We start from the raw sequence: 68,776 nt of genomic DNA on the forward strand, positions 1-68,776 counted from the left end.
AAATCACTTCACCTGTTTTGGCCCTCAGTTTCCCCATCTATAAAATGGAAATAATAGAAATTTTCTAAGAGAATTCAATGAAGTGAGGCATGTAAAACACCAGCACACAAGTGGCTGATCATGTTGGCTCTGACAAGTATTACCCATTATACTTCGGACAAGCATTGATAAACCACTCACTTCGAAATCTCCCGTTCTTTTTCCATGATAGACTAATAATTGTCTCCCAGTGTCCACTCGCCCCTTTCTTTTAGTAACAGAACTCCCCAGGTTTGAATGAACACACAACCATCCAGCTACAGGTATTTCAGTTTTCCCCACAGGACAGGAAGAATATGAGACTTAAGTTCTAGCCAATGGGATCAGAGCAGTTTCCAGGCCCCCTACTTACACTTCCCCCTCCAATGGGCTTCACAAGGACGTGGGGCTGGTGCGCCAGCTTTCAGCATGTAGATGAGAACCACCACCCAGGGGACGATGGAGCGGTAAGACAGTGGGACCCCTGGGTTCCTAGATGATCTTGTGGAACACAGCTGGTTTAACCCCAAGCCTGGACCGCTCCCTTACCTCTGTACCTGTCACATGAGAAGTGAACTACTTTGCATCGCAGTTTTGGAATCCCCTTGGTATAGCAGCTTAACCTATATGCGATCCAAACTCTTAACCTCCAGCTGCCGCGCTTATGTCCCAAATGTGTCTCAACTCAACATTTTAAAACCTAACCACACTCCTGGTCCACCTTACATACCCCGCTGTATGTTCCTGAACATAAAGACTACCCCAAGTGTTTCTTGTTAATAGCCTTATTATAGTTCTTTATTCCCAGTCAGGAGAACCTTTTGTTCTTGACTCCTACTACCTCCACATTCAACCGGTTGCAGACATCCCAGCTTGTTCCGTACATCCCTCCTTGACCCCTCCCTCAGCTCAGATCCTAACCACCCTGGCTCTAGATGCTTTTTACTTTCTGGTCGGCTCTCTGGCCTCCAATCCCATAGTCTACAATGCTGCTCCATTACTCTTCTCAAAACTGGATCCATTTGTGTATTTTGTTTTCAAAAGTCCAAAGCATTTAGTCTCCATGAGGGGGCCCCTTCCTACCTCCTGCCCGTACTCCACATACACTTTATAGCAAGTGCATTATTCTGTCACTCCTCCAATCCTTTGCACTTGGCTCTTTCTCCTTTGTCTACATCCATGCTTCTCAAATGTGGCAGAGGATCATTTACAAAAATTCTCCAGTTTCCTGTGGATCAATACTTTTGGAAACACAATACAAGTAAGAAATACGATCACATGTTTAGATATCACAGGGGTGGTGTGTTTCTCAGTGCTGACTCTTAATTATGGTGCTTGTCTTTATCAGGTCCAGGTTAACTGCAGATCACACTGGTCCAAGGACCATACTTCCCACAGGTCGACACTAACTCTCCTTTTCCCCTGCCTGGAGAACCACCACCCAACCCCCCTCAAGGTCCAACCATTGCTGCTGCTGCCTCCATTACGCTTTCCTGACAGTTATGCTCCAGAGTCACATCCTATTCAACACATCCACTGCCTTCCAAACCCCTGGTAGAACTTATCACATGTTATTACAATTTTCTGTCCGATGTCAAAGAGCAGCAGGCTCTCTGAAGTCAGGGATACGTACGAGCCATCTCTGCATCCTGAGCCTTGTGCCTATCATGTGGCAGAAGCTCAGAAATACAATTAGCAAACAAACGTGTCCAACCCACCTCTGCGGCAACACGCAGACAAGCAGGCACTGTAACAACACTAAATAGAACTTTAATGACTCGGGGTGTGGCCTACGACTGAGAGGCTGAAGGGTCTGGGTCGGAGGCACAGACGCGAGGCCATCAGTAGGCTGTCTGAGACTGCTGCTGGCGGTAGCCGCCCCGGCGCATGTAGCCCTCGTTCTTGCGGTAGCCGTCCTTCTGGTCTGCGGGGCGGGGGGAGAGGGGAGGAGGACAGGAATGATGGTGCAGAGGCGGGAAGGGGGCCAGGACCCTGGGAGAAGAGAGAGACAGAACCACTGACCTCGGAAGTAGCCGCCGTAGGTGCCCTGCTTGTGGTCGAACACCCGCTCATTATTTTCCACCAGGCTGCCCAGCTTCTCCGCCAGCTGCAGGGCCAGGTTCTGCTGGGCGGTGGGCTCGGTGCGGTGCATCACCACTGTCTGTGTCGGCTGGTCCAGGGAGGCCTGGCGGAAGTGAGGCAGAGGACGGACATGACACAGATCTCCACTCCAAGCTCCCCGTGACTCCACCTGCCCATCTTCTACCCTGGCCCTTACCATCAACTCCTCGTTAATGATCATCTTGCTGATGATGGAGTGCACAGTGGGCAGGTCCAGTTCAAACATGTCAGACAGAGTCTCCATGCTGGGGAGAAAGAAGGCAGAGAGCAGGGTGCAATTAGGAGCCTGGACCACGAAGCCAGGGCCCCTCTGCCATCCTAGGGCCCATCCTACCTGATGGAGTCATAGACGCTGCTGTAGGTGAAGAGGTAGGTCCGCAGTGACTCTTCCTGAATCTTCCTGTGGGGAGAAGGGAGAAAAGGGGAGCGATCTTCAGGGAAGGAGACCAACCAGTCTTTTGTTCCCCGCCCACCATGGCTCTCCTCTCTGCTCACCTAACCAGCATGGTTCGGACTTTGTCGGCCTCGGGGAAAAGGTCCCACACTTTGCCATTCATCTTTTCGTTGATGATAAAACTGTGGCAGGTCTTCCAGTCGCCCATCTTCATAGCCTTGGAGGCAGCAACCACGTGTTCCCTCATGGACTCAGGGGGACCTGAAAGGGTGGAAATGAGGCAGGGCCCAGGAGAAGCCTGGGACCATGGCTCCCGCCTCAGGCACCGCTCAAGGAAGAACATGGGACAGGAAAGCAAACAACCAGACTGGGACTCTCCCAGCTCTCCATTAAACAGCTACATGATCCTATAAATCACTTAATATCAAACTACATTTACATAGACTAAATCAGTCTGTGGCATGCTTCAGGGGATTGGTGAGCCCCTTGAAAATGGTGACAAATTGTTATGTCTATCCTCATATACGTTTCCCTAGGAAAAGGTACATTGCTGTCATCAGATTCTTAGGAGCTTTCCTGACCTAAGCAAATTTTTTCTTCCTTCTTTTTTTTAAGTAGGCTCCACACCCAGCATGGAGCCCAACACGGGGGCTGAACTCAGGACCCTGAGATCAAGACCTGAGCTAAGATCAAGAGTTGGGACACAACCAACTGAGCCACCCGGGTGCCCTGACCTAAAAAAATTTCTAACATCTCAATTGGAACTGTATCTACCAAACATCATTCCTTCTTATACCACCTTCATGATTTAACCATACTGTATTATCACTGCTTCAGCGTATTTTTCTTTAAAGACAATCCAGGAAAAGAAAACATGGCAAACAAGAGTAACCGGAATTCAGAGTAGACAACAAAAGTGCAAAACCGCTATGACTGGAATGGATGGCAGGTGTAAAGAAACATGACACAGCGGACCCTAGCATAGGGAGCAAGCTCAAAGGTGTAACAGATCAGCCCAGAGAGAAATGTATGAATGAGGCTAAGTGTAAGGAAGAGAACACAACCCTTCTGATCAGCTTCTACTTTGTCACTTTTAAAAAAGGCAAAGTTAGGGGCGCCTGGGTGGCTCAACCGGTTAAGCGGCTGACTTTGGCTCAGGTCATGATCTCAGGGTCCTGAGATCGAGTCCTGAATCAAGCTCCCTGCTCAGCGGGGAGCCGGCTTCTCCTTCTGCCTGTTGCCGCTCCCCCTGCTTGTGTACTCTCTCCCTCTGACAAGTAAATAAATAAAATCTTTAAAAAATAAAAAAATAAAAGAGGCAAAGTTAGAGATTCAAAGACTATTTCTCTACAAAACCAACAGTAGCACAGACCTGAACTAGAAACTGCCTTTTGGTCCTAGGCAGTCATAGAGAGGCAAGGGCTGCAGTGAGCCAGAGAGCCCTAAGCGATGCTGGAGATACAGACTTTTTCAATTTTGCAATTAAAATAAAATAAAGCTTCTGGGCACCTGGGTGGCTCAGTCAGTTAAGCATCTGCCTTCGGCTCAGGTCACGATCCCAGGGTCCTGGGACTGAGCCCCGCATCAGGCTCCCTGCTCAGTGGGGAGTCTGCTTCTCCCTCTCCCTCAAATAAGTAAATAAAATCTTTAAAAAAGGCATCAAGGGACGAATGAGCAAGTCTGCTGCCCTGCAGAGCCCCACACTCACCCAGCAGGGGCTGTCGCTCGCCCACCCGCAGCTGGTGATGGAACTGCTTGCTGATCATGCGTCGGCGGGCGTCACTCTCATGGGCAGCCATGTAAGGGATCTCCAGGAGCATGGCAGACACCAGATAAACACACTCCAGCAGCTCCAGGTTGATATGCAGGTGGAAGGGCACCTGCCGGCGCCGCTCCACCTTCTCCTGCTCCTGGTTGCGCTCCTGCAGGCTGCGCAGCAGCAGACCCTGGCCCAGAAGCTCCTTGGCCCGGCCGCTGGACTGAATGTCCAGCAGGGCATTGTGTGCATCTTTGGTCAGGCCTTGGCGGAATGCACAGATGCCCAGCTGCACCATGGTGCGGTTGTACAGGATCTGGGAACGAAGGGCAACGCACTCAGAAGTGACAACCACAAGGCAAGCTGTTCATGCAGTCAACAAATCTATGCTGAGCACCACTGAGGTGCTGAGCACTAGGCTATGGGCTGGGACAGAGAACAAAACAGACAAATCCCCATCCTTCCACGGAGCTTACATTCTAGGGATAAGGGGATGGAGAACAAAATAACTACAATATGCAGATGGGTACTCATGCCAAGGAGAAAAATTAAACACAGGAGGGAGTTAAGAAGGAAGCCATGTGGTGGTAGGAATTCCCAATTTTATACAGGATAACTACAGAAGGCCTCATTTTGAAGGGAATGTTTGAATAAAAACCTGACAGAAAAAAAGACCAAGTCATGCAGGTATCTGGAAGAGTATTCTAGAAAAAAGGAAAAGTCAATGCAAAAAGGCCCCTGTGGAAGAACTGTGCCAGGTGTACTCAAGGAACCAGGAGAGCTATATGGCTGGAACTATAAAGATGAGAGCATAAACTGAACAGGCAAGCACATGGCCCGCAGGCCACATTAATGTTTTTAAAATGGGAAACCATGGGAAGCTTTTGAGAAAATAAGTGATATAATCTGACTTAACAGGGTTAACCCTGGCTGCTGCACTAGGAACAGCCTGAAGGAAAAGAAAGGCAGAAGCAGAGACCAGGAAGAGATGGTGGCTCTGACCAAAGGGCAACAGAAGTGATAAGCGGTCAGGTGTGGACTCTGAATACAAATGGCAGGGGAATCAGGTGAGGGATGTGAAAGAAAAACAAGAATCGAGTCTGACTCCGAGATTTCTGGCCTAAGCAACTGAAAATATGGACTTGCCACTAAATTAAGATAGGGGAAGATTTTAAGTAGTATAGATTCTGGGCGGGGGGGTGCAGATAGAGTCTTTATCGATGACAATAAAAGTATATAGATCAGACCACTCCTGAACACAGATGCAAAGAGCCTGAAAAAGTATTAGCACACACAATCCAGCCATATATAAAAGAGATAACAGATCATGATCAAATAGGCCATATCTCTGCAATGAAAAGCTGATACAAAAATCTAAAATCACGGTTACTCATCATATGAACACAATAAAGGAGAAGTAACTGCATCATTATCAGTAGATGCAGAAAAAACTCTTGACAAAATTCAACCATCTATATAGGACAAAAATTCTCAACTAGGATCAGAAGAGAACTTCGTCAATCTGAGAAAGTGCATCTATAAAAATACTACAGCTGATGTTATACTCAGTGGTAAAATGTTGACCGCTTCCCTAAGACTGGGGCCAAGGTGAGGTGCTTGCTCTCACTACTTCTATGCAGCACTAAGTACTGGAGATCTAAGTTATTGCAATATGGCAAGAAAGAGAGAAGAAAGGAGGGGCGCCTGGGTGGCTCAATTGGTTAAGCATCTGCCTTGGCTCAGGTCATGATCCCGGGGTCGTGGGATCGAGCCCCGCACTGGGCTTCCTGCTGAGCAGGGAGTCTGTTTCTCCCTCTCTCTCTGCCCCTCTCTCCCGCTCATCCTCTCCCCCTACCTCTAATAAATAAAGAAAATCTTTTAAAGTAAAAAAAAAAAAGGAAAAAGGAAAGTCATAAAGACTGGTATAGTAATAAAACTATCTAAATGCGTATGGCATGATTATTTCAGCAGAAAAGCTAGACAAACAAGTGAATAGACTATTAAACCAAGTAAGTAAATTTAGCAAAATAGATGCATTTAAGGCCAAAATACAAAAATGAACTGTATTTTTATATACCAGTAATTAGTTAACAATTGGAAAATGAGATAAAAAAAAATTACATTTACAATAGCATTGAAACTCATAATATTCAGGAATAATTTTTTTTTTTTAGAGAGGGAGAGAGAGAAAGCATGGGGTGGGGGGGTGGGGGGGGAGCCGGGGTAGTGGGAGAGCGAGACAGAATTTTAAGCAGGCTTCATGCCCAGCATGGAACCCAGTGCAGGGTTTGATCTCTCGACCCGGAAGATCATGACCTGAGCCGAAATCAAGAGTCAGAAGCTTAACCAACTGAGCCACCCAGGTGCCACTTCAGGAGTAATTTCTTAAGAGATGTGCAATACTTCTACGATGAAAATCAAAAAACGCTGCAGAGAGAAATTACACAAAGAGATAAGGTATAAGATTGAAAGGTTCAGTGTTGTTATTAAGATGTCAATTTTCTCAAAACTGATTTATAGATTCCACAGAATTCCAGGAGGCATTTTTGTAGAAATTGACAATAGAATTCTAAAATTTATGTGGAAATGCAAAGATTACAGAATATCCAAAGCGTTCTTAAAAAAGACCAAAATGGAAGCACTCTTACTACCTGATTTTAAAACTTATTTACAGGCAGAGATGAATGAATAAAACAGAACAAAAATACACTTACAATTATGAGGCCATATGGGCTCTTTCATGTGGTTTTCCACAAAGGCACCAAAACAGTATGATGGGGAAATAATGTCTTTGACCCTGACTTCATACCATTTATCCAAACCATAGATCTAGGGCGCCTGGGTGGCTCAATTGTTAAGCGTCTGCCTTCGGTGCACGTCATGACCCCGGGGTCCTGGGATCAAGTCCCCTATCGGGCTCCCTGCTCAGCGGGGAGTCTGCTTCTCCCCCTCCCACTTCCCCTGCTTGTGTTCCTGCTCTCGCTGTCTCTCTCACTGTCAAATAAATAAATAAAATCTTTAAAAGAAAAAAAAAAGAAAACCATAGATCTAAATGTGAAAGCTAAAACCTTTAAGAACTTTCAAAAAAAAAAAGTATCTTTGTTAATTGTGAAGGTTTCTTTAGACAGGACCCCAAAAATAATAAGCATAAAAGAAAAAACTGTTAGACTACACCACAAGACATGGTATTAAAAATGAATAGGCAGAACACACAAAGGAAGAAAGTATCTGGAAAACATTCATTTGACAAAGGCCTGGTATCCAGCGAAAACTGGTCAATTTCAGGGGTTACCAGGGAACTAGGAACCAACACCATAACGAGATACCATTAAACAACAACCAATGTGGCTTAAATTAAAAAGATAAACAACACCATATATCAACAAGGAATATAATATGCACACATTCCGGTAGGAGCGTAAAGTGGCGTAACCGGTTTCTTATGAAACTGGACACACACCTACACTTTGATACAGCAATTCTACTCTTAACTATTTACCCAAGAGAAAACGTACAGCCACATAAAGGCTTATAAATGTTCCTGACAGCTTCTTTATGATAGCCCCACACTGGAAACAGACCAGGAGTCTATCAAGAGGAACAAAGATCAAGAACTTGAGATAAATTCACGCACTGGAATAAGAAAGGACAAATGGGAATGCTATTTAAAAACCGCCATCACACGGGTTCACCTCAGGTTTGCAGGTTCACAATGTGCACTGTTCTACACGTCAGGACTGCTTCATTGTTTTAAACACGTTTACAGGACCTGCACTTCGATACGGCTGCAACGCTCCTGTATGTCAGTGTCCCCCATGGCACTGCCGCATGCAGAGTCAGCGGTCCCACTGTCCCGTCCCAACACACCACACTGCATCTGGGTCCCGTCTTTCCTTAGTTTAATGACTTACGGTTCTTCTCCCTTTTTAAACTAAAAGATCGCCTAATGCTCTCAACTAGACACACAGTAGGGATCGTAAGCGTTAGCTGAACCCAAATCTCCATCCCAGAGGCCTCTAGTGCTGTCCGAACAGGCCACAACATGGGAATGGGCAGGAGGATCAGAGAATGGCAGCATCTGGGAAGGAGCAGGTGTCCGCTCACCTCTCCACCAGCCAGATAGCTGCTAACCCGGTCGAGCCATCCCGCCCCAAGGACGGGGCCAGAGCGCTGCCTTTCCACCCTACCTGTACGGGCGGGTCCGCGTGCTGAATGTTGTCCTGCAGGTGGCTCATGAGCATGAGGTCTCGGGCCTGGTACCAGCGGGAGTGCAGGGCATGGTGGTAGATGTGGCAGAGGATGGCGCACGTGCGGATGCGGTCTGTGCGGTCCTTGGCGTAGATGTACTTGCACAGCCTCTCCATCAGCACGGCCGAGTCCTCGCCCTCGTTCTCTGCCTGGTCTTGCTCGGACTGTGGGGCGCGGGGCAGGACGTCATTAGGAGAGGATCCGGCAGAGATAGCTCAGGCTCCCCCCGCAGCCAAAGGTGAAACTCTGTCCAGCCTCGGTTCTGGCCCTCCCTGCCCCGCCTCCGAGACTCCCCAGGGAACAGATTGGCCCTTACGTCCGGACAGACACCTCCCCCTCCCCCGTGGCTATGGAGACTCTCACCTTTGAGGAGCCCTCAGGGGGGGTGAGCTGCCGCTGGTGGGCCTTGTAATCAAACTTGTAGTAGGTGTGGAGGATGCGCCTCAAGTAGACGCGACAGACCTCCTCAGTGGTGCCCTTCTCCTCCAGGTAGCGCTGCACACGCTCAATGATGGCGCACACCTGCGCCTCGTCCTTCAGGTGCTCCACGTACTCTGGCAGGGAGAGGCCCCTCCGCTCAGCCGGGCACCTGGCTTTCCCCGTTATCTGCCCCCCATCATCCAGCTACCACTGTGGTTTTTTTTTTTTTTGCACCATCAGCAGTCTCCTCACTGTGCCCTGAAAACACCATCCCCTCCCCGCACACTTCTGTTCCTCTGGGTGTGCTCTTCTGCTACTTCCTCCCGATTAACTCCTCCTCCTCATTCGGATCTTACCTTAAACGGCCCCTACCTTACGCCTTAAGACGCTTTCTTCAACCATTATCTACAGCGGCCACCCTATCTCTCACTAACACGGGTCCCTGTCCCAATCTACAATTGCCTCGTTTTATTTACTCACTGAAATGCCTTTCTCCAGCACTGAAATTAAGCTCCGTGAGCGTGAAAGGCCTCTGCCTGCCTCGTTCATCACTACACCCCTGACTCAGTGAGCACATGTGGGCCTTCATGTTTCACTGGGTAAATGTCTTGCACTTTCCCCAACCCAAATGCCTCTGATCCAAGCCAAACAAGAAAGTGGACTGATGCCAGACCCCAATGATTCTCAAAGTATAGTCCCTAGATAGCAGCATCACCTGGAAGAAACGCAAAATTTGGAGGACACCCCCCACCCCGACCTATTGAATCTGAAGCTATGGGAGTGGGGCCTAGCATCTTCCCAGGCCCTCTGTGTGAATTCTGGGGTAAGGGAAGGGCTGGCTCCCCAGACACTTTGTTAGTAAAACCCTTAGTTTTATTCCCTGCACCTTCCCTCTCATTGATGCCCATGCTTGCCCAAGCCTACCTTGAGAGTGAGGATCAGTATTTTGCATTATTTTGGTAAATTCTTCATCCATTCGTTCCACCAGGGTTAGGATACAGCCACGGACACGAAGTGGCTGGACAAGAAGGCAAAGGAAGAGCAAACAAATGAGCCCAGATCTCAGTGCCAGACTTTGACCCTAATGTCTCCACTGAGCCTTCGCAAGCAGACAACACACACCTCCAATTTCTCTCTTTACCTGGTCAACATTGTGCAGGTTCTCACTCTCCTCCAGAATGTTCTCTCCAACAAAGATGTTGGGGTTTGCAAACAGGATGTCCATCAGCTCATTGATGCAGTCCAGGCACTTCTGCCACATCTCAGGCTGTCAAGAGAACAGAGGGCAGTGAGAGGCGTGAAGGTGGAAGAAGCACAGGCCTCCTAAGAGCCCCTTCACCAGAAATCCATGGGGCCTTCAACTACCAAGACTGCTCCCACAGTCCTCGAGTTTTAAGACACTAAGCACCAAACCACAAACCCCGCCCCCGCTGACCAAACCACTAGTTCAGCTCTAGGATGCTCCTCTTCATTGCCCTCACCTTCATGTACGTGGCCAGGTTCGGGTTGTAGTCATAAAGAGAAGCGATGATATTGAACTTGATCTTGACTATAACACCCTCCCCCAGGTTGTTTTCAGACGCAATCTGAACCAGCAGCTGCAGCAGTTCAATCTGGGCTGCCCTGGAGGGGAGCAGAAGGGGGTGAGGTATCAGAGACAAATCAAAAAACCTTATCCTGTCACAGTGTGCCCTCTTCAGGCAAGCAAGGCAGCGTCATTCCCATTACCCACCTATCCTCACCACCTATGTACTTGCTTCTCCTTTATAAATTCCAAACAGAAGCAGCAACAATGCTAACAATCTGCCGTCCTCTTCAGTTACCAAATAATTAAAGAAAATGAGTATTCCCATTTTGCAGATGGGAAAATAATCCCCAAAGTTTAAGTGACTGGTTTAAGATCAAAGAGAGAGTAAAGAGCAGAAAATGGACTAGTATGTTCCAAGTACACCAGTCCTTCAACTGTAGCCACACACAGATCTTCCCAAACAGTGCTATTTCCCCACCAACCTCCACCCGTGTTTTAGAGAGAGCATTCACCCCGTGATCTCACAGTCTGGGCCCAACAATCTTACCGATCCGTTCCCTTCTTGCCTCGTGCTTGCAGGATCTCATTCAGTTTCTTGATGACAACAGCGTGGGTGATCTCAGTTCCCTTGGCAAACATTTTTGGCTTCTCCTGGGCAACACATGTCATATCATGTGCAAGTTGATATAAACCCATTCTTACCCTAACTTTTCTCCCAAACCAATGGGGCAGGGGGGCACCTGTATGCTCTCCCAAATGGTTTCTCAATTCATTTTAATACTAAAGCCTAGGGCACCTGGGTGGCTTGGTCATTTAAGCGTGTGGCTCTTGGTTTTGGCTCAGGTCATGATCTCATGGGTCATGGAATCGAGCCCCGCATTGGGCTCCAGGCTCAGCAAGGAGTCTGCTTGAAGACTCTCTCCCTGTGCCCTTTTCCCCACTCAAGCATGTGCACATGCTCTCTCAAATAAATAAATAAACCTTAAAAGAAAAACACAAAACAAAAAACCCAAAAACCAAAAAAACACAAAACACTAAAGCCCTCACCTTAACGAGGGGCACTCCACCCCGGACCCTTTCCCATTCCCCGCCTTCATTGTCTTCCTCCTCCTCATCCAGGCGCTTAGATTTCCTATCGTGCTTCTTCTTGGCTTTGTCCTCCCGTTTCTTCTCAGCCGCCTTCTTGTCCTCCTCTGTGGTGGGGGCCCTGCCAGGAAACATGGGAGACATGAAAGACCAGTCCCCACTCCACCTCTAAGGCTTCTTCTTCCCACGAACTTCTCTTTTTCTCCCTCAAGCCCTGGGTTCAAGTTATATTCTATGAGAGTGAACTAAAGTTAACCATAACCATAACCAAAGCAGTGACTATCAAGCATGTGAATCTGCCAGACTACTAACCAAGGCCTGTCACACCCACTAAGAAAACCTTATGAAGGGAACAGCGGGGCCTGGTCTGATAAGGTAGAGGGACCAACCCAGCCACCGCGGACACAGAAACAGCCTGCCATGTTGCCCCATAGCTAACCTCCCAGGTTTTCCAGAGAAAACTATATCCATAAGAGACACAGTTGTTCTCACAGCTGCTCTTTAATACTAGTTGCTCTATCTAATCTTTTCACCAGCCACCAACTATCAGTTTGAAATTAGCGTAAAAAAACTTGCTGTTCCCAGACTGACTGCTCCACGCTTATGAGAATTAAACTAAATTCTGAATTTAAAAAACAATTGTTTGGGGGCTCCTGGGTGGCTCAGTCATAAAGCGTCTGCCTTCGGCTCAGGTCATGGTCCCGGGGTCCTGGGATCGAACCCCACATCGGGCTCCCTGTTCGGCGGGAGGCCTGCTTCTCCCTCTCTCACACTCTCCCTGCTTGTGTTCCCTCTCTCGCTGTGTCTCTGTCAAATAAATAAATAAAATCTTAAAAAAAAAAAATGTTCGGGGCCCCTGGGTGGCTCCGTCGGTTAAGCATCTGCCTTCGGCTAAGGTCATGATCCCAGGGTCCTGGGATTGAGTCCTGCGTCGGGGTCCCTGCTCAGTGGGGAGCCTGCTTCTCCCTCTCCCTGCTGCTCCCCCTGCTTGTACTCTCTCTGTCAAATAAATAAATAAATAAAAATCTTTAAAAATAAAAAAAACAAAATAAAAATAAAAAACAATTGTTCAAGACAACAAAATTCCCCCCCAAAAGCAAAAAGATCATTGGCAATCCCAAAGCGGTCTCAGGCCACTTGGTGTCTGAAACCATCTCCAAACTTAATACTATATAATGAAATATAAACTCAACAAGAGACAAATTATCTCAAACTTTACATAGATACTGATGAACCAATCTTTCCAGACTCAACAGATACTCAAATTATAATTCTCATCAACTGCCATTTAAATATCTACAAATGAATTTCATTTTAACTGCTTAAAAGGTCTGAATGTTTTAGTAATAATTTATAAATTTGCCAGCTGGATCACTTTTCCGCTTGCCAAAGGATGTATGCCAGAACTCGACAGCTTGCGGGTTTTCTCCCTGTACTACAGCAACATTCTCTTTAATGATCAAAAGCTCACTTTATAGGTAAAATCCTTTGCAAACATGCAATTATGTTTAACTAAACTGAAACCTCTTGGACATATCCCTAAAGCTCTGAAAAGATCAAAAAACCTAATGCTATTTTAAAATCAATTCTGCTTAAATTTCAAAAGAACTTAATCTTTCCAGGCCTAAAATTTTACTCCTAGCCCTAAGGATACTGGGATTCATACTTCAAAAACACAATGAACTCTCAACCGATGAAATTCTTTTTTTTTTTTTAAAGATTTCTTTTTTTTTTTTTTTTAAGATTTTATTTGACAGAGAGAGATGCAGCAAGAGAAGGAACACAAGCAGGGGGAGCGGCAGGCAGAGGGAGAGGGAGAAGCAGGCTTCCTGCGGAGCAGGGAGACCAATGCAGGGCTCGATCCCAGGACCCTGGGATCATGACCTGAGCCGAAGGCAGATACTTAACAACTGAGCCACCCAGGCGTCCCTAAAGATTTTATTTTTAAGTAATCTCTACACCCAACATGTAGGGGCTCGACCTAACAACCCCGAGATCAAGAGTTCCATGCTCCACCGATTAAGCCAGCCAGGTGCCACTCTCACCCTATGAAATTCTAACTGGAAGACTAAAATTTGGCTTGACCTCACCCCTATGATAGATTATATTTTGGTGTATTCACATCTTGTTAGAAATTAGAAAACTAACGTTTATGCTCTCAGTTATACATCGAATTGATGCAAGCCACTTTCCCAACAGGGCATCACCAAATATACTTCTATTTAAATACATAGGCAAGAGACAAAAGATATTAAGAGACACCCACAGAAGTTAGCCCTAAAACCTGAAAAGGATCATTCCACACCCTCTTAACAACAACTACTAATCTAGAGCCCCGAGACACTCTTGCTTAGGATCCTAACAGTTTGGGCATCCAGTCCCACCAGATTCATCCTGAGGTTCTCTCTCTCTCTCTCTCTCTCACACACACACACACACAGGCCTTCAGAAGCCAGTAACTCTTAGAAGTAGGCAGCATCTCTGTGAAATTCCACAGGCCAATCATGCTACCAGATGTAGCGAACTTCCTCCAATACACCTTCTAATCAAGGTTCATAATCGAGACAACAAACTTACGTTTTATTATGTGTCTTCCTTTTCTTTTACTCGAGTTAATCTTTTTTGCCTTTTTCCTCCACTGCCGACCTTATCAACAGTTAAATATTATTGAAGTTTCAAAAAAATCTTGATTGCTCTCTGTATCAACAGTTAAATATTAATTAAGTTTTAAAAAAATCGTGATTGTTCATCGTTGAAGAGCATCGAGAGGACTTAACTGCCGGCTGACCCTTTAGCGGGCCATGGGCAACAGGAAACCCCTTACCCTCTCTCCATCCTTGCGATATACGTTCTGCCCACCATTCCCATTCTGGGGGCCGTTTCAAGAATGCAGCCTTGTGAGTAACGTGTTAAGACCATCTGGACTGTATATGTGACACTACCCTGTTAAGGCCTCTATATAAACTTTTATGATTCTTGTGGGTGGGTGCAAAGATGTACCAGCCTTGCCGCCTTCCAAGACAAGTCTCGCCTGTCAGTTCCCTTGCTTATGAAACCTGCCACCTGCCCACCTGGAGAGACATCTGCCTCTTTCTTTGGTCTCTCCCTGCCCTCTATGTACGGGGGCCAGCTTCAGATTTCACCCTCAGAACACCCAAGGTGGTGAACCAACACTCACACTTGATTAAGAGTCTAACGTGGTAATTTATCAGAAGGGATCCAAGACACTAGATTTCATCAGTTTGTACTTAAGAATTCCTACCCCAACTACGAATTTGGAAACATTAACGTGTGATCTGTAATTTACCTCTAATGTCCATATAGCAAGTTAAATCAACATTTTAGCCCCAAACTCACATTAATAACTTCCTTAGCTAAGAATTAACCCTAAATAAAAACTATAATAAAGGGCGCCTGGGTGGCTCAGTTGGTTAAGTGACTGCTTTCGGCTCAGGTCATGATCCTGGAGTCCCTGGATCGACTCCCGCATCAGGCTCCCTGCTTGGCAGGGAGTCTGCTTCTCCCTCTGACTCTCCCCCATCTCATGTGCTCTCTCTCTTTCTCTCTCTCTCAAATAAATAAATAAAAATCTTAAAAAAAAAAAACCCAAACTATAATAAAGTCAGCCAAAACTATAATAAAGATGTTCAACGAATAACATCTTACTACACTTGGATACTTTGGAAAAATATATCAATTAAGAAAAAAGCTACTTGAGGGGCTCCTGGGTGGCTCAGTCAGTTAAGTGACTGCCTTTGGCTCAGAGTCATGATCCTGGAATCCTGCGATCGAGCCCCACATCAGGCTCCCCGCTCAGCGGGGAGTCTGCTTCTCCCTCTCCCTTTGCTCCTCCCCTAGGCTTGGGTGCTAAAGAAAAAAGCCACTTGAAAAAAGAGAAAAAAATCCACGTGATTTAAAAGTTCACTAAACTGATTCTTTAAAGCATTCCCATAGATGGGCTTATCCTGATTAAAAAATTAAATAGAACATAGACTCTGATGTTTCTTATATTTGTGATTGGCCTCCTATTTTCTGCCCAAACCTACTACCTAATGTCCAGGTGCCTTTATGTTGCTAGACAGCCTTACTGCACACCAAAAAGAGATGGAAGCTCTTGAGATTAAACCCATTCCTTTATGTGCTTGTTTTAACCAAAAAATAAAAGCTGAGAAAATCTGACGAAGAAAAGGGTATAGACTGATTTAATATGGAGACGCTGAAAAAGGATCCTGGCAGACATTATGGAAACAGACGATCATGCTTCTAGAAAACCCATTAACAACTAACACCAACTCTGGTTGGCTTAGATAGCTAATGAGAAAAAAACATGCAATCAAAATTCACTGTTCCCATACCATCTGTGGTTCCTCTCTCCTTGTTCTTTTTCCTCTTATATAAATCTTGCTTTCGTCTTGGTTGGAAATCAACCTTAAAAACTGGTCTTGTGACACAGGTAAAATATAGTGTCTCTGAATTATTCATTGACATAAAGTCAAACTCAAGTCAAAGACCTTTGAGGATCCCGTGGTTAACTCAACTTCTGTCAACTGGAATTTTAATTCAACCTGATTTTAGATTTTTTTTTTAAGATTTTATTCATTTGGGGCGCCTGGGTGGCTCAGTTGGTTAAGCGACTGCCTTCGGCTCAGGTCATGATCCTGGAGTCCCGGGATCGAGTCCCACATTGGGCTCCCTGCTCGGCGGGGAGAGCGCTTCTCCCTCTGACCCTCTTCCCTCTCGTGCTATCTCTCATTCTCTCTCAAATAAATAAATAAAATCTTTAAAAAAAAAAAGATTTTATTCATTTGACAGCGAGAGACACAGCGAGAGAGGGAACACAAGCAGGGGGAGTGGGAGAGGGAGAAGCAGGCTTCCTACCAAGGAGGGAGCCCGAGGCGGGGCTCGATCCCAGGACCCTGGGATCATAACCTGAGCCGAAGGCAGACACCTAATGACTGAGCCACCCAGGCGCCCCTAGAATTTTTTTTTTTGATTAAGTATACAAAATAAAATTTCACAGGCTAAAAGTATAAATCAAGGGTAATCTCTAAAAGGATAGCATGTAACTCCCAAACCAGTAGAGGGAAACAAATTGAGTAAGAGGGAAAAAAAGAATACAATCTAGAAATGGCTTAAGCACAAAAAAAGTGAGAAAGAAAATAATTAAAATAGGATTAATCTTAATTACTGAGTGAAAAAAGCCAAATCCCTCCCAATCAAGTAACCTACTGTGTTGATTCCAGCTACATGAAATTCTGGAAAAGGGAAACTTATCTAGAGAGAGAAAGCAAACCAGTGGTTGCCCAGGGAAAGGGAGGGGACTGGTTGCCAGAAAGACCATGGCATGATTATAGAAGTTTGGAACTTTCAGCCTCATCACAACCACTAGGAGGGGAATAAGGCTGCAGATTGAGCTAATCGTCAATGAGCAATGACTTAGTCTTACCTATGTAATAGGTAAGGACCTACATAAACATCCCTAAATGACGAAGTTTGGAAAGCTTCCTGGTTGGTAAACACATTGAGGTGCTAGGAGTGTGGTGCACCCAGAAAGGGAATGGAAGCTCTGTGCCTGTTCTCCCATACCCCGTCCTGTGCATCTCTTCCATTTGGCTGTTGCTGAGTTGTACCCTTTAAAGCCCTTTCAAATAAATGGATAATTGCAAGTAAAGTGCTTTCCCAAGTTCTATGGGTTGTTCTAGCAAATTACTGAAATTGAGGAGAGGGCTGTGGAAACTCTGAATTTATAGCTGGTTGGTCACAGTACAGGGGCCAAACCTGGGACTTGCCACTGGCTTCTGAGGTGGGGGCAGTCTTGTAGGACTGAGTCCTTAACCTGTGGGGTCTGCGATAACTCTGGGTTGTTTCAGAACTGAACTGCGAGTTGAGCACCATGTTCGTGTCCAGAGAGTTGGAGAACTGGTAGGCGTGAGGAAAAAAAAAAAAACCCCACACATATGGCGTCAGAAGCGTTATAAATAGGAGCACCTGGGTGGCTCAGTCATTAAGTGTCTGCCTTCGGCTCAGGTCATGATCCCAGGGTCCTGGGATCGAGCCCCGCATCGGGCTCCCTGCTCCGTGGGAAGCCTGCTTCTCCCTCTCCCTCTGCCACTCCCCCTGCTTGTGTTCCCTCTCTCGCTGTGTATCTCTTTGTCAAATAAACAAATAAAATCTTTAAAAAAAAGCATTATAAATAAATATACATCAGATACACATGCTTCCTGGGCTTGACCAGTCAAGTGGAGCACAGAATGAAAAAGGCTTTTCAACAAAACACCTGTGTTTAGTCCTCTTTAGTGCCAGGGAACTCACTACCTCCTGAAGAACACAACCCCAATTTCTGAAAGGAGAGCAACCCCACAACAGCAAGAGTTCCCATACAGCAGCACTGTTATCAGTGGGCTTGATACTGGAGCCCCGTGGGGCACACAGGGGCAAGCATCACCTTGACTTCAGAGGAAGACTCGGAAGCCTACGATGAGGGTTAAGTAACTTAGCAAAGCCGACAGCTACTAAAGGACTAAGGGTTGGAACCGGAGTCCAATCAGACTCCTCCCCGGCTCCCACACCGCCCCAAGAAAGCTCACAAAGGCTGACTGCCGCCTACTTGCTAACATACTACAAAGTTCCCAGGGAGAGTGACGAGGGTAGCCACGCTGCCAGCCGGTCCTGGGCTGAGCTGCTGCCCTATAAATCACTCTCAGCTCTCCTCGGAGCCGGGGGCCAGTAACCCTCATTCTACAGACGGAGAAGGACTGGAGAAGACTGGAGAATGAAAGCAGACTGTCAGACACCACACAGCTAGCTGGTGCCAGGAAGACACTTACACCACACGTGCAGTGAGTCATCTCGCAGTTAAATGTTCGACTCTGGGCCTTCAAATTCCATCCTCATACTTGCCCTAAATCCCTCCACTGGCCTGGACAACCTAAAGCACTCCACAGAAGAAGCAACCACCTTCAAGATGACTGCAGGCTTCCTACACTTCCCACTGTGGCCCGAGGCACCACTACTTTTCTTACTTTTTAAGGAATCGTGAGGCCAGCACCGTCTGCTTCCCTTCTTCCTCCTCTGAGTCGGAATCAGAAGACGTGGAACCCGTGTCCCAGTCTTCATCATCTTCTGAATCTTCCGAATCCTCATCATCATCCTTAGAGAAATAAGAGAATCATCAGGAAAAAGACGGGGAGACTGACTGGTCTCCCCGCTCTCCCTGCTGACCCAGGTTCCAGGGATTTTCAGGGGCAGAACAAGAGTGGTTAATCATCAATCAGCATATGAAGAGCTGGACTGGACCACCAAGACCCAGAGAGAAGCGTGGACTTGCTCTAGGGACACACAGCTCCCCCGGAGTAGACCCTGGTCCCAAATCTAGTGGTCCAGGTTCCAGATCACGCCGTGCTCTAATCCAAGACAAAGCCTGTTCTCAAATCAGACTCCACTAAACCCCACCCCTCCTAAGCCTAGGGGTCTTCTCCCCAGGAACCCAAGAATGGTCCATGGCAGGCAAATCGCCCTTCGTAGTCTCGCACTGGCTCTGACCTCCATCTTTTTCAGGAACTTGCGACTCTCTCCAGAAGGAGCTTCTGATTTCTTCTTCAGGAAAGCTGCAGCACTGACTCCATCCTCATCCTCATCCTCATCTGAAGAGCCTGGGGGAGGGGGGAAGGAGAGAGAAGAGAGTCAGAGTGGTAAAGAGCGAGGCAGAGGGGCAACCGAGAAAGCATGCCAAGGGAACCAACTGTGTACTTGTAACCCTTTCGGTGAGGGCCCCCCCCCCCCTCACCTTCTGAATCCTCCTCATTCTTCTCGGCGTCTTCATCTGCAGACTGCTCAGGGTTCTTGACCAGGGGAGAAGCGAGAATAATTAACGATGCCTGCCAACCATCACCCCATCCTCCCCATCCTCCCCCTCCACCCTGGAGACATGTGTCCTGATTCCTTCTCCAGGCACACCTTCCATTTGCAAATGCTCTTCTGTCTCACTCAGGGGGGTCACTGTCCCCACAGTTCAGAAAGTCTGCCTCTAGCATCCCCACCTGCTTGTAATTTGTAATGTGGGACTCAAAATCTCGGTTATATTTTCGGATCTTCTGGCGCAGGGTGCTCAGGGCCTTGGCATTGTTCTTGTTCATCTTTTTCTTCCCTTCCTTATCTTCCCATAGCTAAAGGATAACAGAGGGAAGAAAGAGAGAACAGGGATGTGAGACTAAGGATTATTTCCTAAACATCAGGCTTCGCCACCCCACATGATGAGTTTTGCTATCTGTACACCATCTGTACTGCTTACCAACTGTGTTTGTTAACTTATTTTTTTGAAGATCCTTTGTATATCACCACCAAAAGAAAAAAAAAACACAAATAAGAATATGAAAATAAGTATGATTAAAATTCTTGGCCAAAAAAGGTCCCTCTCTTTGCTTCAGCCCCCTTTTTCTCAAGTTCCACGAAGTACTACATGTACAGCAAGAGGAGACAGGATTCCTGGAAGTGGGTTAGGAGCAGGCCCCAGGTCCAAAAGTCCCTCTGGATCCTCCCTCACCCACAGAAATCACACCTCATTAAGATAGTCCTCCAGATCAGCCAGGATGCGGATATAGAACCGGGGGACACCTTCCTTGTCCACAATGCTCTTAGCCTTCCCATATGCTTTTCCCAGGAGCTCAAACTCTTCCAGGCACTTGGTAACATCTCGAATCTTCATGGCATTACGGATGGTCCGAATGAGGTTGGTCAGCTCCTCAAACCTGGGTTGGGAGCCCAAAACCACATTGGACATGCCCACCAACACCAGAAAACCCACCAGTGCTAGAGATGCCCCATCATCTGGGCTCCTCATGGCCTCACCTCTTGTCCTTGGCACTTCGGACAACTCTCTTGGTATCTTCTTCATCCTCACTCAGCAACAACGGCCTGTTTGAAAAAACAGAGACCATTAACTTCCCTTCCTCCAGTCTTTTCAAGTGATCTCTATTTCCCTTCTCAGAGGAGCAGAAAGAATGGAATTACTCAGGCCATCATACTCGATACTTCTTCTCTAAAACCTCATCGACCACAACACAATCAGCTAAGCCTACTTCATGTATGCCCTTTTGTCAAACACTGTTGCACGAAGATGACCATCTCCATCCTCTCAAAAATAAACACAGGTATTTATTTACTGGGTCAGAAAACTAATTACATGAAAACACAAGTAACTAAATACTGAAAAAAGTCAAGAAAAAGGGGTACTTCAGCTAGAATGAATGGAAAAGGCTTTAAGGTGGTACTTGAATTAGAAAATAGAAAGCAATGTTTCCCAGAGTGGGAGAAGCCAAGGGCAAAGAAAAGGTCCTAATGGCTTTAAACCTCCATTACTAGCACTTTTCTTTAATAAGGAGAGACCAGACCACAGACAACATTCAGATGGTAACATATCTCCATTCTTTTCACTTTATTCATTTTCCAATTATTTTGTATTTTAGAATAAGCGATGTTGGTTTTCCGATTGTGGCAATAATATAAAATCATATTCGGATGGGCATATGTGCATATTTATATGTATTATTAAACAGTGGCACAGGGATTCAGAAAAGGTGAAAGTGGCACGTATGAAGGAAGCTCAAGAAACATTCCACTGTTTCAAAAAGTGAAAAGAATTTTAATTTACAGAGATAGAAGGGTATTATTTATTTGTTTTTAAGATTTTACCTATTTATTTGACAGAGAGAGAGCACAGGCACAAGCAGGGGAGGGAGAGGGATTAGCGGATTCCTCGATGAGCAGGGAGCCCGATGTGGAGCTGGATCCCAAAACCCTGGGAATCATGACCTGAGCTGACAGCAGACGCTTAACCAACTGAGCCACCCAGGCACCCCAGGGGAAGGGTATTTAAGTGAATACCAAAAAGAGGAAAATTAATAGATGATGGTGAGCCAGCCCGGAGTACCAGGTAGCTGAGCTTCAGAGCCACATCCAGCAGCTCTCAAATACCAATTGAGCATTTTGGATTTTTTTGTGAGCAGGATTTTTTGGTGGTAAGAGTAACTAGGACTTTCGGAGTCCGATGCCGAGCGGAAGAGAGGTGGTACAGTGGCTGTGGACATGCAGGCCAATTAGGAAGCTGATTCAACAGACCTGGCCAGTGGGAAATCTCTTCTGACTCTTGTACCCAGCGGGTGGACTCCCACATTCACAGCACCTTGAAGCATGAAGGTTGTCCCTTCGACAATGCTTTGGTCCCTTAAACTCTCGAAATCCTCAGAACCCGCTCTCGCCGCGTCCTTGCGGACTCGTCGTCGCCCCCACCTCCATTCCCTCCCACATACGCGGCCTTCCCGAGCCTGCAGAACCGCGCACTCCGCGAGTGGTCACCACGGCGCAGGCCCCCCACTCACTGTTTGCCGTAGTTGCCCCCGACGGGTTTGGTGACGAGCTCCTCCCCCGACAGAGACGACTCGGACTCGCTGTCCGAACCGGTGGTGAAAAACCGCGACATGGCGACAGCGCTGAGGGGCTGCGGCGGGCGCAGCCGGACCTGCGGGAGAGCCGGAATCACAGACAAGAAGGGTCCAGGGCCGCCACCTCCCGACCCCCACCTCTCATCGTCCCCGCAAGCACCCCGATCTGCGTCCCCTCCTCAAAGGACAGGCCTAAGAAATACACACCGTCCGAGCTCGCCAGTCACACCGTGTAGCCGGAACGACGGAAACGCGAAAAGAGGGAAGATGGGACCTCTACGTCACTTCCGGGAGACGGTGACGAACTATGCCAGCGACTACAACTCCCAGTGGTCTTCGCGCCACGCAGGGGCGGGGACAGGCCTGACGTAACCTTGGCGGGCCGGGCGGAGCCTGGAGAAAACCGACTCTCCACGTTTTGTTACTCGCAGATACCGAGCCTCACCCACCACCTGCGGAATCAGAATTTCAGGGCCAGGAGTTTACTTTTTTTTAAAGCACCCACGTAACGCTGATGAGCTGCTAGATTTTGGAGCTAGGCTTAGGGTAAACTTCGAATCAGACTTTGGATTCAAATCTTGGCTCCGCCACTTTGTGTGAATTTAGGCAAATTTCCTAACCTCTCTGTGCTTCTTTCTCCCCAACTATAAAATGACAAAAATGGCACCTACATCACAGGATGTATGAGAGTTAAATGACTTAGTTAGTATATGTGAAGCTTTTAGGGCAGTGCCTTGTACAAAATAAACATATAATAATTAGCTAGTATTCACTCACTGTTCCACAAATACTGATTTACCAACGTTTTATTATGAACCAGCAGTGTCCTAGGCACTGAATACATCAGTGAATAAGACAGAAATGGTCCCTGACTTCACAAGGAACTCATATTCTATTGTAGTGGCATAAATTAACAAGTAAACAGATAATTTCAGATAGTAATAAGCACCGTAAAGATTTTAAAGTAACTGGTTAGATGGGAAGATTATTTTGGATAGGAAGGGCAGACCTCTGAAGAGGTGACATTTGAGTTGAGATCCAAATGACAGAAAGAAGGGAGCCATGCGGATGGTCTTCTAGGGAAAGAGCATTCCCAACTCTTCTTCTAGGAAAGGGAAACAGCAAGTGTAAAGGCCCTGAGGCAGAAATGAACTCGGCCAGGTTCTGGGAATAAAGAGAATGCCGGTGTGCTATCAGTGAAAGTGAGCAGGCATTAATAGTATAGAAGTAGACAATATTAGATCATGCAAGTCCTTATAGGCCTGTGGATTTAGATCCAGGTGGGTTGAAGAAACCATCAGCAGGGGTTTTAGCAGCACAGGGACTGTTTTACATTTTTAAAGGTAGTTCCAGTCATTCAGTATTTGCTGCATGTCTGGGCTTGAGTTTAGATTGGAGGCACAGTGTTCGCCTGAAAGAAAAGTAGGAATTAGGAGACTGAAGGGAAAGAAGGAGGCCACTTTGGGTAGACAAAACAGAGTGAAAATCCTGGAGACAGGAAAGCTCAGGGCACAGTCAGTGGCTGGTACATCGGGGTTAGAATGTGGCAGGGCCTCTCCACATGTCTTGGCCTGTCACCTCTTTTCTTTTCCCTTCCCCTTCTCTCTGTCTCCCTTCCTTCCCTCCCTCCTTCCCTCTCTCCCCACAGATCCACTTGATTCTGACACCAACCTCTTCACCTCCCCGAACAGAGATGGAATGCGCAGAAATTGCCAAGGGAGCCTGAGGTAAAGGGAAAAAGAGGCTGAGTGAGATAAAAATCAATGTCCCTGGAGATGAAGAAATGTAAATTCACGCTAAAGGAAAGCTACTGATTTTAGGGTGGCTTCCCGTTACTCCCAAGACCATGATAAGTTGCAAAAAAAAAAAAAAAATCATATTGCACTCATTTTTTACCAATCCCTTACTAAGTCATTATGAAAAATTTCAATTTAACAGCGAGGTGGCTTTTTTAGTGAACTTTTTAATTGAAGTGTAACATAGGTTCAGACGAGTGACAGGTCACAAGTGTACAGCTTGATGAGTTTCATAAAGCTAGCACACCTGGATAACCAGCACTCACATCAAAAACAGGACATGACCAGATTCCCCCCACCCCCAAGTTCCACTCTTGTATCCCCCTCCAGTTACTACCCAGTGGGCTTCTTAAATTTCGTTTTTTATTATAAAAATTTCAAGCATAGAGACAAGAATAAAGACTATTCTTTTCTTATATAAAGATTTTTATTAACTTATTTATTTGACAGAGAGAGAGAGAGAGAGCACAAGCAGGGAGAGCGGCAGGCAGAGGGAGAAGGAAAAGCAGGCTCCCCGCCAAACAAGGAGCCCGACACACGGGGCTCGATTCCAGGACCCTTAACCGAGAGAGCCATCCAGGCGCCCCAAGAATAAAGACTATTGTAATGAGCATCCATGTACCCACAATCCACCCAGTGTTGTTACACCTTAATATGATACATGTCACATTTGATGCAGCTTTTTTTTTAAAGAAAAATTAAAAACACACTCAGGACCTCCTAGGTAAATGGAGGTCTTAATGAAGAAGGTTCACGGTACATCCACAAATATTTTCACGGCAAAATATTAGTGTGTGCCAAGCCCTTCCACATGGACGATCTTTCTTTTTTTTTTTTTAAGATTTTATTTATTTATTTGACAGAGAGAGACACAGCGAGAGAGGGAACACAAGCAGGGGGAGTGGGAGAGGGAGAAGCAGGCTTCTTGCTGAGCAGGGAGCCTGATGCGGGGCTCGATCCCAGGACCCTGGGATCATGACCTGAGCCGAAGGCAAACGCCCAACCGACTGAGCCACCCAGGCGCCCCGATCTTTCTCTTAATACATGTACACGATTGCAAAATATAATCACATTAATTAAATGTACATTACAAAATGTAAACGTTCCAGAAGAATATACAGGAAAAAAGAAATCGGTTCCCCACCCCTGACCCCCGGTTCCTCAGCTTCTCTCCCCAGAGGCAAACATAATTATCAGTTTGCAGTGTTAATCTTCCACATGTTTCTCTGTATATACAGAGCTAAAATTCATAAAAGGATACAGATACATGTGTGCATATGTGTGTATATGGGTTATATCAATAAGGATATATAGATAGCTAGGTATCTGATAGATCCTTATTGATATAACCCTTATAGTATACATATGTACTTACATCTATATCTTTTTATGTATCCACATTTATACAGAGAGATGTATCAATAGAGAGATGGAATATATGTATATCCCCACCTTTTGTGTTACACAAATCATAGCATTCTTTTGTCCTCTTCTGGGTCTTCCTTCATTATTCACATATCTTGCAGCTCTTTTTATAAGGCATATGGACCTGTCTCATTCTTTTTAATGGCAGACTATTGTACCATTATATTACGAACCATAAAATGCATTTCCTGAGACTCCTCTTGATGAATGCCTCTTTTAAATCTTCACAGCAGCCCTTTGGAAAAGAGGATGTTGACACCTATGAGGTCAAGTGACCTGCCCAAGATCACACGGCTACACTGTATTCCAACCCAAACATCATTTCATAGCCATCAGAACTCTTGAGAGCTTTGCTGTTTCAAAGCTAGACCCTGACAATTTTTTGAGTTAAAACAACTTAATCTTGTGAATAGGAGGGATGGGAATGAGGGCAGCAAAGTAAAGAAAACCTGAGAATGTTTTCCTTTATGAGGATAACTAGGCTTCATAACTGGAGCCAAGCGTGACATGGGTGTTTTTAATAGGTGCATTTTGTTAATGCCTAGATTTTGATGGGGTCCTTAATGGTCCCAGAGCAGGAAGCACACACTGGCGGAGCTTTGATCAGTCTGGTGCCCATGGTGCATGTGGGCGTCACATTTCCCTTGGCCAACTGCTTCTCTCTGAATGCCTGTAATCATGCAACCAGCAAGCTGAAAGGTGTCAGTCATTGCTGCAATTTGAACAGCAACTCCAAATGCATAAAGGCATTTGAAAGTCATGACAAACTTGCAGGTAGGCAGGCCAAGCAGCTACTACTAATTTCATTCTACAGATGAGAAAACCACAATTCTGAACGAGCACATGGTGGCTGAGCTAGTGACAGAGTGAGGTCCCAAAACCAGATCCTCTAATTCAAAGGCCACAGGAGACTCTTCTGGATACACTGTTTTATTTTCTAATGTTGACCAAAGCGGGATACATTGTCATTGAAAGAGGGGAGTGGACTGGAAGGAGGCAGAGGACCGAGCATGGGGGAAGGAGAAGGGTGGAATTAGGACTCCTCCCCGGGACTAAATCCTAGGTACCATGCTCTCTCTTCTTCACTCAACTCCAGCCATGGAGGCCTCAGTTCTGGTAGATCCAGTGCCCCCCCTTTTTTTATTATTATGTTTTGTTAATCACCATACATTACATCATTAGTTTTTGATGTAGTGTTCCATGATTCATTGTTTGCGTGTAACACCCAGTGCTCCACGCAGAACGTGCCCTCTTTAATACCCATCACCAGGCTAACCCATCCCCCCACCCCCCGTCCCCTCTAGAACCCTCAGTTTGTTTTTCAGAGTCCATCGTCTCTCATGGTTCATCTCCCCCTCCGATTCCCCCCCTTCATTCTTCCCCTCCTGCTATCTTCTTTTTTTTTTTTTAACATATATTGTATTATTTGTTTCAGAGGTACAGATCTGTGATTATTACGCAGCCATCAAAAGGAATGAAATCTTGCCATTTGCAACGACGTGGATGGATTGGAGGGTGTTATGCTGAGCGAAATAAGTCCATCAGAGAAAGACATGTATCATATAACCTCACTGATAGGAGGAATTCTTAATCTCAGGAAACAAACTGAGGGTTGCTGGAGTGGTGGGGGGTGGGAGGGATGGGGTGGCTGGGTGATCCAGTGCCCCATTTTTAAAACAAATATCTTGAGACACTTTATGAAATTCATAGATAATATAACCTTCCAACACACACAATTTTTTTTTTTACTCTGTGTGTGTTTTATTTTCCCAAATAGCCCCCGAGCTCCTTGAAAACAGGGATAATATCTTTACACATCTTAATATCTCCCTCAGTGCATTTCATGCAGTTTGGGTTCAATCATGTGTTGCTGTTTTGATTGCTACTGAAAGGAAAGGCAACATACAGACAGCAAAGCATACCAACTGTTTTCACTTGTACCATCATCTGTTAGTTTTGCCTCTTCTTGAGATTCGGATACATAGAATTATGATGTATTTCCTTTTTTGTGTCTGGCCTCTTTCAGAAGCCTGTGAGATTCACCCATGTTTTTACATGAACTGGTGGTTCCTCCTCTTATGATTGCTGAATACTCTTTAATCATGTAACTATGCCATAATGTATTAACTCTCCTGTTAATTTGGGTGGTACCTAGCCTGGGGCTATTGTGAGTAAAGCTTTTATCAACATTTTTATACCAGTCTTTTTGTGGACATAAATAGTTACCTTCTTGGGTGAGATAGCTAGACCATAGAGTAAGTATATATTCAGCTTCAGTAAATACTGCTACATTCTAACTTTATTTATAAAGGAGAAAAAAGAAAATATCCTTTATTTAAAACATGTACTGGACGCCTGGGTGGCTCAGTCAGTTAAGTGTCTGCCTTCGGCTCAGGTCATGATCCCAGGGTCCTGGGTTCGAGCTCCCTGCTCAGTGGGGAGTCCGCTTTTCCCTCTCCCTCTGCCCCTTCCCCCATGTTCGTGCTCTCTCTTGCTTGCTCTCTCTCGCTCTCTCTCAAATAAATAAGTAAAATCTTTAAAAAACAAACATGTACTTATGGGGCGCCTGGGTGGCTCAGATGGTTGGGTGTCTGCCTTCGGCTCAGGTCATGATCCCAGGGTCCTGGAATCGAGCCCCACGTCGGGCTCCCTGCTCAGCAGGAAGCCTGCTTCTCCCTCTCCCATTCCTCCCTGCTTGTGTTCTCTCTCTTGCTGTGTCTCTCTCTGTCAAATAAATAAATAAAATCTTTAAAAAAATAATAAATAATAGATAAAAAACAAACATGTACTTAAATATGTAAATGCTAAGGTGTGATTTCCCTAGGAAATATAAAGAAATAGAGATTTGCAGCTACTTGCAATGACGTAGTTTGGATTTATAAGAAGACAATTGTAATATGAACAAATATTGAACTTTTTTCTTTTTTTTTTAAAGCTTTTATTTATTTATTTGAAAGAGAAAGAATGAGAGATAGAGAGCACGAGAGGGAAGAGGGTCAGAGGGAGAAGCAGACTCCCTGCTGAGCAGGGAGCCCGATGCGGGACTCCATCCCGGGACTCCAGGATCATGACCTGAGCCGAAGGCAGTCGCTTAACCAACTGAGCCACCCAGGCACCCTGAACTTTTTTCTTTGTATTTGGTATTTTGAAAGAGGTGTGTGTATATATACTCAGCCTTTTTACATGATTTAGAATCACAGTGAACAAGGCAGCTACAATGGCAGCCAAAAACAATAGGTTTTACTGTGAGTGTTGCCTTCAGTGAAGGGATTTTCCAAATACAGTAAACAGCTCTTGGTTAAGATCAAAACAAAACAAAACACAATCTTCTTTCAATGTACATAATAGTTGAATTCCTGGAAATTTCAGTGTATGTTAAAAGCAAGCAAGAGGGACACCTGGGTGGCTCAGTTGGTTAAGCGACTGCCTTCGGCTCAGGTCATGATCTCAGGGTCCTGGGATCGAGTACCGCATCAGGCTCCTTGCTCAGCAGGAAGCCTGCTTCTCCCTTTGCCTGCCGCTCCCCCTGCTTGTGCTTTCTCTCTTTCTCTCTCTCTGACAAATAAATAAAATCTTAAAAAGAAATAAAAGCAAGCAAGATATATCTTGAATTCACATGTAAAATGAAGTTAGATTCCTGGCACATATTGTTAGATGTCTGGTGGGGACACTGAGAAGCCACTCAGGCATAGAAAATTGGCCCTCACCCTGTAAGGGCGATGCCTTCATTCATAGTGAAATTCAAAACCCCCACAAACTTCCAAAATGACCATAGGGGGCAGTGCCACCCTATTGAGAACCACCATCCAAGACCTGTTCTGTCCAATATGGTCAACAATAGTCATCTGTAGCTTGTCATATATTAAATGAAATTAAAAGTCCAGTTTCTCAGCATACTAGCCACATCTCAAATGCTTAAAAACCACACGTAGCAAAAACTACCCGCAGAGAAAAGCCCAGGTCCAGATGGTTCCACTGGTTAATAATTCTGCAACTACTTAAAGAATTAACACCAGTTCTTCACAAACTCTTTCAAAAAATAGAAGAGGGACTACTTCCCAACTCATTCTATGAGGTCAGCATTACCCTGATACCAAAACCAGACAAAAAGTGACCTGAGAAAACTTCAGACCAGTATCTCTTATGAATAGAGACACAAAGATCCTCAACAAAATACTAGAAAATTTAATACACAAACCATGACCAAGTGAGATTTATTAGGAATGCAAAGTTGGGCTAGCATATGAAAATGAATTAATGTAAGGCACCGTGTCAATAAAATAAAAGACAAAAACCACACGATCATCTCAATAGATGCAAAAAAAAAAAAAAGGATTTGACAACATGCAAAACATCTTCATGATAAAAACACATTACAAACTAGGAACAGAAGGGAACTTCCTCAATATGGTATATAGGACATCTACAAAAAATCCACAGCTAACATCATACTTAATGATGAAAGATTGAAAGCCTTTCCCCTAAAATCAGGAACAAGACAGGGAAGTCTACTCTCACAACTTCTATTCAGTGTTGTACTAGAGGTTCTAGCTAAGGCAATTCAGCAAAAAAGTCAAATAAAAGACATCTAGATTAGATAGGTTTGCAGAGGACAGAACTTGTATATAGAAAATCCTATGGAATTTACCACAAACCTATTGGAAATAATAATGAGTTTGGCAAGGTTGGAGGGTAATAGGTCAATAGACAAAAAGCAATTGGCATTTTTATACATTTATAAAGGCCAATCCAAAAAGGAAATTAAGAAAACAATTCCACTGGGGTGCCTGGGCTGCTCAGTCAGTTAAGTGTCCGACTCTTGATTTTGGCTCAGATCATGATCTCAGATCGAGACCCCACATCGGGCTCCATGTTGGACATGGAGTCAGCTTAAGGTTCTCCTTCTCTTTCTCCCTCTGCCCCTACCCCCCTCTAAAAAACAAAACAATTTCACTTACAAAAGCACCAAAAAGAATAAAATGATTAGAAATAAATTTAACAAAAGAAGTACAAAATGTATACTCTGAAACTAGAAAGCATTCTTGGAAGAAAATAAAGATCTAAATAAGAGGAAAGGCATCCCATGTTCATGGATCAAAAGAGTTAATGTTAAGTTGGCAGTACTTCCAAAACTGATCTACAGGTTCAATGCAATCCCTATCAAAATTGCAACTGGCTTCTTTGTAGAAATTGACAAGTTCATCCTAAAATTCATAAAACATTCTGGAAAAAGAACAAAGTTGGAGGGTTCACACTTCCCAATTTCAAAAACTCAGTACAAAACCACAGAAATCAAGATGGTGTTGTACTAGCATAAGAATAAACATGTAGATCAATGGAACTGAACTGAGAGTCCAGAAATAAATCCCCACATTTGCAGTCAACTGATTTTCAACAACTGATTTTCTCCTTTTTTTTTTCAACAACTGATTTTCTAAAACATATCTATAGGGAGTCTTTTCAACAAATGGTGCAGGGACAACTGGATATCTACATGCAAAAGAATGACGTTGGGCCCAGTGTTGGGGGGTCCCCAAGTTGTTTTTTTTTTTTTAGTTGTAAGAGTTCTTTACGTATCCTAGATACAAGTCCCTATAAAGAATGTCTTAAAAAGGGAAAGCATAATTCAGTGGTTCTCCAAGGGTGGTCCCAAGAATAGCAGCAGCAGTATCATCTGGGTGTATGATAGGAAAGCATATTCTTGGTCCCCACCCCACACTTCCTCAATCACAGCCCTGGCGGTGGGCCCAGAAATCTGTATTTTCACCAGCCCTCTGGGGCACACTCAAGTTTGAGAACCATTGGCATAATGCAGTATAAAAATAAAGGCAGGGACGCCTGGGTGGCTCAGTCGGTTAAGTGTCTGCCTTCGGCTCGGGTCATGATCGCAGGGTCTTAGGATCGAGTCCCACAGCGGGCTGCTTGCTTGGCAGAGAGCCTGCTTCTCCCTCCACCTGCTCTGCCTGCCGTTCCCCCTGCTTGTGCTCTCTCTCTCCGACAAAAAAATAAATAAAATCTTTAAAAATAAATAAATAAAAATAAAAATAAAGGCAGGATTCCAGCCACAGCATGGACAAAGCTAACATCTACTGATTGCTGACCACGCCTTCCCAAGAGCTCATGTAGTTTCCACAACCACCTTATGACGTGTTGGTACTATGGTTACCCACATTTGACCGACCAGTAAACTGAGGTGCAGAAAGGTGAAGATAATTGCCTGAGATCATGAATTCACGAATGGCAGAGCTGGGACCTGAAGGCCAGGTTTCTCGGCCTGCACAGCCCATGCTATTAACCACCATGTCAGCATTTCCCTGAGCGTGGGCCACAAACATCACTGGTAGTGATGAGATAGTCTCAGAGTGTACATGGATGTTCACTTTGAACTCCAAAGGGTATGTACTGATCTTTCCCTGACTTATGACAGGGTTATGTCCTGATAAACCCATCATAAGTTGAAACTATCTTAAGTCGAAAATGCATGTAGTACACCTAACCTACCGAAAACCATTGCTTAGCCTAGCTTCCCTTAAATGTGCTCAGAACACTTACATCCGCCTGCAGTTGGGCAAAGTCAGCAAACACAGTCTATTTTACAATAGAGTGTGGAGTATCTCATGTAATTGATTCACTATTGTACTGGTTGTAGGGCTGCAGAAGGGTTGTGTGTCCGTTGTTGATCCTGGTGGTCGCGGGGCTGACCGGGAGCTGTGGTCGGCTGCCACTACCCAGCATCACAAGCGAGGATCGCACATATCGCCAGCCCGGGAAAAGATCAAAATTCAAAATTTGAAATACAGCTTCTACTGAATGGCAATCACTTTCACACCACTGTAATGTTGAAGATCGTAAGTCAAAATCGTCGTAAGTCAGGAACTGTCTGCATTTATTTTTATGGGTTGTAGAAAAAAAAATACATAACTAGTATTTCTTTTTTTTTTAAGATTTTATTTATTTATTTGACAGAGAGAGAGACATAGCGAGAGCAGGAACACAAGCAGGGGGAGTGGCAGAGGGAGAAGCAGGCTCCCCACCAAGCAGGGAGCCCGATGCGGGGCTCGATCCCAGGACCCTGGGATCATGACCTGAGCCGAAGGCAGGCGCCTAACCATCTGAGCCACCCAGGCACCCCTGTAACTAGCATTTCAAACCCATGATTTCAATAGTAGCATTAAGTGTCCTTTAAAAAATTTATATTAAAAGTCATTTAATGAAAATATTAAGTGAGGGACGCCTGGGTGGCTCAGTCGTTAAGTGTCTGCCTTCGGCTCAGGTCATGATCCCGGGGTCCTGGAATGGAGTCCCACATCGGGCTCCTTGCTCAGTGAGGAGCCTGCTTCTCCCTCTCCCTCTACTGCTCCCCCTGCTTGTGCTCTCTCTCTCTCTCTGACAAATAAATAAATAAAAATCTTTAAAAAAATAATAATAAAGACAATATTAAGTGAATAAAAGTACTTTCATGCACAGACATGGCAAACGTGGGAGTATGGGAAACACTGCTAAACCAGCATTAGTTACTTTAAGTATAATGACTTGTGCATTTTACTGTATAAAAATTGTACCCCAAAAAAAAGGACTGTACAAAAATACCAGATTCTAGTTAATGCACATGCTGAAGTGTTTAGAGGGAAGTGTATTAGGGGTGCCTGGCTGGCTCAGTTGGTGGAGCATGAGACTCTTGATTGCGGGGTTGTAGGTTCGAACCCAACGTTGGATGTAGAGATTACTTAAAAATAAAATCCTGGGGCACCTGGGTGGCTTAGTCGTTAAGCGTCTGCCTTTGGCTCTGGTCAGGATCCCAGGGTCCTGGGATCGAGCCCCGCATCGGGCTCCCTGCTCAGTGGGGAGTTTGCTTCTCCCTCTCTGCTCCCTCTGCTTGTGCTCTCTCTGTCAAATAAATAAACAAAATCTTTTAAAAAATAAAATAAAATCTTTTTTAAAAAAAGAGGGAAGTGTATTAAAGTCAGCCTCCTCCTACTTTGAAATACGAAAATCAGAGAGACTCATTTGGATGGAGTGTTACATATGTGATAAAGTAACTGTAGCAAAATGTTCACCACAGAACCCAGGTGGTTGCATACATGAACACTCATTGTAGGAATTCTTTGAACCTCTCTGTACGTTTGCAAACTTAAGTGTTGGGGTAAAATATATGTAGATTGCGTCATACAGTGAATGAATGAATGCATGAATGAATGAATGAGTAAAGCCTTAAAGACTAGGTAGAAACCTGCTGAAATACTTTCTTTATACTCCCCTGCTTATATTCTAAAGTGGGTTTGTATTGCTCGTATAACAAGAGAACATTTTTTTCAAGCAGAAAAATGGCACAGGAGTCCATTGATAAAACTGACAAAATAGGCATTTATTCTGAGGACGTAACGTCATGAAGAAACTCCCCAAGGCCAGCCTGGGAGTGGGCGAAAACTGCTGGCTTGCTCAAAGGGGAACAGGACCTCAGCACTTCTCTGCACCCCTGCCGCTCAGGGAAGCCTGGGCCAGAGCTCGCTCAGGCTGCGGGCCTGCAGTCTGACCTGCCTGCCTGTCAGTGCAGGCCCGGATTAGTGTGTCCCATGTCCCAAGAAGCCAGAGCATCAAGACAGGTGACAAAGGAAGTCGTGCAGAGGCAGGGCCAGGAGCCCTGACAGGGAAATTCCCAAAGTGTCGGAGATACAGGCGGCTGCCATGGCAAATTCCCGGTGTTCATCACTTGTCTGCAGAGGGCAGAAGCAGGGGTGAGGCTTCAGTCCTAGCCGCCCCAGCCCAGGCCTTCCCCAGAGAGGCCCTCCACGCCCTCGCCCAGCTGGTGCTGACCTCCAGGGCGATGTTGTGGAAGGTGTTCACGTAGGCAGCACCTCCGAGGAGCCCCTCATACAGAATGATCAGGAAGATGAGGTAGATGCTGGGAAGGAAGCTCAACCACACGTCCACCAGCAGGAAGGCCAGGTTGAAGCACTGGGAATGCAGGTGGAGGGGAAGGCTGAACCTGGGACCAGAGGCTACGATCCCATCCAGTGGGCCCTGGTTCTGGGAGACGCTGGGAGAGGGCTGTCAGGCCCGGATCAAATCCCAGCACCCAGCTGGCCTGCCGGACCCTGGGATCTGGGGTAGGCCTTCGCCCTATCCTGTCCCAGCACCCTAGACGTTGTAGGTCTCTCTCCCAACCTCGCCTTGGCTCATGTCGCTCCTGGAACGCTATTCCCCTTTCCTCACTTGGGATCTCCTGGTCACCACTGTTTGCAGGTCAGCCTGGATCAGGACCCCTCTCCTGGGCTCTCATGCCTCCTCCCAAGGGCTCCCTGAAGAGAGAGGACCACCCCTCTCCCACCATTTTACCAGACTGAGACTATGGGTGTTGATGAGCAGTTCTCAACTGGGTGTGATTTTTGCCACCCAGGGTGACCACCTGGCAATGTCTACAGATGTTCTTGGCTGTAGCAAGTGGGGAGGGAGTGGGTAGAGGCCATGGATGCTGCTCAATTCTGTGGTGCACAGGACGGCCCCACAACAAAGAATGATCCAGCCCCAAATGTCAAGAGTGCCGAGGTGGAGAAACTCTGGCTAAGGCATTCTCATGTCTTTAAGGAAGACTCTCTAACCCCACCCATGGGAGTAGGTCCCTCCTCTGTGCCCCAGTCCTTCAGAGGACCCCAGTGTCTCAGGCCTGAGCGCACAGGGTTGCCTCCCCAGTGTGGAGGCCGCCATGGCGGTTCGCATGCTTGATGCACATACAGATCACCTGGGCATCTCGTGACCCACATAGGCCTTGCCCTCGAAGGTTCTAATTCGTTAAGTGTGAGGTGAGCTCAGAGATCTGCACTTAAGAAAACACATCCCAGTGACGCTAACGTGACTGACAACACCCTGCCGAGGCTTCTGTCTGTAGCATGAGGCCCGATGCTTTCTGTAACGGAATTCTTTCTGCAACGATTATAAGCTGCTAATTCTACGGAGCAGCCTTGGTTAAAATTACAGCGAAAATCCCAAGCTCCCCATTTCGGTGGCTTCTAACAAAGAACCCTGAGTTCAGAATTGTTGGCACAAGGATTCAGGGCTTTCGGGGCACAAGGCCGTGGGCTGGCAGCACTGCTCAGATAAAGAAGGGAGAAAGCTGGAGGACGAATTCACAGGGCGCTGTCATAACACTCAAGTGCAACCTATACTTGCTCTATATCTTGTTATCCTAGAAATGGAATCAGTTTATTAAAAAGGACTTTCCTGGACTAATGAAAGGTTTATTTTATTTTATTTTTTTAAAGCAGGGAGCCTGACGAGGGCCTCGATCCCAGGACCCTGAGATCATGACCTGAGCCGAAGGCAGACGCTTAACGACTGAGCCACCCAGGCGCCTCTGGAAGGTTTATTTTGATAATTACCTTCAGGGGCTATAGACTCGTGACCTTGAAACAATGAAGGCTGGTTATGTGAAGCTACTTTGGTTAGACCGCGGGCGAGAATGTTGTGTTTGTTCACATAACGTTGGAATACTTGTGCCGCGGCAAGTTACATTTGCTCACCTGCCTTGCGGTAAATAACCTGTTGGCTACAACATCGCTGATTTTATTGTAAGGAACCATCCAGAATAAAAGAACAGTCCTTTTTTTTTTTTTTTTAACCCATGGAAACATTATTTGAAAGCCTGTGTCTCTGCACAAGGCTTGTGGAAATAATCATTAAGTAAGTGCTTCTCGTGGATTAAAACACTTCTTCTCATCTCTATTTGGTACGATGACCCTGAGAAGTAGATATTGGCCACGCCTGATTCAGAAATGAGGCAGTCTCGGCTCAGGCTGGTTCAGGGACCTGCCCTAAGTCACACAGCTACAGAGAACAGAAGCTGGGATTTGCACCCAGGTTTGCCAGGCTCCCGAGGCCACACATTTTACACGGAGCCGGAGCCCTGCTGGCCTCCTGTTCCCTGGGCTCAGACCTGACGGCGAGCAACAAACACTTCCTGCCGAGGGAAGGAAGCCTGGGGTCTGGGAAGCTGGGAGCCAAGGTGGGAACAGAGGGAGGGCCGGACTCGGTACCTGCAGCAGGGCCAGGACCCACGTGAAACGGATGCGACAGCAGCGGAGAGAAGAGCGGGAAACAAAGACGCCAGCCTGGTAGAGCATCTGGTACCTTCGATGGGGGCAGGAAGGGTGGAAGAAGCCCCTGTGGGTGGCCACTCAGCAGGGTGGCCCCGGCTGCCCCCAGGCCCTGGCATCAAGGGGCCCTCCCAGCCCCCTGCCTGTCCTGCTACCCAGCCTCTCTCCCTTCTTACCAGCGATACTGCTGAGCGTGACTCAGGGACGTGTTCCGGAAGAACAGAAGCTCAAACTGCAGCCAAGGGCAGACAGGGCAGATGGTCAGAGACCTTCGAGGCCCCTGCCTCGACCACTTCTTCCTCCCCCCTCCAGCAGCCCTCACTCACAAGCCCCTGATTGATGAAATACTCCGCAAAGTAAACCAGGACCAAGGGGACGATGTACCGCAGCAGGCCCTGGAAGAGTCCAAAGACATTAAGTGGAAGGCCGGCAGGTGGGCACTGGCCACGGAGGCGCCCACCACAGCCACCATCCATACCTTGAACACAGTCCACCTTTCCTGAAGGGAGAGGCTTGAGCTGGAGTCTGCAGGGGAGCAGGGAGGGAAGGGCAGGTGAGGTTGGCACACCCACTCAGCAGAGGGGTGCTGGTGGGCAAGGACCAACCACATTCACACTCTGTGTGAATGCACTTAAATGCCACGGGATTGTACAACTAAAAATGGTTAAGGGGCGTCTGGGTGGCTCAGTCGGGTGAGCGTCCGACTCTTGACTTCAGCTCATGTCATGCTCTCGGGGTTGTGAGATTGAGCCCTGTGTCGGGCTCTGCGCTTAAGATTCTCTCTCTCCAGGAGCCTGGGTGGCTCAGTTGTTAAGTGTCTGCCTTTGGCTCAGGTCATGATCCTGGAGTCCTGGGATCGGGTCCCGCATCAGGCTCCCTGCTCAGCGGGAAGCCTGCTTCTCCCTCTCCCTCTCCCACTCCCCCTGCTTGTGTTCCCTCTCTCGCTGTGTCTCTCTCCGTCAAATAAATAGAATCTTTAAAAAAAAAAAAAGATTTTCTCTCTCCCTCTGCCTCTTTAAAAAAATGGTTAAACTGGTAAACTTCATGTTAGGTATATTTTACCACAATTAAAAATAAAAAGGAATTAACTGGCGGGATCTCTCCACGGCTCTTATGCAGTTTGATAGCTACACGTCTCCAACCCAGCCACACTGGCCCCTTCCTTCTGCTTCTTGAACATCCAAGCTCCTTCCCATCGCTGGCTCTTAGCACTTGCTGTCCACTCGGCCTGCAACCTGACTCCCTGTCACTCAAAGTTCAGCCGAATGACCCCTCCTCAAAAAGGCCTTCAGAGACCCCTCCTCTAGGTGGGACCCTTCTCTATTCCCCCCAGTTCCTAGCAGCAATCCCCGCTTTATGTCCGGCCAGCACTTACCAAGGCTCGAAAATAACATGTTTCCGATTCAGCTACTTGTTTATGAATCTGTCCCCTTTCTTCATCTCGGCCACCCAGTACCCACAGTGATCATCAGCACATGGTAAATATTCACTGAGCATTTTTTTTCTTTTTTTAAGATTTATTTATTTGAGAGAGAAAGAGGGAGAACGTGGATGGGGGAGGGGCCGAGGGAGAGGGAGACAGAGAATCTCAAGCAGACTCCACACTTAGCGTGGAGCCCAATGCGGGGCTCGATCCCACAACCCTGAGATGGTGACCTGAGACGCAATCAAGAGCCAGACGCTTAACTGACTGAGCCACCCAGGCGCCCCAGTGAGTAGTTCTTGAATAGATGAATGCCGTTGGTTCTTACCATAACCAGCACTGCCATCCACCTCCTCTCCGGACTGTGTCCACCATAGAGAGGAAAGGCTAACACCCGTCCAGAGAGAGAGGGATGGGTCCGAGGGACTCCTGGGTCTCCTACCTGGCTTCAACTCTGCGGCCTCACTGCCAATCAGGGGCTGTCGCGCTGATGTCTCTGCCTCTTCCTCCCCTCCAGGGTCCTGGGGCTCGGGAGATGTGAGCAAAAAGAAATAGCTAGGAACAGGTGGGATGGAGATGAGACCGAAGAGCCTCTGTTGGGCTGGAGAGGCCACTCCCTCCCAGCCCCCCATCATTTCCGTACTCCTCGCAGGCCCCCCCGATCCTGTGCCGGAGAGCTCTAACTGAGGAAAGGTGCTTCCTTCCTTAGAGTTGAAATTTGTCTCCTTGTTGTTTCTACCCACAGGCTCTTGTTTGGATTTCTGGCTCACACCAAGCACGTCAGCTCTGTTTTCTTGTCATTGTTACTCTTCTTTTTTAAAGATTTTATTTATTTATTTGACAGAGAGAGACACACAGTGAGAGAGGGAACACAAGCAGGGGGAGTGGGAGAGGGAGAAGCAGGCTTCCCGCGGAGCAGGGAGCCCGATGCGGGGCTCGATCTCAGGACCCTGGGATCATGACCTGAGCCGAAGGCAGACGCTTAACTGACTGAGCCACCCAGGCGCCCCTTGTCATTGTTATTCTAATGATTATCACATGTTCATCCTATGCTGGGCTAGAACTTTCAGTCTCTTCTATAGAGACCAGGTCTATACTCAGGTATGTCTACACTCGTCCTATATAAATTGTTGGCTTATTATTTTCCTTTAAATCGATTCACTTTTTCTAAAGGGCCTTGCCCTAAGCAATAATCTGTGAAATCACAGGTTTGATTGGCTAGTTAACATTTTTTCCCAATACCCTCAAAATTAATCAAAGAAAGGCCACCCCTGTCCCCTTCAATCATCTCGGGATCCACACCGTACCAGATGCTTCACACACATCATTTCAAGGTGTCCCACAGTACACAGCCAACAGGTAGCAGCTCCAAAACTCAAACCAGGCCTCTCCGAGTCCAGAACCCACATCCCCTCTTTACGAGGCTGCTGGGATCTGAAGATCGGGAGCATGGTCTAGTTCTCTCCTTGAATCCCTCATCCTCCCAGCCCCGGCAGCCTACCTGGCCAGCAGCAGGGCAGGGATACCCAGCATGGACAGCAGGGTGTGCTGCGGGGAGAGGCCAGCCTGGGTGAGGCCCAGGTAGGACAACGCTCCCAGCAGCCCGGCTCCCCCAGTTCCTGAGGACCACCAGGAGATCACAGCCCTGAGAAGAACACAAGAAATGAGGAAGGACCAAAGCCCGCACCAGGGGGTCCTCTCTCCCGCTCCCGGCTCTGCCTGCTTACCTGGGGTAGAAGGCAGTGAGCGAGAGGAAGGTGACCTCCCCCAGACCTGACGAGATGCTAGCCAAGACCACACCTGGGGGGAGGACAAGCATGGCAGTGGCCACACCTGGCCTCCCTATATAGCCCCGATCCCCTGAGGGGTCTGGCCATGGCCTCCTCTGCATCAACTCAGAGCAGCGGAAAACAGATCCCCTGGGCAGGGGGGCTTCAGAGCTGAAGGAGAACCAACCCGCTGCCCTGCATGCCCTCTCATAGGGAACGGGACCTCCATCTATCCAGTTAGCAACTCTGGAGCAAGAACTCATCCTTGACGCCTCAGCTGCCCCCGTCACGGCGTCTTGGTGACTCTGCTCATCTCGAGCTCCGTACACTCCATCCATTTCCTCCTATCTCTGCCCCCCACCCCCGACCCCAACCACCACCCATCCTCCAAAATGACCTCACCTCCCGTCTCCTACTTGTGACAGTCCCAGCAGGCTCCTGAGGCTCACAAAAAAACAATCCCTTTCCTCTCAGAAGTTGGGGAGACTACCCCACAATGCTCTGTTTTGGTTCCTCTGGGTTCCCCAGCTGACACAAAACCTCACACTCACCACATAGGCTGGTCCCCACTGAATGAGAAAAGGCAACCAGGATGAAGCTCCCAGCGGCACAAATCCCACTGACGAGAACCCGGGGGCTGAGGGCAAGGGGTTGGGAGGGAAGAGGAAGGTCAGCCTCCGCCCGCAACTCCCCAACCCTCCCACCACTTCCGTAGCCCTTGCAGCCTCCCCGCTCTTCAGGCCCCACCTGACCTCCCTCCCGCCACCCCCACTCAGACCTGTAGGGTAGCAGATGCAGACCAAGAGGAGCCAGCAATTTGATGACGAGGGTGGGGAGGATATCTGCCAGGAGCACGGCCTGGAACAGAACAGAGTGAGACCCCCGACGGTCCCAGGGACAAGCCTCCCAACCAAGTGGTCGAGGGAAGACAGACCCCAGCCAGGTCGACCTGCTACAGACATAGGCTCTGAAGTCAGACAGATCTGGGCTCAAGTCCCAGCTCTGCTGCTCCTTAGCTTTGTGTCCAGAGCTTCAGATCCCTCATCTGGAAAATGGGGGGTGGTTACAGCGCTTAGCTCGTAGGACTGACATGAGCCAACGCAGGCTACACACAGAAAAGGCTCGGGAAATGGTCTTAATTATTATAATCACGATGGTCGCAGCTGGGTGCTGAGGGATGGGGCGGGGGTCAGGGGGGACCAGATGGGTACTCACAGCCGTGGAGACAGAATTGCAGTCAAATCGAGATGAGCTGTTGTGGGGGGTGGGCGGTGGGTCTGGGTCCACCTGATGACAGAGGAAAGTCTTTCACCCAGGGAGGCAAGAGGAGACACAACCTGGCTCCAGTCCCAGCTCAGCCCTAACTTGAGGGATGGCCTTGGGTCAACACTAGCCTCTTGGGACCTCAGTTTCTCTACGTGCACAATGGGGAGGGTGAGGTTACCGTAGAAAGCTCACACTAAGGACCCAAAGGCCAAAGATGGCCCCGTAAATGGGCTCTACTTGGGTGACACATTCAGGAGATTTCATTTTTAAAAATTTGAGCTTCTAAATTTTTACTTTCTGTCTAGAACAATGTACAGGTAGGAGAGTGAGTTGTAATGCTCCCCAAAGTGCCTTATTTTCTCTGATATAAATATTTTATAAGGACCTCTTCCAGTGGATGCTTGGGTGTGGTTGCCACATCGATTTTAGGGAGTGGGTGTATATGCAGTAGAGCTACAGTCTGGAAATGGGTCTCTCTCCCCTGAGAATGGGAAAGGAGATTCAGTTAGAGATCTGGGAGGGTGGGGTTAAACCAAACCCCCGATGTGACCCTTTCTTCTTCCCCCTACTCCTCTTAGGCCCCTAGGAGGATATCCAATTTTTAAAGCCCTGTGGCTCCAAGCCTGGTCTCATCTGTTTCCCTGCCAGGCTCATGTGTGGACCACCCGCGCAACCCCTGACCTGAGGATTCCAACTGTTTTACGTAGACACGTGAATATGTAAATGCCAACGTTTTAAATAATTTGATAAAGTCTTTGTAGCTACTCAGCCAAGAAAAAAAAAATGGTTTCCAGAAAAGCTGACCTTGGACCAAATTCCCTGTTGGACTTGCAAGGTGGTGGCTGCGCTCCTTCGGCATGTACTCCCCCTGCCCCCAGCTCATCACAGACAAGAGGGTCTCAACTGGAGGTGATTATACCCCCCAGGGAACATTTGGCAATGTCTGGAGACATTCTTGTCTCAACTACAGAACAGGGGTATGCTGCTGGTAGAGAACAGGGGTGCTGCTAAGCACCGTACAGTGCACAGGAAAGCCTCACAACAAAGAATTCTCCGGCTTAAAATTAACAGCACTGGGGTTAAGAAACGCTGTCATAGGCCATGGCCCCACCCAGCCAACATCTGAGTTTGTACACGTGGCACCAATTGATTCTTAAAAACCCTCCCTGCTCTGCGGTCTGGGAGACTGGGAACTTTAGTCCCCTTGGCCCACCCCTTGGCCACCCCATACCATGAGTTTTTCAAAGGGGTCCCTGCTCTAGGGTGAGTCCTTCATCTTCCCATAAGGACTAAACATGGTGATGGAGGTAGAGAGGGTCACTTACATGGCTCTGGTTCCCAGATGCCCTCTGGTGGCTAAGGATGTCATGGGCAGCACTGAGCATCACCACATAAGAGAAGTTGTTGCAAAGGCCCAGGAGCCTGAAGTGAGCAGAATAGACTTTTTTTCCCCTTCCGTTTTATTGAGATATAACTGACATATAAGAACAGATCTTAACCTCCTTCCAGGCTTACAATCTACTCACAGTCGTAGCACCAAATCTCCCCTTCCTATGGCCTTCAATCAGCTCCCTGTTCTTCTCTCTCACCAGACCCCATCTCCATTTCAATGTTAGGACTAGAAATACAGGCTTTGGGACGACAGACTTGGGCTCACATCTCGTCTCCCCCAGGAAGAGAAGAAAGTCATCCTTAACGACTCTCTCCTCCAAGCTCCCACCATGGTTCAGTTCCTGGGGCATTTCTCATCCACTGATCCACTGTCTCTGAAGTGCTGCGGAACAGTAGAAAGCTCCCGGGGCTTGAAGCCCAAAGGACTGTGTTCAGGTTCCAAGCCTGCTGCCTCCTATCTGAGTGGCCTTGGGCGACGTAATGTGTAAATGGGGACACAGGTTTTCCTTCTCACTACCTCACAGGGTCTGTGGGGATTAAAAGAAGATCCTACCAAAGCCCTATATGACCCACGAAGGATTCTTTTTTTGCTTACTCTCATTTCCCAGAGCTGCACTCAGTGATAGGAAAGGAACTGGGCCCCGTGCCAGAGATTTCATGTGCTCTTTTCACAAGCCTACGAAGTGGTCCCACCATTCTTCCCATTTTGCTGCAGTCAACCAGAGAGGCTCAGAGAGGCGACAGAACTCTTCCAGAGTCACATGGGAAGTCACTGCCAACCCAGTGTGCCACCTAAGCCCTCAATGTTCAGATCAGCGTTAGAAGGATTTCCCAAGGCTCAATACTGGAATGATTTCAGGAGGTAGATGGGTGGCCTTTCAAAAAGTGGGGATGTGTTTATTAAAACGTGCATTAGGAAAAACACTGGCTTCCCATCTAGAGTAATGATTTAAAGTTTTCTTCTAAAAAAAAAAAAAAAACAACACGTATTTACAAATTTGATGGTAGGATCTTGCCCAAACGTGAAGGTGGGAAGTAAATGAGTGAAGTCTTGGAGGTTTACACACTGCCTCAGGGCAAACCAACTGGTTCAGTAAATATTTGTGAATTCAGCTCCCTTTTCTCAGTTCAACTCTTTCTTCCCTTTTTCCTCCTGTTGCTTCCCAACTCTTCCCACCCCATTTTTTACTTCTGCTGAACTCTTCGGGCCACTCACCAGAAACCCATCATGTTCCTCCAAAGGGCGCCCCCACGGTCCAGCAGAGGGGGCAGAGGTTCCGGGGTGGTCTCCTCCCCTGAGAAGGCGAGAAGAGAGCATGACTCCCACCCCACTCGCAGGTGCACGAGGGCCCCACGGGTGTCCTCCCGGGGCCGAGCCAGAGCCCGAGCCCCGAATCAGGTGGGTCGCGGGGCAGGGGCTGTCACTCTCAGGAGGGTGGGCGGGACTACGCACCCTCGGAATCCAAAAGGCGCCGCCGCGAGCCCGCACAGCCTCCCATGGCATCCAGTTCAGGTCCCGCGAAGGATTCAAAGTGAGCGAGCGTCCAGAATTGGCTCCGACCTGGCGGGTGAAGGTCTGCGACAGATGAGAAGGATCAACGCCCCACTGCAGGTCCCAGCTCCGGCTTCTCCGCTGCACACGCGCGGGGCGACCCACCACGTTACCCCGGAGCTCCATCTCGCGCCCTCGCACCCCCCACCACGCCCCACCCGTGGGACTCTGCCCCAGCCCCCTTTAAAGCAGGGGGCTCCGCGGTCTGTACCTTTAAGAGCAGCAGCAAGTCAGGCCCCGAGGTACCGCAGGTTGGCGGGTCACGTGACAGCACCAGCGGCGCCCTCATCACGTGCTTGGAGGTCACCACAACTTCCGGGTCCTCTCTCTGTCTTGGCTTCAGGCTTTCCCAGCCTCGGGGTGGGGGACAGAGAGAGGCCGGAAGAACCCTGGAACCGCTGGTTTAAAACTGGAGCGGGCAGGATCAGCAAGAAGAGCCGTGACGTTAAACTAGCGGCGCTCAAGGTGTTGGCCCTATCGTGCCAGCCCTAGTCATGGCAGTGAGCGGCTTCAGCTCCTTTCGCGGCCCTCAATTGCCAGAAATAAATATGGCCACCTGGCTACGCTAGTCCCCGTTTCTGGCTGGGAACAAAGACAGCCAGCTTCAGGGCATTCTTATTCCTCTCTGTTGCCCTTAGATTGCTTTGAGAACTGAAAATCAAGATAACTTTCACTTAAGAGGATTTCTGTCTATTGGCAATATCCAAAGCATTAAAGAGATCACTTTCCCCTAATTATCCCAGAACCAAAGAACAGCACAGAAATAGTCCAACCCCTGGTTTTACAGATAAGAAAACAAAAAAAAGGAAAGTTGCTGGTGATGATACAAGGTTAGCCCTAAAGCTGACCTTAGAGACCCTTTTAACAATAGGGAATAGAGCACCAGAGGCAGGTGTGCTTGGCTCAGCAGGCTTCGGCAGAATTCCTGCCTGCATCAAGAATGCTTAGACCAGATGATTCTAAGGTCCAAGATTCTCATTCTGTGATCTCATCTAGTTCCTCTAATTGGAAATTTGGAAAGTGGGGATCAGGGAGGGGATTGCGGGAAGAGGTGTAGATCAAAGTCATTTCACATAGTCCAAAATAAGAAGTGATTATTCTCTTACCTTCCTCTAGGTGGTAAAGCAGCATCCTGAATTTTCTTCAGTGAGTCCTTCCCCCGCTAATATGTTCTATGGGCTTCCACCAGCTGGTGCCCACCTCTACCAGTTCTTTCTCACCACCACGTCCTCAGATTGCTGTTTGAAATGTGCCTCCTTTGGTCTGCTTCCCAGGTTACTCAACCAGTAAAAAATGGTGTCCTACTACCCATGTGGGACAAACTGAGCAACATGTCTTACATGGCCTGTGCCTTCAAGGAACTCACAGGAGGGTGGGAGGTAGACACAAATAACCACAATACAAAGCTTAGCCAAGTTTTGTTTCGCAAGAGTGACTACGGATGAGGGAATGGGCACTGGAGCCACCAATCCAGCCCCTTCTTCCCCTTGAGGAAGCATTAATGACCCTGAAATGAGAAGCCAAAGCTCTTACCAGCCCCTCTTCTCTCCTACTCCTTGTCCCTAGGCAAAACAGGAACCACAAACCCCAGCTTCCTCTCACAGAGTGGCTGTGGCTTAGGGGGAGCCGGAAATGGCTGAGGTGTGAATACAAGACCTGAGTCACTTGAGCTGCAGTTGCCACATGCCCCCTCCCCCCGTCCCCAATTCTGAGGTCTCCTGCTCCCATGTTTTTCTTTATGGCCTCCCCCCTTGCCCTTCAGCTCCAAATATGCACCTGAGTCCCCTGTGTGATGCACACCCATTTCCCAGCCAGGGCTGGAAGCTGCTCTGTGCATTGCAGAGGGTGGGCAGGGCCTGAACAGGGGATGCGTCAGGGAGACACAGGGGAAGAGGAAGTGTCTTGGGCCCGGGGAAGACGGGCTTGTCTCGGTGGGTGGGGACGGTCATTTGTCAGCTTTCTGGACACACAGACAGAGACAGACAGGATGGATTTCCTCCGGCTACATCTCCCTGGGCTGCATCAGGCCTTGCGGGGAGCACTGGTGAGAGGGGCAAAGAGATGCCAGAGACTTTCACCCTGCTCCCTGGGGCCTCACCTTCCCTCCTCCCTTTGAGTCTCTCCTCAGACTTGACATCCCTTTCCCAGGACCAGGTAGCCTCCTAGCCTGATCGTTTCTGGATTTCAATCCTCATACCTCCATAGACACATCCATTTACCCCTAATCTAGCCCTTTCTTCTTCCTTCTGCAAATCCAATTCTCTTTCCCCTCCCAGATCCCAGAACCCCTCTTCTGTGGCCCGAGTTCCTCTGGGTCAGGGTCCCAAGAAGGAGGGCTGGGGGAGAGGGCCTCCCCTTAATGCCTTTGTCCCCTCCCCCTCTCCTGTTCTAGGATTCCCTCAGCTCCTTTGTCTCCTACCTTATGGGAGATGAGGTCCCCACTGCAGAGAGGAAGGAGGCGAGGGCAGCCGAGGAGATGGGGGAGGTGGCTGCAGGAAGGCCAGGGAAGCCTGAAGAGAAGGAAGCCCAGGAGGCCCTGGAGGGCCTTGGAGGCAGCCAAAACCAGGAGGCTGGAGGGCTGAGAGGGCCTGGGGAGGCTGGAAGACGCCAGGACGGAAGTTCAGCAACAGAACAGACCTGGGGTTGGGAAGAAGGCAGCTCCCATGGGTCTCAGGCAGACAGGCAGGACACTGGGGTCTGGGAGGCAGTCAAGGCTGCCAGGTGCCAGGAGCCAAGGGCCCACTTAGAGGCCAGAAAGGAGTCCAAGACAGGGTCTGAGGCTGTTCGAGACAACAGCAGTCAAGCCCGGGAGAGTCAAGGGCCCAATGAGCAGGAAGTGAACACAGAGGAGACACCGAGAACCTGGGAACAGGAGGAGGAGGCGGAAGAGGTCAGGGAAAGAAAACCAGAGGTGGCCAGGAAGGCGGAGTCAGAGTGGACCTGGCACCGGGAGCCTGAGGGGGAGGTAGGTGCTGATGGGCAAAAGGTAGCAGGGGACAGCAGGGGGTCATTAGAGCAAACGGTCAAGGAGGCAGTTGCAGAGGAGATCCAGGGGTCTGGAACCAAAGAGGCCGGGAAGGAAGAAGAGGTGATGGTGGTCCTAAGGGGTAGCCCAAGCACAAGGGCACGGGAAGCATGGGAGTCAGGGACAGAATCTGAGGACGGGACAGCCTCAGGCAGGGAGGAAGCCAGGACAGTCTCAGACGGGGAGGAGGACGGGACAACCTCAGGCAGAGTGGAGGATGGGACAGCCTCAGACAGTGGGGAGGACGGGACAACCTCAAGCAGAGTGGAGGATGGGACAGCCTCAGGCAGAGTGGAGGACGGGACAACCTCAAGCAGAGTGGAGGATGGGACAGCCTCAGGCAGAGTGGAGGATGGGACAGCCTCAGACAGTGGGGAGGATGGGACAGCCTCAGACAGTGGGGAGGACGGGACAACCTCAAGCAGAGTGGAGGACGGGACAGCCTCAGGCAGAGTGGAGGACGGCACAGCCTCAGGCAGAGTGGAGGACGGCACAACCTCAGGCAGAGTGGAGGACGGCACAGTCTCAGGCAGAGTGGAGGACGGGACAGCCTCAGGCAGAGTGGAGGACGGGACAGCCTCAGGCAGAGTGGAGGATGGGACAGTCTCAGGCAGAGTGGAGGACGGGACAGCCTCAGACAGTGGGGAGGACGGGACAGCCTCAGACAGTGGGGAGGACGGGACAACCTCAAGCAGAGTGGAGGACGGGACAACCTCAAGCAGAGTGGAGGACGGGACAGCCTCAGGCAGAGTGGAGGACGGCGCAGCCTCAGACAGTGGGGAGGACGGGACAGCCTCAGACAGTGGGGAGGACGGGACAGCCTCAGGCAGAGTGGAGGACGGCACAGCCTCAGGCAGAGTGGAGGACGGGACAGCCTCAGGCAGAGTGGAGGACGGGACAGCCTCAGACAGTGGGGAGGATGGCACAGTCTCAGGCAGGGAGGAGGCTGGACTAACTTTAGTCAGGGTAGAGGCCAGGACCACCTCAGTTGGGAAGGAGGATGACCTCTCAGGAGCCAGGAAGAGAGAATATGGGGAAGTCTCAGGAGAAAGGATCTCAGAGGGCACTGGGAGGGCCTGGGCATTCGAGGAGGCCTCCTGGGGAGACCAGGAGGAGGAAGTGGATGAGAATAGAGAGGCTGAGATGAGCTTTTCCCCCAAAGAGACCCAGGCCCTGGCAACTAAGGGCACAGAAGAAGCAACTAAGGACCAGACAGCAGCGGGGGAGGCTGCAGAAGGCCAGGGGTCAGAGGGGGAGGTAGGGGAGGGCTTTGAGATCCAAGCAGATCAGGGAGGTAAAGAGGCTGAGGGGAGGCAAGCCTCAGCGATCAGGACTGTTGCCGCCAGTCTGGAGGAGGTGGTGGAGGCAGAGACGGCCAAAGAGGAGGAAGAGGGTTGCTGGGCCTCAGAGGCTGAGTTGCCCAAGGACGACGTGGCAAATGAGGCTGAAGGGGATGCTGACCTGGAAGCAACCCTAGAGACCAGCAGTCCTGAGAAGGAGTTCAGCGGGGAGAGGAGTGAGGGGGAGGCTCAGACAGGCGGAGAAGCACAGGGGGTGGAGTGGGGTGGCCTTGAGCACGAAATCACTGAAGGCCAAGAACCTGAGCTGATGGCAGACCCCCAGACCCTGACAGAGCAGCCTGAGGACGGACAGGGGGGTGAGGAAGAGCTCTGGGGCGTTTCAGCTCTGAGCAAAGAGGAGACGGAAGGGAGCCTGGAGGAATACCCCAGGAACGTGGGAGATGTAAAGCCTGATGCCCCTGGGGCAGAAGTCTGGGAGAACCAGAGAAGGGATGTGGAGGGAGGGGATGCCCAGGAAGAAAAAGCAGATGCTGAAGAGGGGGAGGAGGAGGCTGCAGGAGGCCAGGCCCCGAAGGAGGCCGAGGGAGGCCGAGAGTCTGTGCTCCCGGATGTCCCGGAGGCAGGCGGGGAGTGGAAGAAAGCCCAGGACGCAGGGTGTGGGGCAGAGGAGGGAGACAGCCCTGGAGCAGAGAGCCAGGAGCTGGGTGGAAGGCACGGGGCAGACGCAGGGACAGGTCAGTCGCTGGGAGAGTCAGATGCCAGAGAAACCGAGGATGAGGTGGAGGCCACCACAGTGCCCTGGGGGGCAGACACAACATCCAGTGGAAACTGGAGGCTGGAGGAGGCCGCTCTGAGCCTCCAGGACAGCGAGGACCCAGGGGTCAGTTCTTTGGCTTCTGAGATGGTGAGGGATAAGGTAGCTCTGGTTGGCAGGGCTGCTGGAGCTGGGGGAGGGCTCGAAAGAGAGGCTGGGGAAGCTGGGGACTCCGAAGGGAGGCAGGAGGCTGGGGGAGGCGGGGAGCTGGTAGAGGCTATACAGGGAGAAAACCGGGGTGGGCTGGAGTTTGGCCTGGCGGGCTCCGCAGACGAGGAGGTGGCTGGCAGAGGGGACCAAGCAGAGGCTTTGGAGGCCAGAGAGGGTGAGCCTGGGGGAGAGTGGGTGGAGGTCAGGGAGCCTGCGGTGGCAGAAGGAAGCTGTGGGATGGAAGGCTTTATCTCGGGCTCCCAGGTGGCGAAGGCAGAGGGGACCGTGGCCACGGTGGAGGCCGAGGGGCTCCCAGGAGGGCAGACGCTGTTGGAAGAGGAGGCTGTGGGATGGCAAATGAAGGAGCAGGGGCGGGGCAGTGAGGGGCAGTGTGGGGACCACCACCCCGACGGAGAGGCAGGAAGGCCCCTTGATGTGGAGGATGTTGCGGTGACTGAAGACCAGAGAGCACAGGCCGAGGAGATTGTTCCCGAAGGCCCGGAGGACGTCCAGGGCCCGGAGAACCAGTCAACACACCAGGACCTTGCAGAGGCCGAGCGTGGGTCACAGGGGGAGACGGCAGCAAGTGCTGGTCAGGGCGCTGGCGCCAGCTGGAGTGAGGTGAGAGCCCCAGCGGCGGTCCGGGGCTGGATAGAGCAGAATCTCGAATCCGGCCCCATGGTACTCTGTGCCCCTGCCCTGCAGGCCCTGCTCCCTGGGTCTCTCCTGGACGTCTCTGTCCCCCGGAGCCGTGTACTCCTGTCTCGCAACTCCTCACTGCGCCGCTCCCGGCCCTCTTCCCGACGGACCGGCACCCCTGAGCAGCAGGAGGAGCCTCCCCGCCCGCCACCCGAGGAAGAGATGTCAGCTCCCGAGCAGAGACTTCTCCAGCCAGAGGAGCCCCCAGAGCCCAGCCCCCCGAAGCCTGAGGGGACCCCACTGCCAGCCAGGAGAAGGCCGCTGGGACGTGGGTAAGCACAGGGTGAGGTGGCTGGGCTGGGCTGGCCTGGGGAGGAGGCTGTGCCTGCCTGGAGACCAGCTCCCCTGACCTGTCTCCGTCTGCAGGTTTGGCCTTGCACACACCGGCATGATGCAAGAACTGCAATCTCGGCTGGGCCTGCCAAAGCCGCAGGGAGGGCCCTGAGCCCCCGGGAGCCTGGCCCCAAGTGAGGCTCGGAAGGATCTTCCGAACCCTGCGCAGCCTATCTCCCTCTGCCACTTTGGACACACCCTTTCCACCCTCTGGGCCTCAGTTTCTCAGTGTGTCATTCTCGGAACAGACAGAACCAGATGCCTGCGAGGACCATGAACTTGAGGAGCGTGACTCGGCAATGTGGCCGACAGACTCCCTGCCCGCTGGGACCGCTTCTCACGGCCTGTCCTGACCACCTCTCTCATCTGTCTCGGCCGCCTGGAGGACCAAGGGGACGAGACAGTTCTCCCCTCAGCCTTCCCTCCGGGACTGCTCCCAGTCCCCACCCGGGCCTTCCGGAAAGCTGTGGAACAGCACACAAACCTCAGGGGTGGGAGCTAGCCCAGAAGAAAGGGGTCAGCAGGGCCTACAAGCTCCATTTGCAATGGGAGGTGGGTGAGAAACAGATCGTCAGCGGCCCTGAGCTTTCAAAAAACTCACAACTCTGCTGGTTACTATGGCAACCACCGGCCCAGCGAGCCAGAATGGGGGAAGGTACCCAGGAGCCCCCAGAATTTAGGAGCAGAAAGGGGCCCAGGGTGGCCAGAGGCTACAGACTCTTGTCCCTTGGGGGTCAGGTACCCCTTCTCTGAAAAGAAGCTGAGGCCGAGGGAGGATGAGAGTGCTTTATTGGGCACCCCGCATGGTGGCCTAGCCCGAGGACAGCTAGCAGGCTCTGAAACAATAAATAAACCATCCTTTCCCTAAACAATAAATAAATATCCAAGAAATAAATATCTGCCAGGGACCGGAGGGGCCTTAAGTTATTGGGTCGGGGTTGGGGTGGGAGGCCGGTGGAGTCCTGCCTGGTTTAAGGCAAATGAGCTGGGGGCTGTCTCGTTGCCCAGACCCCAGTCCTCAGTTCCTGAAAGGTGAAGGGACGGGGCTGAGAAGTCATCCCATCAGGGCTGGGAGCTGACTGTTGAGCACCCCAAGGGTGGGGCTGGGTTTCCGGCTTGGGAGAGCAAGAGTAAGTCCCTCACGGCCCGAGCCAAGACAAGCTCCAAGGAGTGCAGCAACTGGTAGGTGTAGAGGAGCTGGGGCCAGGACAGCTGTGCTGACATGTGCGAGGGGCCACCCGGAGCCCGTTCGGGCAGCCCCTTCCTCTCCTCATTCTCCTCCTCGGGGAGGTTGAGTCCTGCAGCCAGCACCTGAGAGGAGACGCCCATGGGTCAGACAATGGCCAAGCTGAGACCCGGAGCACATCCTCGTTCTTTTATGTGCCCAGTGGTACGGAATGACATCAGAGACCACAAGGTCATGATTTCCCTGGATAGCCCCTACTTTATAGATCTTCCATTATGTCATCACCTCACGCACCCTGCCTGATTTTTTGGTTCAAGAAAATGGAAGTCACGGAGCAAGATGCTGCTCGTGGAGGTGGCACATTCATCCAGGATTGCCCTGGGCATTTGGGACCCCAGAAGTTCTTCTCTTAAGGGTCATTTTAGGATCTGAGATGGACAGAAAGGTGGTATAGCTAGTTCTCATGCCGCTTGCGTTTTCTATTTTCCTTTTGTTAAGAGAAAAATGCCAGTTTCCCTTGGAAATGTTCAGGAGGGCCTGGTGATGTGAGAGGCTGAGGGAGAAGGGAACCAGCTTTGTTGCAGGGTCTGTTGATGCCAACAGCTGTTCCGGGTACTTCAGAGCTGTTCAGACCAAGACCCCAAGAGAAGGCAGAGATTCGGGGGACAGAGCCAGTCCCCCCACCTCCCTCCGACACACAGAGGGTCTGGAGCATCTCCCTCCAAAGTTACCCAACCCGTGGGCAGGGGGTGTTTGTAAAAGGGAGCCAATGAGCTTCAATTTTTTGTGTTGGTCTCTGGGAGTTGAGGAGGTGGGTGGACACTCTACCTGGAAGCGGAGATGCTGCTGCAAATCCCGGAGATCCAGCCTCATGGTCCACAGCTGCATCTTCTCTGAGCTGGTCCAGCCCCTCTGGCTTCCCAGGCCTCCCAAGAGGGCATGGAAGGGGCGAAGCATCATGGAGAGGAAGCAGAGTCGTTCTGAGTCCTGTGGGAGGGAGGGAATGGGTCAGGCAAGGCTCACAGGCTAAGGATCAAACCCAACCCCATGCTCACCATCCTAACACTCTCTGTCCACAGCCCCACTCTATCCCCTTCTTCACCAACCCTTTTTCCGTCCATTGCCTTGCTTGTGGTTTCATCCTGTCTCCAGCCTCCTTCCAACCCTAGTCCCACACCTAATCCCAACCCCATCCCTCCTCCATAGGTGCAGCCTCATTCTCACACCACTCCTTTATTCCAGCTGAATTTTTATATCCAATGACATACTCAGCCTCATCCAGATCCGATTCCTCCACTCTTCCCCAAATCCATTTTCCATTCAATCCCGACTTCATCTCCATCCACCCGGGCCAGCCTTTCTGCTAGCTCTCCTGCCCCACCCCTCTGGCCCCCAACTCACAGAGAGGCTGTGCCAGGCCTGGAAGGTCAGGGAGACGTTGGGGAGCTGATGTGCCAGGGGCAGGAGATCCAGGCTCACTCCTGGCAGGTGAGATTCAGCCTGTGGGGCAAGGTCTGTTAGTGGGGACCAGAGGGAGTGGGGATTTGCCCATCCCCCAAACCAGTTGCATTAGGGTGACTCACAAAGCGGTGGGCCTGGGTCCGAACCTCGGAGAATAGCTTCCTGGCGAGCTGCAGGCTGACCTTGAACTCCCTCCGCAACTCCTGCAGGCTCAGGGGGGACCTCCCTGGCGGTCTCGGGAATCCCCAGACACCAGCTCGAGCCAGGAGCAAGGAGAGCAGCAAAAGGCTGAGCCCTGGAGTTGGGGGGGGGGGGAGTTGGTGGGCCAGATGAGGGGAAGGCTTGAGAAGAACTCACGTGCCTTTTCTAGCCTGCGCTATAGGCAAGCCCTGTGCCATCTCACTGACCCCGCACAACCACTAACAAGATGGAAGCTTTTGAGGATGCCATATGGCATCTCTGTATGAATGAAAAGAAGATACCCCTTCTCCAAGACAGACACAACCTTGCTTAGAGTACCTACCTTTGCAAGCAAATCTCAGGCTGGATTTGACCGCCACCAACTCCCTTGGCCAAGTGTCTTTTTCAGTGAACAAACCACTCAACCATATGTGGTAGCCTGGGTGCTATTATCCCGTGCATTTTGCAGTTGAGGAAAATGAGGCTCAGTGAAGTTGACTAGCCCAAGGCCAAATAGCTAGAGGGTGAGGGAACCAGCACTGGATTCCAGATCTGCCCAAATGCAGAGCCTGTGTGCTTCCCCCAGCGAACTTAGAGGAGGGAGCCACCTCCCACGGAGCGGGCACACTGTGTTCTGCTGAGGATTCCTTGGGCTTAGCCCGTCGGCTCTGATGGCCTGAACTAGAGCCCCAGGGGTGGGCAGGCGGTGCTGGAGGCTCTATCCCAGGGAGTCAGAAGGACAGGCTGGTCCAGCCACCACCAAGGAAGGTGGATCACTCTGCAGTGTTGGAAGAACAGGGGGTGCCAGGAAGAGGAGGAGAGCCCAGAATGGGAGGCAGAACCTCGGTTTCTCATTCAGGTTCTTCCCTTGAGCAAGTCATCTCTTATCTCTGTGCCTCAGGTTCCCATCTGTAAAATGGGGGAGTCAGACCAACTGATTTCTTTTCTTTCTTTCTTTTTTTTAAATTTATTCATTTGAGACAGAGAGATACAGAGAGAGCGAGAGCATGAGCAGGGGAGAGGCAGAGGGAGAGGGAGAAGCAGGCTCCCCGCCGAGCCAGGAGCCAGACATGGGGCTCAATCCCAGGACCCTGGGATCATGACCTGAGCCAAAGGCAGATGCTTAACCATCTGAGCCACGCAGGTGCCCCAGACCGATTTCTGAAACTACTTCCTGCCCTGTTTCCTGGACAGAAGAGAGAGAGGCCCTAGGGTGGGAGCTCTGGGAAGAGGGCAGTGTTTGCTGGTTTCTCCATCAGGGAGAGGAAATCTAGCAATCGCTGGAGTTACACAATTCTCGAAACACAAACCAAAACTAGGCTGTAAGTCTAAGTCTGTTCCTGCTCTCCCTCCTCTCCCTGCCGTTCTTGATCTCTAACCCCTGGGCTCTGCTCCTGAAATTGTCCTGTAAATAAAGACTAAGGGGAGCTTCTGTGTCCTTCCATTCACCAATGTACTTCCAGAGGTGGGGGGCAGTGCCTGTGACCCCCCAGCATTCAGGCTTCCCTGGCTTGGGGACCACTCTGGCATCCCAGAGACTTTAGATGGTGTGGGGTTCCTCTTAGCTCTATTTTGAGGGAAAGTGCATGCCCCCAGGCTCTGGTGGATATTGCCCACCCAGAATTGAGCTGAGCCATTTCCTACTGACCCTCTGCTTCCTGTCTGAGCTCTAGAGCCCCAGACCCTTCCCGTGGCTTCTCCCTACCCTCTGTACCCAATCCTGGGTCCTTGGCCCTGGCTCTGTCCCCATCCTCCAGCCCTTGGTCCTTACTCCGGCTCCTCTTCCTGTGGCTCTGGTTCCAGCCTCTGACTCTTTGAGTCACCAACTGCAGATTGGACCTCCTTCCAAGCTATAGACCCTTGACCCAGTTAGGCTCTTGACTCCTTGGCCCCAGCCCCACACTCCAGCCAACTCCTCCTGCTGTTCTTCCTCTACCAGCCCCTGTTCTCAGCCAAACTGTCTGGTCCCTGCTCATTCACCCCAACCAAACTCTTCATTTATCTGCCTGGTCCTGGTCCTGGTCAAACTGGCTGCCCACCTTTCTCTCCCTTCAGGCCAGTCAAGCCTTCCCGTCCTCTGCCCAGCCCTGGCCGAACCATCATCCCTCTGCCCCTGGCCCCCATTCATGCCAGACTCATTCCCATTCTCCTGTTGACTGTATCCTGTATCCTTAGTCTTGGCCAAATAGTTGCCCACTCAGCCCCTGGCCCCCATCCACACCCATCAAGCCCTCCCATCCCCTGCCCAGTCTCAGCCAAGCTTGCCACCCCTCTGCCCCCAGCCCTGGCCTCAGACTCACGCCAGCCAAGGTCGCCTGCCATCTGGCCCATAGCGGGGCCCAGCCTGTGTGGCCAGCCATCTCCCGGGCAGGGGTCTTATACTGGGGGCTGCGCCGGTTTCACTTTCCGTCCTGCTTGTACTTTCGGCTTTGCACTCAGTCTTCTCTCCTCACCACCCCTTGCTGAAATGGGGAAATGTCATTTCCCTTCCCAGAGGGGGCGGGAGGTGCAGTGGGGGGTGACGGGAAGCTGGGGCTTCTGTCAATCCAAGCTCCGGACCCCCTGCTCAGCTTCCAGGACCAGCCCTCCCCTCACGTCCCCGCTCCTGGGTGAGCCACTGCTCTAGGGACTGGTAGGTCCCAGAGACTCAAACCCTCCTACTCCTCTGCTCTGTCATTATCATCCTAGTGCCATCACCAACTCAATGTCCTATAGAAGATGGATGGCCAGGTAAGGGGATTGCCTATCCCCTTGGGGGCTTGGGGTTTTGAGTCATCCTGCTCTTTTCTGGTTTACCAGATGGCTGAGGGAGGGAGTGCGAAGGAAGTAGGGAGCTCCTTGTGGAGCTCAGATGGGGCTTTGTGTGGAGCAGTGGGGTCCCAGTCTGGGCAGGGTCGGGGCTCAGCCTACAGCCAGGGTCAGGGTGGATGAGAACGGGTCCGTTCAGAGCCAAGAGCTCAGTCTTTGGCCAGAGTAAGATCTAAGATTAGAGCTCAGTCTATAACTAGGTTTAGGACTTGATCTAGAGGCGACTTGGTCTAGAGCTTTGTCTGTGCTTGGGGTGAGAGCTATCAGTGACCTGGAGGCCATGCTTGGGACCATTTGGGGTTAGGTTTCGAGTTCAGTCCAGATTGGGCACAGAGCTCGGGCTGTGGCTAAGGTTCCGACAGAGCCTGTGATTCAGGTCAGGGCTCAGGCTTGGGCTGTTGATGTCTAGGGTCAGGATTCACCAGGTTGGGGTTGTGTGAGGTCAGGATGGGGCTCGGTCAGGTCCTAGAATAATCCTGCTCTATGTGTTTCGCTATGTGGATGGCTGTCAGGGCTGGGCTGCATCAACCACAGGTCTCCCTTCCAGCACAGCTCCACCCTTAGCCCCACCCTGGGTTTTCCATCTTCAGGGACAAGATGGGGGTTTCTTGGTCTTCCCCGAGGCCCACTTTCCTTTTAGGATCTGTGGGGTTTCCCTGCTGGGTCCCTGCAGTGAGACAGAAACCAAGGGGGTTTTCCCTTTCTATACTCCGCCTCTCAGCCCTACATAGGCCCTGCCGAGCAGGGCCGCCTGGAACCAACTGCCCGGGAAGTACCAGTACATTTGGGGGAGCAATCCCAGAGGGTTGCTTTGAGGAGAAGGAAAAGGAAGAGCGAGTGGCTGGCACCTACCTAGCCCAAACTGGTTTCCCTTGCAGTGTCCCCTAGTGGTGACAGCTCATTCCCCCACATCCCATGTCACTGAGGCTCCTCAGTGTGTGTGTGTGGGGGGGTCCCAAACATCCTGAGACTGATGGTGAGGACAGACACAGGCCCTGGCTGGTCTTCCTCACATCCCCAAGTCCTACCGTCCATCCTGGAGGCGAGCCACCCCACTCACCCTCTGACCACAACCACTCCCCATCCTTTGCCGTTGCCCAGAACTGCTGTGCCTCTCAAACCTTGAACTCCATCTCCCACTCTCTACCACAACCTCCCGACCCTCCAGACCTTCTCTTAGGGTTCCCCAAAACCTCCTGTCTCTTGTTGCTTCTCTGCCCTTCCCAATCTGGCTGCAACTGACACCTGCAGCCTCATTCCTGGTCCAGCAACTGGAGCTTCGTGCTTGAATACGATGAGCCACCTCATACCAGCCTGCCTTTCCACTAGCTCTTCTCTTTGCCTAGAAAGCCCCCACCGTCTTCTCTGGAGTCCCCTCTTCCCAGCCTGTTCTGAACCTACCCCTTGTCACGGGCTTCCTCCCCGGAATAGCTCATTCCTTCCTGCCATAAATCCTGTCTCCAGTGGACATTGCATATTTATTTATCTTGCTTAATTTATCCTCATTCATACCACTCCAGCCATACTGACTCCCTCATTGCTCCTAGAACATGCCAGGCATGCTCCTGCCTCAGGGCCTTTGTACTTGCTGTCCCTTCTGCCTGGAACACTCTTCTTCCAGATAACTGCAAAGCCCACTATCTTCTTATGATCCCTACTTAAACGTCACCTCAATGGAGTCCTCACTGACCCGATTAAAAGATGCAACCCTGCCCCTGGCACTTTCTCTTTTCTATTTTCTAGAAAGAAATGTTGCAATTTCCAATTATAACTGTGGATATTTTTTTTTTCCTTTTAGATCTACCAATTTCTCTCATGTGTTTTGATGCTCTATTGTTTAGGTATAGACACAATTAGGATTGTTATGTCTTTTTGAAGAACTGACCCTTTTATCAGAATGTAACGTCTTTTTTTTTTTTTAGTTGTATGTTTGGTGTTTATGTTCTAATGTCTTTCTTTATACTCGATAATGTTCCTTTTTTCCCCTGAAGTTTACTTTTTCTGAAATTAATTTGACAAGTCCTGACCTTTATGATTAGTGTTTACATGGTTTATCTTTTTTTTACATACTTTCATTTTTGACCTGTTTTTAATTTGCAGTGGGTTTCATTAAAACAAAATTCCAGATTAATATTTTTGTCAGTTTATATGGCATTTATCAGTGTCTGCCATAAGTAAATAAGTATTCTATTTCCTAACTGAAGATATCTGTCCTACTCTTTTTTGTAAGATTTTATTCAATTATTAATTAACTAATCAATGAGAGAGAGAGAGAGAGTGAGCATAAGCAGGGGGAGCGGCAGGCAGAGGGAAAAGCAGTCTCCCCGCTAAGCAGGGAGCCCGAGGCGGGACTCGATCCCAGGACCCCAGGATCATGACCTGAGCTGAAGGCAGAGGCTTAACGACTGAGCCACCCAGGCGCCCCTACCTGTTCTATTCTGAATGTGAGATTAGTTGTTTGGCTTGTGACCTCAGTTCCTTGATGAGTTCAAGAAAGATCATTAGTTTGTAGTTTGTCTTACTTTGTTTCTGGTTGTAAAGGGCAAGTGGTGCCTTTTCCAGATTTTATACCTTTAAAAAATGTACATTGGGCGCCTGGGTGGCTCAGTTCGTTAAGCGACTGCCTTCGGCTCAGGTCATGATCCTGGAGTCCAGGAATCGAGTCCCACATCGGGCTCCCTGCTCAGCAGGGAGTCTGCTTCTCCCTCTGACCCTCTTCCCTCTCGTGCTCTCTATCTCTCATTCTCTCTCAAATAAATAAATAAAATCTTTAAAAAAATAAAAAAAATAAAAAATGCACATTATTTGTGTCACTCTGTTCTTCTAGCTGGGTACTTCAGCACCACATTAATTAGATGTGATAGTGAACATCTTTATTTTTTTCTTCATTTCAGCGAGTAAGCTTTAAATTGTTCATTATAAGGTATTTTTTCTTATCTTTTTGTAGATTCCTTTCATTAGATTCCAGAAATCCCATGTAATTCATAGTTTGTGGACATTATCTTTAATAAATATTCACTTAATTTAAATTATTTGCCTGTATCTATTAAGACCCCCCGGCACTTTTTAAAAAATATTATATATATTTATTTGACAGAGAGAGAGAGAGAAAGAGAAAGCAAACACAAGGGGGGGGCAGCAGGCAGAGGGAGAGGGAGAAGCAGACTCCCCGCTGAGCAGGGAGCCTGACTTGGGGTTCCATCCCAGGACACTGGGATCATGACCTGAGCCGAAGGCCTACACTTAGCCGACTGAGCCACCCAGGGACCCCTCCACACACACTTTCTATCCCTTTCCCTGCATTATTTTTTTACATAACATTTAAAAACATCTAACATTTTCTCTCTCCCTTTTCTTGGTCTGTCTCCACGCTCTGGAGTATGAGTTCCACAAGGGTGGGCATTCGTGCCCGTTCTGGGTGCTGATATATCCCCAATAGCTAACAACAGCAGGTTCTTCGGAAATCAGCGAACCAATCCGTCTTCTGCCGCAAGTGCCTAACGCGGGCTCTGCTCCCGGCCCGTGCTCCGAAAGTTGCCAGATAGAGCAGCAGGTCTGGGACCAGCTGCTGAGCCCTGAGCCCTGAGCTCTCACTGTCAGCCTTCTCCCGCTCTGGCCAATGCTCCAGACAGGTACTGAGGATGTAAAGCAGGAAGCTGGGCTGCTGGGCTGCTGGGCATGGCCCTCGGCCAGGATGATCTTAGCAGATCCTTGCCAAGAAGCCAGAGAGCCAAGGAGGGCGGGGGCAGCCTCTGTCCCTGTCCTTGGAGGATGGGCCTGGGCCCGTGTCTGTCTACCTGGGCCTCAGTTTCTACAGGCAGATCTTGGCTGGTGAGCCGAGGCTTGGGCTGGGATCCCAGCAGGAAATGGAAGGGATGTGGTGAAGGCTGAGGACTGCTGGAAAGGAAGCCAAGAACACTGAGCTCTGGACTCCAGTATGTAGCTAACACTTCTGGTGACCTCAGGTGAGTCACCAGCCTGCTCTGGACCTCGGGTTCCTCATTTAAAAGTAGTAGCAGTTTTCAAATGCTTCCACTGCTATTACGTAGGGAAATTAAAACCTAGATGATTAAAAAAAGAGGGAAAAGAACCATCCACCAATTTTCTGATTATTTTCCAAGTACCCTGTTATAGCTCGGACCCCCTGGGGCACTCCACCGGATTGCATGGGAATCCTGAGCCCAGGAAGTAGAAGTTAGAAGCTTCAGATGTGACATCAGGATGGAATCAGGGAGGGGAAGTCTTCTTCAGGGTTACGCAGCAGATCAGGGACAGAACGAAGACTGGAACTCAAGTCCCCCGTTTTCAGCTTGGGCTGGTGAGGGGAATCCCTGGGTCCTATGATGTCAGCTCGGAGGCTTGGAACTAAGCCCTCTGTTAAACCAAGATGGCCTTCGGTGGAGGCAGGAAGGCTGGGGGAGGTGAGGCCAGGCTGGAGCTGGGGGCCCCACCTCTGAGTCTCCCAAACACGGGTGGTGAGACCCTGAGCCCCAAGGCACAGTCTCCACTCTTCTCTCCCTGAGAGGAGGTGGGAAGCCCAGAGCCGTAGCCCTCATCCCGGGCTTCTCCCCTGTTGTGCGCATGCACCCCCCCCCACCCCCACCCCCGGGTCTACAGGATTTATTCTGCAGCATGCACTCACCACGCCCCCTCCCCCAGACCTGGGCGCTGCCTCTAAATGGGCTATCTCTTTTGGGACTACCGACCGTGGGAAGGTCTGAGAGAAAGGGGTGTTGGGGGGGGCGGCTAACTACTGATGAGATGTTACAATCGCTGGGTGTTGTATGTTAAGTGACACACGAAGGCAGGGGCGGGAGGACTGAGCTGTGCCGGGTGTGAGGAGAGGGTGGGCCGCCAGCTCTGCAGAGTGCAAGGAAGGCAGAGTTTGAAGCCCAGGAGGCAGGGCTGCAGAGGAAAAACACCCGGCTGGGGATAAAAAGTCCCGCTTCGAGTCCCGGCCCTGCTCGCCCTTTCCCACGTGTACGTACCCTCTTGAGAGGCCCAAACCTTCTGTGCTTCAGGTTCCTCATCTGCAAGATGAGGCTCATGATCCCAGCCCTGCCCACCTCTCAGCTCAGACATGAAGGTGAACTTGGGAGGGCACAGGGTGTCACGGGTCAGGGCCCCACTTGGGAGGGAGACAGACCTTCGCTTTCACAGTTCCAACACTTCCCTTGGTCGAGGCCTGAAATCTCCCTGATCTTGGCTCATCTCCCAAGCGAGGAGGCTACTTCTACCAGCTGGATAGGATGCTGTGACGATTGTGCACATAAATGGCTGCTGCTGAATAGCTGTGTGATCTTAGGCAAGTTACTTAACCTCTCTGTGCCTGCTCTGTCATCTATAACATGAGGAAAATAACACAAACTCCTAAGACGGTTTAGAGGATTCACTGGGTTATTATTTATAAAGTGGTTGAACACAGCCTGGCATATGATAAAACTATAGGTTTTAGCTATTGGTAGTAGTGTAAGGCCTGACTCACGAGGAAAGAAATGTTAGTTGCCATTAATAAATACAAGGGACAGTTGTCATCAATGGACAAAGAAAGGCCGAAGAAGAATAGGAGGAAGAAGGTAAGAAACAGAAGCGGCTGCAGTTAGACCTGAGGAAGTAGGGATGGTTGGGGGTGCAGGCAGAGGGGGCCTAGTGACCCAGAAACACACATCAGAGCAGAATTCAGGCCAGAAGCAGAAATCTCCGGGCCAGGGTGTGGACAGCCTCAAACCTGAGAACCAGTGGGTGGGACTCACCCCACCCCCAACGGGGGCCAGGTGAGGCTTCATCAAGGCTCTCCATGAAGAACAATTAGAATGGTGGGGCTGAGCCCCAGGACAGGCCCTGCCAGGTGTCCGAGGGAGGTGGGCAGGCCCTGGCAGACACCAGGTTCTCTAGCGCCCCTAAGCGCTGAGGCTGACACAGGGTCCCACGTCACTCCCAGTGCCTTCACCTGGCGGCCTTTGTGGGGTCTCAGCCACGCCTGCTGTCCCTCACTCGTCTGGCCCACTGCATGTGACACCCCTAGCTGAGTGGACAGCTTACTCCCCAGGAATGGAACACACTCACTGCTCATATTTATATTTATTTTTATTTTTATTTTGGAGAGAGAGTGTGTGTGCATGGGCGGGAGTGCAGAGGGAGAGGGAGAGAGAATCTTGAGCAGACTCCATGCCCAGCACGGAGCCTAAGACAGGGCTCGATCTCACGACCCTGAGATCATGACCTGAGCTAAAATCAAGAGTGAGTGCTCGGGGCGCCTGGGTGGCTCAGTCGGTTGAGCGACTGCCTTCGGCTCAGGTCATGATCCTGGAGTCCCGGGATCGAGTCCCACATCGGGCTCCCCGCTCGGCGGAGAGTCTGCTTCTCCCTCTGACCCTCTTCCCTCTCATGCTCTCTGTCTCTCATTCTCTCTCTCTCAAATAAATAAATAAAATCTTTAAAAAAAAAAAGAGTCAGTGCTTAACTGACTGAGCCACCCAGATGCCCCATCACTGCTTATATTTTTATATAATATCTGATTCATGCAAAAGAATATATGAAACATATATGTTTCTGCCCACCCGCTTTTCCTGCTCCTGCCTCGGTTTTGGTCCTGGGTTCACTGATTCCTGTGACTCCTCATGTCACTCAGAGTAAAAGCAAAAACCCTCCCAATGATTGACAAATCCTCATGATCCTTCCCACTGGCCTCCTTTATTCCCTCCCACACCTTCTGGCTGCCCCACAAACACACCAGGCACACTTCTACCTACTCTTCCTTCTGCCTAGAACACTCCTTCCTCAGCTCTTAAAATAAATGGCTCGGGGCGCCTGGGTGACTCAGTCGTTAAGCGTCTGCCTTCGGCTCAGGTCATGATCCCAGGGTCCTGGGATCGAGCCCCGCATCGGGCTCCCTGCTCCGCGGGAAGCCTGCTTCTCCCTCTCCTACTCCCCCTGCTTGTGTTCCCTCTCTCGCTGTGTCTCTCTCTGTCAAATAAATAAATAAAATCTTAAAAAAAAAAAAAAAACCTGACTCCTTGTCCGTCCATCAGGTCTCACCTTTCCATAAATACCTTCTTCCCTCTATGGCTCTCAGGTCTGTCCCATTCCATTCCCACCTACACTAAGACCCTGTGTGTAGCCCTAAGATCTAGATGTTCATCTCTTAGCTTTTTAGTTTTCTACACATTCTGGGCCCTTCCCAGAGCCCTAGGGTCTTCTCCACTACCTCAAGGATTCATCCACCTCATCAGACCTCTGAGTCCTGTTGGCAAGATTGATATGAACGACTTCTACTCTTTTCATGATTCTGAATTGAAGTGGTGCCCCTAGGTAGGAGAGAGGAAGACAGAAGTGGGGGCCGAGTACCAAGGAGTGGCAACCACGGTCCTTGCCCACAGAGGTGGCCACCTCGCCGAGAAGCCTGGATGAACATGTGAAACCAGGGAGAACACGTCGAAGCAGGGCAGTTCGTAACTGACTGGGAGACCCTGGCCAGCAACTTTGCGGCCTGCATTTCTTCACCTGGAGCATGGGCATAGCAGTGCCTTCCTCACAGAGAAAGAGAGTGAATGTGGGCTCTGAAAACGGGCAAGTGTTATTACTCTTGAGAGCACATAAAGCAGAGCTTGTCAACTGGCCAGCAAGTGAGAGAATGAGGGGAGAAGAGTATCCCTTGGGATGTCATTGCCATCTCTCATTTCCACCTGCCCACCCATTCTTCCTTTAAAAAAAAAAATCTGGATTTTCCTTTGGGGAATTTATTCATCTTCTTACATAGGCTGACATTCCCCCCCATGGTGGGCATCTGACAGACCCAGCCAGTCACTAGAGTGGACAGTTCAAGAGTGGGTACGTGACACACTGAGAGTCAGTCCTTGGACTTGCTCTCAGGAAAGAGGCTTTCTCCCTGCAGATATGACTAAACAGGTAGGATGTGAATCTGGATCTACTGTTGGCCACCATGAGGGAAGACCCTGCCTCAGGTGGGAGCCAACACATGGGAAAGTAGAGCTGACAGCTGGAGAGGGAGACGGGAATCTTATTATTGACTTTGGGCTCCTGGATCCAACTAGTCCTGAAGCAATTATTCTGAAGTGTTCAGTTTCATGAGGTGCTTCTTTTTTGCTGAAGTTATTTTGAGCTGTGTTTCTGCCATTTGCAGCCCGGGTCCCCTCCCCCTCTTTGATCTGCCTTCACAATGGATTTCCAATGTCAAAAAAAATCACAGACCAGATTTTTTTTTTTAATGATAAAGGTGAATATACCGTGTAGTAGAAAGAGCACTCTATCAGAAGCCAGTGGAGAGAGAATTTCAGTTAGAAAGGACGATGTGAAGGGGCGCCTGGGTGGCTCAGTTGGTTAAGCGACTGCCTTCGGCTCAGGTCATGATCCCAGGGTCCTGGGATCGAGCCCCGCATCGGGCTCCCTGCTCGGCGGGAAGCCTGCTTCTCCCTCTCCCACTCCCCCTGCTTGTGTTCCCTCTCTCGCTGTCTCTCTCTCTGTCAAATAAATAAATAAAATCTTAAAAAAAAAAAAAGGACGATGTGAAAACAGCAGAAGCTTGGTCAATATTTACCAAGTACCAACTCAGTATGTCCCAGGCATTATTCTAGGCATTGGAGCTCAGCAGTGAATGGGGCCAGCAGAAAGTTCTGCCTTCATGGAGCTTACTACACAGAATGGAATAAGTTAAAATTATATTATAAGATTATATTATAATTATAAAATTATAACTTAATCAAATTATGTGCCAGGCATTTTTCAACTACTGGCTCATGTAATCTTCACAATAACCCTATCCTGTAGGTATTATTATTCACGTTCCTTATATGAAAAAGAAACTGAGGACCATTAAGGCTTTGTGGCCAAGGTTACCTAGCTAGTAAGCGACAGCTCTGGGATTTGAACCCAGGACCTCTGGTTTTCTTAACCACTTACACTATACCGCCTGGTGTAACAGTTAGCTTTTATGAGCCTTCTCTATATGCCAGACACTGCTCAAACGGGTTTGTGTGCGCGCGCGCACGCACACACACATGCATGTATTCCTCAAAACAATCCATTTTACAGACCAGGAAACTGAGGTTAATAACACAGCGATAGCAGGACTGAAATTTGAACCAAAATAGTATGGTTTGAGAAGTCATACTCTTTTTCCCCCCATCTTTATGGAGGTATAATTGACCAATAAAATGATAAACTATTTAAAGTACACAAGGTGATGATCTGATCCGTGTGTACACTGTGAAAGTTTCCCCCCACCTTGAGTTAATGGACACATCCATCATATCACATATTTTTTGAAGGGGTACTGTCTTAGCAAATGTCATTGACACAGGACGGGGTGTAATCAACTATAACTGGGACAGTCGGCGCTCCACACTCGGGTCCTTACCACCTCCAATGAACCAACAAAGGAAGGGAGAGGGGGCCGGGAAACAGAAACCCTGAACAGAAGCGAAAGACAGCAAGAGGCCTAACCCTGCGGCCTCCTGTCCAAACGGTGCCAGGTTTCAATGTTGATAACGAGATGATTGATGGCTCCTGCATTCGCTGAGAGGGCCAGGAGCCCTACCGGCCGGGCCCCACCTGGGGTCCTCTCCGCTGTCCTCGGAACTGAGGATCTTGAGAAATGTGCGCGGCAAAAGGGGTGGTGGGAAGCGAGACCAGTTCTGACACACTCATTCATGAACGGTTTTGTTTGTTTGTTTAAAGATTTTATTTATTTACTTGAGAGAGAGAGAGAACATGGGGGCGGGGGGGCTGAACTGCAGCATCTGATGAGGGGACAGAAGGATCCGTGTACGCAGAGGAGGGGACCCTTCGGCCGTCCTCCCCAGCCTCTGCTCTCGGCCTCCGGTCACTGAGCCTCCAGGCCTTCTTGCCTCGGGTTGTCTTGGCGGCCAGCAGTCACCTCCTCTAACCCCAGACAATAAATTAATAAGTAAAATACATAGGATGTTAGAGGGTACTGTGTGCTCTTAAGGAAATAAGGAGGAATTTCAGCACAAAGCCCTCCCTAACTTCCTTCCGGCCTTCACTCTTTAAAGGCCCTCCCTTCTTGGTGAGGCTTTCCCTAAACAAGGCATTTTTAAATTGCACAAGCCCTGCCGAAATTCCTGTGTTTGGTCCGTTCACTTATCATTGTTTGTCTGCCCCCACTAGAATGCAAGCTCCATTTTACCGCTGTATCCATAGCTTCTAGATTTTTCCCCGGCTCAATAAATATTTGTCGAATGAATAAATGAAGTGTAACCTCAAACAGTTAAAAAGCAACTCTCCAAACCAGTTCTCCAGAAGAGAGAGAACAGGATAAGTTTGCACAGAGCTGATATAAGACTAAAGTTGGAAGGAGGGGGGAAAAAAACAAATGGGGGGTAAAAAAAAAAAGCTGGAAGGTGGGTGTGATCAGTCAGGAGTACTGAACCCAGAAGTCGGTGGTTATCTTCTGATTCCTCAGCCTTAACTGCTTTTATAATCAGAAAAGCAGGGGCACCTGGGTGGCTCAGTCAGTTAAGCCGCTGCCTTCGGCTCAGGTCATGATCCCAGGGTCCTGGGATTGAGCCCCACATCGGGCTCCCTGCTCAGCGCGGAGTCTGCTTCTCCCCTGCCCGCCATTCCCCCTGCTTGTGCTTGCTCCCTCCCTCTCTCTCTGTCAAATAAATAAATAAAAATCATTAAAAAAAAAAAGCAAAGAACACTTTGTTTTACATAGAAAAGGAAGGCTTCTAGTTAACAGAGACCTGGGTGCTATGTCCAGCCCCAGGGGAGAGGTGTCCTCTGGGGCTGGCTGCTCACACAGGAACTCTGAGGACGGGTTGTTCTCCCTTCTTTGCTTTCTCCCTGCCCCTCCCCCCACCGACTTCCTAAAGGCCATGGAGCTCTCTAGAACCCTCAGATGGATGGGGCATGTGGGTGTAAGCACAGCTGGTCCACTCCCGGCTCAGCCCCTGACCGGCAGTGAACCCATAACCCAGGGTTTTGCCCTCCCACAGGACGTTAGCAAATATTCAGTGTGATAATAAGAATTGCTGTGGCTGATTCAGCTCAGGGTCATGATCCTGGAGTCCCGGGATCGAGTCCCGCATCGGGCTCCCTGCTCAGTGGGGAGTCTGCTTCTCCCTCTGACCCTCCCCCCTCTCATGTGCTCTCTCTCTCTCTCTCTCTCATTCTCGCTCTCTCAAATAAATAAATAAATAAATAATAAAAACAATTGCTGTGGCTGAATAATATTTTCATGCTTTTTTATTGAAGTCAAATTGGTATATACCATGTAAGCTCCGGGCGTAACATTATAATTCAATGTTGGTATACTCTGCAATGTGATCACTACCAGAAGCCTGGTTACCATCCATCACCATGCAATTTTTATATACAAACCAAGGTGGAGTTTCCCCATACTCCCTCTTATGCTCATCCCATTCCTGTTAAATCAGTGAGGGCCACGTGGCTCTCATCACTATGGTGGAGGGATGTCAGTGCAGTTTCGTTTTTAGTTCGACAGCGGTAGGGGACTGAAGGCACCGAAGAATTGAAACGTGGGGAGAATCGTGATGACGTAAGAACAAGGTGGATGTGGGGTGGGGCAGACTTTAAAATACTCCCCAAGTCAAGGAAGGAAGGGAGCAATTTGAAAAGGAAACAAGGAGAAGTTAGAACTGATGTGTCCCCACAGAGTCCAGGCCTGCTCGTTCTGAATAGTATGGAGAGATCTGAGGATGGGAGGGACTGCACCCCCTTTCCCAGCAGTGGACAGACCCCAGACATATCCCTGTACCCAGGTGTGACATGGGGGCTGTGGGAAGTGGCCAGGAGCCCAGCAAGAGCACAGCTGTGTGGGTTGATGGGAAAGAGCGGAAAGGACAGGAGGGGCGGCGGAGGTGAGGACACCTTGGTAGATGCTGGTGTACCAAGGGGATGTTGAGGCCAGGAGCAACCTGTGCCCATTCCCAGCTCTGCTCCTGAGCAACCCTGGAGGAAGGAGAGAAAACACTGTGAACTGACCCCATCAAACACCTGCTGTGGGCAGAAAAGGGGCAGGAAATCTCAGCTTACACAATAGATCACGTTTCTGGCATGCCTGAGCTCTGGTTCTGTCGTTGTTTTAATCACTTACATGTTGCTTACTATGCATTTTGCAACACTTACTTAATCACAGCAACCAACCCTGTGTTGAATGTACTGGCACTCCTATTTTACATGTGGGGAAACTGAGGCTAGAAAGATCAAGTAACTGGCCCAAGGTCATGGAGAAAATAAGAGAGCTGGGACTTGAACCCACGGAGTCTGGGTCCAGAGCCCATTCTGTGTGCTACTCTGCGGTTTCCTTAAGTTCTTGTTCGGGGTCGGGTACCCTGCTAAGTGCTTGAAAAGCTCCACTTCCTTGAATTCTCAAAGCCATTCCAGGAGGTGGGTGTACTCTTCATCTCCTATTCGCAGATGTGGATGTCAAGATCGAGAGTAAATAATAACTTGTCTCAGGTCACAGCCAGGTTCGCAGACAGGATCTGGACATGGATCTGGGGGACCATAAGGCTGTTCCAGTCACTATTGTGTAACCAACCATCCCCAAACATAATGCTGTGCAATGAACATTTTATTATGCTCTGAGTCTGTAGGTGGGCAATTGGCGGGGGCTTGTCTCTGGTCCCCTGTATGTCGGGCCTCATCGCGGAAGACTCAGTGGCTGGAGGTGACTCTACAGCGAGGGCTGGAACCATCTGCAGGCTCCCTTCGCTCACACACTCGGCTTTCAGCTGGGGCTTAAGCGGGGCCGAAGACCAGAATGACATCGACATGTGGCCTTGCCACGTCATCTCCTCATGTGTGTTGTTTTGGACTTTCTCATAGCAGGGCGACTGGGCTCCAGAGCACAAGGTAGAAGTGCATGGTGTTGCGGTGTGTTATGCTGCCACGCCTTCTGCCTGACTGTATCAGGCCAGGAACTCCCCCAGAACTCTGGGGAGTTTCTCCCATGTTCAAAAGGAACACAGTCCCGGGCACCTGGGTAGCTCAGTTGGTAAGCGTCTGCCTTCAGCTCAGGTCATGATCCCAGGGTCCTGGGATCGAGCCCCGCATCGGGCTCCCTGCTCGGCGGGAAGCCTGCTTCTCCCTC

The 68,776-nt window shown here is 49.6% G+C and overlaps 4 protein-coding genes across 8 annotated transcripts; 1 reads left to right on the forward strand and 3 right to left on the reverse strand.

Annotated features, from left to right (window-relative positions):
• Positions 1–1,763: 1,763 nt before the first annotated feature.
• Positions 1,764–22,285, reverse strand: LOC113933409 (eukaryotic translation initiation factor 3 subunit C). The gene is made up of 21 exons (XM_035722503.1): positions 22,218–22,285; positions 21,948–22,087; positions 20,419–20,484; positions 20,129–20,318; positions 19,611–19,736; positions 19,358–19,412; positions 19,114–19,223; positions 18,594–18,721; positions 11,533–11,692; positions 11,033–11,136; positions 10,439–10,580; positions 10,099–10,224; positions 9,882–9,975; positions 8,901–9,091; positions 8,477–8,701; positions 4,242–4,605; positions 2,635–2,794; positions 2,474–2,539; positions 2,297–2,384; positions 2,041–2,203; positions 1,764–1,942 (listed from the first exon to the last, which is right to left on the reverse strand). Exons 2-21 carry the CDS (start codon positions 22,046–22,048, stop codon positions 1,860–1,862), a joined length of 2,742 nt encoding a protein of 913 aa, XP_035578396.1. The 5' UTR covers positions 22,049–22,087; positions 22,218–22,285; the 3' UTR covers positions 1,764–1,859.
• Positions 22,286–33,560: 11,275 nt separating this feature from the next.
• CLN3 (CLN3 lysosomal/endosomal transmembrane protein, battenin) lies at positions 33,561–45,400 on the reverse strand. Of its 4 annotated transcripts, XM_027613713.2 has the most exons (17): positions 44,830–45,393; positions 43,935–44,132; positions 43,625–43,747; positions 43,388–43,466; positions 42,105–42,201; positions 40,729–40,800; positions 40,292–40,371; positions 40,065–40,150; positions 39,472–39,544; positions 39,246–39,389; positions 38,187–38,299; positions 36,800–36,846; positions 36,648–36,716; positions 36,498–36,553; positions 36,262–36,355; positions 34,046–34,186; positions 33,562–33,945 (listed from the first exon to the last, which is right to left on the reverse strand). In XM_027613713.2, the coding sequence occupies exons 3-17, from the start codon at positions 43,668–43,670 to the stop codon at positions 33,826–33,828; spliced, it is 1,317 nt and encodes a 438-aa protein (XP_027469514.1). In that variant the 5' UTR covers positions 43,671–43,747; positions 43,935–44,132; positions 44,830–45,393; the 3' UTR covers positions 33,562–33,825. The 4 variants fall into 4 exon arrangements, with proteins under 4 accessions (XP_027469513.1, XP_027469512.1, XP_027469510.1 ...); XM_027613712.2 differs by having other exon boundaries at positions 33,561–33,945; positions 40,065–40,371; positions 43,625–43,732; positions 44,830–45,400; XM_027613711.2 differs by having other exon boundaries at positions 33,561–33,945; positions 40,065–40,371; positions 43,625–43,804; positions 44,830–45,400.
• A 237-nt stretch (positions 45,401–45,637) lies between these two features.
• Positions 45,638–51,027, forward strand: APOBR (apolipoprotein B receptor). Its single transcript, XM_035722495.1, has 4 exons — positions 45,638–45,767; positions 46,116–49,634; positions 49,719–49,984; positions 50,079–51,027. Exons 1-4 carry the CDS (start codon positions 45,711–45,713, stop codon positions 50,155–50,157), a joined length of 3,921 nt encoding a protein of 1,306 aa, XP_035578388.1. The 5' UTR covers positions 45,638–45,710; the 3' UTR covers positions 50,158–51,027.
• Positions 51,028–51,086: 59 nt separating this feature from the next.
• Positions 51,087–55,325, reverse strand: IL27 (interleukin 27). 2 transcript variants are annotated; one of them, XM_027613235.1, is made up of 5 exons: positions 55,173–55,325; positions 52,839–52,987; positions 52,633–52,731; positions 52,060–52,218; positions 51,087–51,356 (listed from the first exon to the last, which is right to left on the reverse strand). In XM_027613235.1, exons 1-5 carry the CDS (start codon positions 55,201–55,203, stop codon positions 51,108–51,110), a joined length of 687 nt encoding a protein of 228 aa, XP_027469036.1. In that variant the 5' UTR covers positions 55,204–55,325; the 3' UTR covers positions 51,087–51,107. The 2 variants fall into 2 exon arrangements, with proteins under 2 accessions (XP_027469036.1, XP_027469035.1); XM_027613234.1 differs by having other exon boundaries at positions 52,815–52,987.
• Positions 55,326–68,776: the final 13,451 nt, after the last annotated feature.

This window comes from Zalophus californianus, chromosome 10 (genome assembly GCF_009762305.2).
Source record: "Zalophus californianus isolate mZalCal1 chromosome 10, mZalCal1.pri.v2, whole genome shotgun sequence".
In the NCBI taxonomy this organism is placed as follows: domain Eukaryota; kingdom Metazoa; phylum Chordata; class Mammalia; order Carnivora; family Otariidae; genus Zalophus; species Zalophus californianus.

Bases quoted from the DNA above. Each gene is read 5' to 3' on its own strand.
- LOC113933409 (XM_035722503.1), bottom strand. From the start codon at position 22,048: ATGTCGCGGTTTTTCACCACCGGTTCGGACAGCGAGTCCGAGTCGTCT. The intron at 4,606-8,476 runs GTAGGGTGGAAA...CTTCGTTCCCAG, and splicing joins ACGCGGACCCGCCCGTACAG to ATCCTGTACAACCGCACCAT. The intron at 2,795-4,241 runs GTGAGTGTGGGG...CCACCCTTTCAG, and splicing joins CGAGCGACAGCCCCTGCTGG to GTCCCCCTGAGTCCATGAGG.
- CLN3 (XM_027613712.2), bottom strand. From the start codon at position 43,670: ATGGGAGGCTGTGCGGGCTCGCGGCGGCGCCTTTTGGATTCCGAGG. The intron at 39,545-40,064 runs GTGAGTGTGAGG...TCCTCCCCCCAG, and splicing joins AGTGGGGACCAGCCTATGTG to GTGTGGTCTTGGCTAGCATC. The intron at 36,847-38,186 runs GTAGGAGACCCA...GCTCCCCTGCAG, and splicing joins GGCCGCAGAGTTGAAGCCAG to ACTCCAGCTCAAGCCTCTCC.
- APOBR (XM_035722495.1), top strand. From the start codon at position 45,711: ATGGATTTCCTCCGGCTACATCTCCCTGGGCTGCATCAGGCCTTGCGG. The intron at 45,768-46,115 runs GTGAGAGGGGCA...CTCCTGTTCTAG, and splicing joins AGGCCTTGCGGGGAGCACTG to GATTCCCTCAGCTCCTTTGT. The intron at 49,985-50,078 runs GTAAGCACAGGG...CTCCGTCTGCAG, and splicing joins AGAAGGCCGCTGGGACGTGG to GTTTGGCCTTGCACACACCG.
- IL27 (XM_027613234.1), bottom strand. From the start codon at position 55,203: ATGGGCCAGATGGCAGGCGACCTTGGCTGGC. The intron at 52,732-52,814 runs GTGAGTCACCCT...CTTGCCCCACAG, and splicing joins GGACCCAGGCCCACCGCTTT to GCTGAATCTCACCTGCCAGG. The intron at 51,357-52,059 runs GTAGAGTGTCCA...GTCTCCTCTCAG, and splicing joins AGCAGCATCTCCGCTTCCAG to GTGCTGGCTGCAGGACTCAA.